This window comes from Camellia sinensis, chromosome 13 (genome assembly GCF_055761805.1).
Source record: "Camellia sinensis isolate YWXY chromosome 13, ASM5576180v1, whole genome shotgun sequence".
Classification (NCBI taxonomy): domain Eukaryota; kingdom Viridiplantae; phylum Streptophyta; class Magnoliopsida; order Ericales; family Theaceae; genus Camellia; species Camellia sinensis.
Genome location: NC_138973.1, coordinates 65,081,726 through 65,152,921, shown reverse-complemented (window position 1 = coordinate 65,152,921; position 71,196 = coordinate 65,081,726). Strand labels below are relative to the sequence as shown.

General features: G+C 42.5%; 1 protein-coding gene and 2 long non-coding RNA genes across 4 annotated transcripts; 2 read left to right on the top strand and 1 right to left on the bottom strand.

Moving 5' to 3' along the window:
• Positions 1–14,330: 14,330 nt before the first annotated feature.
• Positions 14,331–15,038, bottom strand: LOC145805957 (uncharacterized). The gene is made up of 3 exons (XR_014348316.1): positions 14,899–15,038; positions 14,719–14,817; positions 14,331–14,501 (listed from the first exon to the last, which is right to left on the bottom strand). It is a non-coding gene; the product is annotated as an uncharacterized LOC145805957 (long non-coding RNA).
• A 16,857-nt stretch (positions 15,039–31,895) lies between these two features.
• LOC145806187 (uncharacterized) lies at positions 31,896–39,718 on the top strand. Of its 2 annotated transcripts, none has more exons than XR_014348931.1 (2): positions 31,896–33,322; positions 33,787–34,135. XR_014348931.1 is itself a non-coding variant. In XM_082902380.1 (2 exons), the coding sequence occupies exon 2, from the start codon at positions 35,959–35,961 to the stop codon at positions 38,887–38,889; it is 2,931 nt and encodes a 976-aa protein (XP_082758506.1). In that variant the 5' UTR covers positions 32,567–33,322; positions 35,738–35,958; the 3' UTR covers positions 38,890–39,718. The 2 variants fall into 2 exon arrangements, 1 of the variants encoding a protein (XP_082758506.1); XM_082902380.1 differs by lacking the exon at positions 33,787–34,135 and adding an exon at positions 35,738–39,718 and having other exon boundaries at positions 32,567–33,322.
• Positions 39,719–48,821: 9,103 nt separating this feature from the next.
• Positions 48,822–49,919, top strand: LOC145806186 (uncharacterized). The gene is made up of 2 exons (XR_014348930.1): positions 48,822–49,194; positions 49,660–49,919. It is a non-coding gene; the product is annotated as an uncharacterized LOC145806186 (long non-coding RNA).
• Positions 49,920–71,196: the final 21,277 nt, after the last annotated feature.

The window sequence follows — 71,196 nt, the reverse complement described above, 5'->3', positions numbered from 1 at the left end:
ATAGAGGGGTGACCCTCTCACCCCTCATTTTCTTTACTAGCATCATTGGCTTTCCAAAGGGGCTCTATTTTGCATGCATTGAAGTCACTTTTTAGGTCCAATTTTGTGGGTTTTAAGGTCTGCCTTAGGCCTGTCCAGGGCCCTTTTGATCATATTTTATGTCTATAGTGCATGTGTAGAACAATTCCATTCAGACCTTTTGAGGGGGCCTTTCATCGTATGCTTCCTTGACTGATTTCAGGGCCAATTTTGTGAGTTTTAGGGCTGTCATACTTGATTTCCAGAGTTGGTTTTGCCATGGTTCATGTCTATCTTGTATGTACTTAACAACCCCTTGAATGGCCTTCCAAAGAAGCCCCTCATTTTTGCATGCATTGGCTGCATTTCAGTGATTATTTGGGCATATTTTGGCATGTTTTATTCGCTATTTTTGGCTGGTTTGATGAGTTCTCATTTGCTTCATATACATGCCATGTAAACCATGCTTGCTAGCCAATGTTGCATGCTATTTTAGTCCATCATGTTAGCATCTTTTGGCCATGCTCTAAACTAGAAATGTGCATGTTTTGGGACTGCCTTGGCTCTGTCTTTTGACTTCATGATCAAATAATGCCTGCTTTGTATACTTGTGGTTCAATGCATTGGACTAGTTTTGAGTTTCGGGGCTTATTCCATGCATCGGGTGCCATATTTCCATGTTTTGGGGCCATTTAGCATTATGTTTCAGTGCTGAAAATTATATGTTTGAATTCCATGCTTCATTCTTGCCATGTTTTGGTAGAGTGGCATTTAATGCCTTAGGTTCGGTCCTCGGTATGCGTGCATGTGTGCACGCATTTCGGTTGTCTCATTTTCATCTTATGGCCACTGATGTGAGTGTGGCTGATGTGAGTCCATTATGCATTGTGTATGCCTTTTCAATTCATAACATTGCGTATGCTAGGTCGCATGTTAGAGCATTGTGTATGCCGTTTCATAGCATTGCGTATGCTAGGTTGTATGTTAGTCGCATTATGTATGCCATCTCATTTGTATTGTGTTTGGGATAGGAGTTAGCCCAAGCACGAGAAACGAGAGACGTTTCGTACTCCGAGTGACGGAACGTGTCTCAATTTCCTGTAGCCTACACTCTGGATTACCCATGATGGAGTTTAGGTCTTGTTGTGTTTTCATGTGCATTCATCTCATATTGAGTCGTGCAATTCGACTCCTCTTCCATCATGCATCGATATGCATGATTGGTGACACGAGGATCGAGGACTACACTCACCGAAGAGTGGTCATGCATACATATGTGAAAATACTTTGCCATGCCCCTTTGTTGCTCTCTGTTGTAGCAAACCAGAAATCAGCCTTCCAGAGCCTTGCACAGCGTTCCGAGATTAATTGCAAACAGAGGCGAATCTGGGCATCGCAATGGATTTCTGCGCCAAGCAATTCAAGCATGCATCATTCCACCATTCGGAACAGAGCTGAGGCAGTCTATAGGCTTACATGCTAGTTTATCGCTTTCCTAGTTAATTTGTTAATTAATTAGGGTTTTGTAATATTTAATTATCCATTTTAGACTATATTATTTATTTGGACCCTCCGAGCGAGGGCACAATTGTAATAAGTGTGCGTGCGTGTGATGTATATCTTCCAACCCCACGTCTTTCTTCCTTTTATTTACCAGCTTATGATGGTTAGATTAGGGCATGTTTCGATTAGCATACAGTATGATAGCATGTTTGCATCATTCATCTGTCTTACATGCACCGGGCTCGGCGCACCATACTAACTGCATTTGTATTTCAATTCCAAGTTGAATACTTGTTAGTTGTAGCATTTCATATGCCATCTTTAGAATAGCCGAGCCTATCTTAGTTGCATTTTGCATGTGTTGCATTAGACATTTCTGTATAGTTAGGATCATGCATGGATTTCTAACATAGCTTCTGTTTTGGCTTGGAGTACTCGGTAAGTTTTATGCTTTAGCATCCTTGCATGTGCGTGAGTGACTGCCATGATAGCATGCTTACCATGAGGCTAATTGTTTATGTGATATAACTGCCTGAATGCCCGTGGGTGAAGGTTGGGTTATTTGGATTGGAACAATTCATCAATTGTGAGTTTTAAGCCCACTTAGATAGTGGCAAAATCATGTTTTCTAAGCCCACCTGAGGGTGGCAAATTCACATTTTAGCCTACTTGCGAGTAGCAAACCATTTTCAAAAACAAACATGAGATGTTTTGTTCCAATTCAGGCGATCCAGTCTATACTTGCATGCTGTGCGCATCACATAGTAAATCTAGGCTAATAACCGGAATAAGAACGTATAATGTTTTCAAAACTAGATATCATGATTAGTAGAGGCCGATCTTTGATCGGGCGAGCGGGGATGCTCACGAAGTGACCTTCCGCAATCGTACCCAAGTTCCCGAGCCGAGGCAACTTTGGTGATGACGGACACGTGGCCTTAGGCAACGAGTCAGGGTTTCCTAAATATTTCAAAATAAAATATTTAGGTGGCGACTTTGTATCTGGCAAAGCAGTCCATGTTTGGCATTTCTTTCAAAAAATCTGTTTTCAAAAATGATTTGCTGGATTTGGACTCTTTGATGATTCATCGGTCATGCATTGCACTCTGCGAGATTAGATACAGGACTGTGACTTCGAGTCCTGAACTGTAGTGAGCCCAATGAACAAAACGGGGGGGATTTCCTCCCGGGACGTTCGGGACGTCTATAGTTTCTGGCAACTCCGCTGGGGATTTAGAGAACTTGACTCGAACTCATGATATCTTGTTTTGATTACACTTATGTATTTCTTTGCATTGCATTTGCATTGGTGCACCTAGGACACTGTGTTTGCCGTATGCTATTCCTGAACGGTTTTCCGGAGGCTCGCTTCGAGAAGCGTGCCATAAGGCTGACCGGTTGCGGGCTCTGCCACGACGGGAACACAAACCCCGATTTTACCGAGGCACCCTTTTTGACCATTCGACCTAGTGCATATTTGGAATCCATAGTGACCATTCCAAACTAGGACAGGTTGCTTACCCATTTATAGGTTGTTTGAAACCGCTGCATGCGTAGTGAAACCCTAGTTCCTGACAAAATAGGACAGGGAAACCTTACCCCAACATAGAGGTGTTTTGGCTCTCACTTGTTTGTTATGTGTTTTTAGAGTGCGTCTCTATACGAATGCATGTATCAGTTTACAAGTTTGGACATCAAGCCTGCGGGCACCAGTTCAGTATTTCTGGGTATCAGGCTTGCGGGCACCAGTTCAGTATTTTCAGAATCAGTTATCGACAGGTATCAAATTTAGCTTCGGGGACAGTGATTTTGGAATAATGATCGGTCTTTGAGAACAGTGTATCAATTGCGTGTTAATTATACCCGACTATGTGTTGTGTTTATTTACGCCGTTATGCTGTCTATTCGTCTGTTTGTTTATTTCCTTATTATTGCTTTATTTATCTTTTTGCTAGGTAGTTTAGCATAATTGCTCCAGACCAAGAAGATATTCCCCAAGCACTCTGGATAAGAGGTCGCCGACTCAATCGATTTGAGGATCTGGTCGACGGACAACCAGTGTTTCACTCTCTACCCCCGGTTATCAGACGGAGGACGAAAAGACGCAGTGTATCCGAACAGCGACTGTCGGAGCAGCGGATTACCCCATCAGTGGACAGTCGGATTGAGATCCCAATTGTTGCTATAGAGATAGACCTGCCAGTAGTTCAGACAGATCAGGGCAGTATGGCGGGACCGACAGGAGTTGAGGAAATGATGCGTCAGATGCAGGACACCATGAGAACCATGCAGCAGGATGTTGTTCGCCGAGATGAATTTGCCAAACAACAGGCCGAGATCATGGCCCAGCAGGCAGAATTAATTACCAGGTTACAACAACAAACTGGGGCATCTGCTTCACACCCAGTTCCTCCCCCACCAGGAGTCCCGGCACCCGGGGAGACACCAAATGTCCAGGCAGATACGAACGTACCAACGGGGCCAGCACCGCCCCCAATTCTGCCCCAGCTATCTAAGGCACCTACGCCTGTCAATCAACCGGACTCTCCCTTCGAGTTCGAGGTAGACCATATAGCACTGAAATTGAGGAAGCTTGAGAAGTTGTTCAAGAAATCCTAAGGGGTAAAGGCTATCTTGGATCTTGAAGACGGATATACCGACGTGGCTGTGACGCTGCCGGATAGGTTTAAAATGCCGCAAATTGATCGCTTCGACGGATCTAGAGACCCCATGGTGCATCTCCGGCTATTTTCAGATATACTACGGCCAATGGGCCTCACCAGACCACAAAAGCTTTCACTATTCGGTCGGACCCTGTCGGGTGTGGCCGCTATCTGGTATGCAAAGTTAGAGGATGATGTCAAGCGGAGTTGGGATGAAATGGCCGAGGCCTTTGTCGCACAATACTCTTACAATACCCAAAGCGAGATTACGACCCGAGATCTCGAAACAACAAGGAAGGAGCCTAAGGAAAGCTTCTCGAATTTCGTAACTCGGTGGAGGGCGAAGGCTTCGATGATGACCCTGAGGCCTACTGACAAAGACCAAATCAAGATGATTGTGCACAATCTCCAGCCAAAACTGATGCAAAAAGTGATTGTGCTCCCCTTTCCCATTTTTTCAGATCTACATGAAATGGGGGTACAAATCAAAGATGCAATGAAACAAGGTCTGATTGACCAAGATAGAGAGCAATCCAGAAGAACCTTTAACTGCAACAACAATACAGGCCCAAGTGGCGCTGCAACTGCAAGAGCTTCGGAGGTGAGCATGGTCACCACCATTCCTCCTCCCCTTCCAAGACCCATGGCAGCTACACCTTTCTCCGGCGCGTCCGGAAGCAACACACAAACCGCTCGATTCCAATCCAGAGGCCAAAGAACCTTCACCCCACTGTATATGCCCCTGTCCAAGGCTCTAGGGATATTAATCAAGAAAGGGCACTTAAAGCCCCTGGAGCCGAGGCCATTGCCAAATCCACTCCCTCCTTCTTATAACCCAGCAAAATACTGCGCATATCACCAACAACATGGTCATGACACTGACCAATGTTATAGATTGCGTCATAAGATTCAAGACCTCATTGACAAGCAGGTGATTGTACCTCCAGAAAAACCTAATGTCACAACAAACCCTCTTCCACCGCACAACCAAGCTCCACCTCCCAAAAGAATCAACTTCATCCAGACTGGGGTCGTGTCTTACGATCCCAGCATATATATCACTCCTTCCCACCTGCCTAAGCCGGAGGTGCTCCTTCCTGACTGCACTGACTCTTTGTGCATGTTGGACATCTCCAGAACCCAACCCGAGCCCATGATGGTGATTGGCAAAGATAGAACAGAGGAGATTTTAGAGGACCATGGAATTGTTCAATTAGGGTTTGAGCAGTCTGGGAGTGTCGCTGGGGAAGCCTACGATCCGAGTGATTACATTCTGCCAGCAAGCCAGTTTAAGCCTAATATTGAATTGCCAGAGAGGGCAGAGCTGTGTGTGATCTGAGGAGATGGATTTGAGTAGGGGACAGATGGTTTGACGGTTGTGGAAGAGGACTTGGCCAACCTCCAGTTTTTCAATGACCAAGATCCAGGAGACGTAGCAGTCAACTGGTTTGATTATGAGGAATCAGCAGAGGCTACTGGGTGGCTTGATGACTTGCCAGACGTTGTTGACGAAGCTCAGTTAGAACAGGGCCCGGCAGGGGCAAGTATATCAGTGGTGGCCGGAAGGGCTGGAAATCAGAATGAATCGCCGGAGAGCGCCGGTGTTAAGAATTCCGCTCGAGACTTGGGCATTATGAATGCGGGGATTGTTGAACAACCAGCTATACTGACGCAGCTGGAACAAGAAAGGTTTGAGGATGCCGAGAGAATTAGGAAAGCTAAGGGCCCTGAGGGGACTGAGAGTGCTGTGTGCACGAAGATAGAGAATGTTGTGAGCATGTGGACGGAGAGTACTGCGGGTGCAATTGAACCGGAGCCAGACAGATGTCTGTTGGCTGCCGACGGAATGCGGTGGGAAGATGATGATTTATGTCTTGCCCACACGGATGAGGATTGGTGGAGTAATCAGCCAGATAATACCTGGTATATCAATGAGGTCGATCATATGATGAGAAGCAGACAGTATTTCAAGCCCCCGCACCTAGACCAGCCGGAGGCATCTAGAAAGGATAAGGAAGTTGAGAGACAGAAAGAGAAGCAAGTTGAAGAAGAGGCTGTACTGAAGCAATTAAAGAAGATACAAGCAGACATCTTCATATGGGGACTGCTTATGGCATCGCGAGTGCATCGACAAGCTGTCTTATCGGCCATGGACAAGGCCAAGCTCTCTATAGACACTACGCCCAAATAGCTGGTGGGCTTAGTTTTTCCGGGAGGAGCTACCCCGATGTTGACCTTTTCTGACAAAGAACTGCCACCTGAGGGTGCGAACCATAACAAGCCACTCTACATCTCCTTGGAGTGCAGAAATAAATGGATACCCGTGGTGTTTGTCAACACAGGGTCCACCATCAATGTATGTCCAGCAAGGACTGCCTATGCAATCGGCTTGAAGACCGCAGACTTTGTGCCAACTGCCCAGGTGATTCGGGCATACGACAACACAAGCAGAGAAGTCATAGGGACAACAAAAATTCAGACCAAGGTTGGGCCAGGACTGTATGAAATTGACTTTCACATCCTAGAGGTTCCCGCCACTTTCAATCTACTCTTGGGGCGGCCGTGGCTGCATCAAGTGAAGGCAGTTTCTTCTACCTTGCATCAAATGGTGAAATACCCCCATGGAAAGGGAGTACCCATTGTTTTTGTGAATTCATCGATCCATCCACCGCCGGAAGTATCTACGCCAGTTTTGGAAATTGAGCACGGTATGGAGGATGTGTTCTTATCTAGTTTTACTCTAGCTGAGGCCCGGGTCGTGCAGAACATCTTAGCTGTTAATGAGGGGGTGTATGTCAGTGCTCAATCGGTATACCTCATGAACAAGCTTCAACATATCCCCGGGATGAGATTGGGAAAGAACGACCGGAAGGGCGTCGCAGCATCGGCCGAGGTGCCACATAACCCACATACCTTTGGTTTGGGTTATCTGCCCACTAAAGAGGATTGGATAAGGAAGGGTAAGGATATGGCTGGGAGAGCCAAAGCGAAGAAGGAGGGGAAGCCTTTTGACTTAATGCACCGACCCATTTAGGGTACCCTAAACGGACGCTTCGTCCAGAAAGGGGAGGACTTTCCGTTCTGTGGCTTCCCAGAGCCGTGGCTGAACGTGGAGAGAAAGCGCGTGCCGGGGTTTGAGATCTTCTTTGACCCGCAGTTACCCGGGGATGACGTTGCCGAAGAGCAGACAGACCCATTAGCTGAGGTTGAGCAGAGCAAGAAAGTGGAGTTTGAGGACGTCGAAAGTGAAATGGGGGTAGCGCTGGCGTGTCTACTTTCAGATCCTCCGATCGAGCAGAAGTGCTTGGGGGATAACTTCTCGGTATGCATGATCGGGAATGGAATAACTGTGGGCCTACCAGCAAACATTTTGGATGCATCTATCGCACCCTCTCTCATTTGGCAATATGAAGAGGGATTTTTGTCCAGCAGCACCGGGTCAGGTAGTGAGCCGGAATCTGATTCCACAGAATCTAGTGAGTCGGAATCAGGTTCCAGCTCGACTGAGTCTGAGTCTGGTAATCCTGGGCATGATAACCCGAACGCCACAGTCTTGTCCAGGTCATCTTTTTCTTTCTCTTTTGAGTCTGTTGTAACCGAAGAATCGGACGATTTGGATGTGCTTAATGAGAATCAAATAGCTGTGGTTTGTGAGTACTTTTCGGTGCTCTTGATTTATTGCATTAATTCAGACTTTCAAAATTTTGATGAAAACGACGAGGAAGAAATTCCTCCGATTTTGCAACGCTTAATTGAACAAGAGCAGGAAAGATTTGTTAAACCCTTAATGGATGAAATCACTACTGTGAATGTCGGTACTAAGGAGGACCCGCGGCTGGTCCAGATCGGGTCCACGTTGTCTTCGGAGGAACGCGAGCGCTTAGTCGCTTTATTAAAAGATTTCAAAGATGTTTTCGCGTGGTCCTACGAAGACATGCCTAGAATTGATCCTGAGATCGTACAGCACCGGATCCCCCTTGACCCTGACGCCCGACCCGTTAAACAAAAACTCAGAAGAATCTGCCCGGATTGGGCCCTCAAGATTAAGGAAGAAGTCACCAAGCAAATTGACGCAGGTTTCCTACAGGTATCCGAATACCTGACTTGGTTGGCTAACATCGTTCCAGTGCCGAAGAAGGATGGAAGGATCCGAGTATGTGTGGATTTTAGGGATTTGAACAGAGCTAGTCCGAAGGACGACTTTCTCTTGCCGCACATTGATGAGTTAGTGGACCTCACAACGGGGCATGCTTTGCTTTCGTTTATGGATGGCTTCTCAGGCTACAACCAGATAGTGATGACACCTGAAGACTGGGAAAAGACTACATTCACTACCCCGTGGGGGACCTACTGCTACAGAGTGATGCCATTTGGGCTAAAGAACGCTAGAGCTACATATCAACGAGCCGCGACCACGATATTGCATGACATGATCCACAAAGAGGTTGAGGTGTACGTGGATGGCATGATTGTCAAGTCCAAAGAAAGAGAGGGCCACTACACCGCTTTGCAAAAATTCTTTCAAAGGATCAGAGAATTCCGATTGCGGTTGAATCCTTAGAAGTGTACGTTCGGTGTTACAACAGGAAAAATGCTAGGGTTTCTCATTACACAGAGAGGTATCGAAGTCGACCCTTCCAAAATCAAGGCCATCCTAGAAATGCCACCACCAAGGACTGAAAAGGAGGTGCGAGGCTTTCTGGGTAAAGTGCAATTCATAAGACAGTTTATCTCAAAATTAACCTTGACTTGTGAACCACTTTTTGGTCTCCTGAAGAAAGGAATGAAATTCCAGTGGGACGGCCGATGCCAAGCTGCTTTTGAAAAGATCAAGGAATATTTACAGAACCCACCCGTGTTGTCACCACCAGAACCAGGGAGACCGTTGATATTGTACCTTTCGGTAACTGAGACCACAATGGGCTGCATGCTCGCGCAGGAATCAGAGGACAAAGTGGAAAGGGCCATCTATTATCTGAGCAAGAAGATGTTAGAGTATGAAACTCACTACACACCATTGGAAAAGGCTTGCTTGGCCTTGGTATGGGCTACCAGGAAGCTGCGACACTACCTGTTAGCTCATTCTGTAATGTTGGTTTCGAGATTAGATCCCATCAAATATCTCATTGAGAAACTGGCACTTACGGGTAGGCTAGCTCGATGGTTGCTGTTGCTTTCCGAATTCGATCTAAAATATGTGACGCGCAAGTCGGTCAAGGGAAGGGCAGTAGCAGAATTCTTAGCCGATCATCCAGTGGAAGGGGGTGAAGCAGTTGAGTACTTATTCCCAGATGAGGCCATTTTGCATATCGACGATGAGTTTTGGACGATGTATTTCGACGGAGCGTCCAATCAGTACGGGTATGGGATAGGAGTGTTGCTGATAGCACCCGACAATTCCCGTATCCTTCTAGCCTTCAAGCTCCGATTCAAAGTCTCGAACAACGAAGCAGAGTATGAGGCATGCATTACCGGTCTAGAAGCAGCCCTGGAACTAGGGGCAAAACGGTTGGACGTCATTAGGGACTCGAACGTTGTTGTATCTCAAGCGAAAGGAGATTGGAAAGTTAAAGAAGAAAAGATGATGATGTACCATCAGGCCCTGGATTTGTTAATTCCTCGGTTTGAGAAGCTAAAGTTTGCTCATCTAGTAAGAGAAAACAATAGGTTCGCAGATTCATTAGCAACTCTATCTTCCATGATAGACATCCCATTTGGAGTCCGGATGCGTCCAGTCATCATTGATCAGAAGTTTGCACCAACATATGAGTCAATCGCTGCTATAGATGAGGTTCAAGATGAGAACCCCTGGTATTACGATATTTGAAATTTCTTGGAGAAAGAGGGGTATCCACCAGGGGCAAATGCCAAGGATAAAAGGGCAATCAGAAGAATGGCCGTTCAATTCATCATCTATGGAGGTAAATTGTACAAGAGAGGTCATCTAGGGATGCATAAGCTATGCGTTGAAGCTGAAGAATCAAAACACCTGATGGAGGCCATCCATGGAAGAGAATGCGGTGCGCATATGAACGGGGTAATGCTGGCACGGAAGATCCTCAGACAGGGTTACTACTGGTCCACCATGGAGGAGGACTGTATTAGATTTGTTCGGCAATGCCACAAATGTCAGATCCATGCAAACCGCATGAACATCCCGCCATCAAAGTTGTACAATATGACTTCGCCATGGCCATTTTCAGTTTGGGGAATCGATGTGATCGGGGCTGTCACTCCGAAGGGGTCTAATGGGCATGAGTTCATCCTGGTCGCAATAGATTATTTCACGAAGTGGGTTGAGGCCCAATCCTATGCGGTGTTGAAGGCTTCGCATGTCGCAAAATTCATTAGAAACAACATCATCTGTCATTATGGGGTCCCAAACGAGGTCATTTCAGATAATGGTTCCCACTTCAAAAAGGAAGTGATTGACTTGTTGGAGAAATACAACGTGGCTTTTCATAAGTCGTCTACATATCGGCCGCAAACCAATGGAGCGGTCGAGGCCACCAACAAGAATATCAAACACATATTGCAAAAGATGGTGGAAACCTACCGGGATTGGCCAGACAAGCTGTCGTTTGCTCTGTGGGGGTACCGAACTTCAATCAGAACTTCTATTGGGGCGACTCCGTATTCATTAGTTTATGGGATAGAGGCCGTTCTACCTATTGAAATTGAGGTTCCGTCTTTGCGAGTGCTGGCTGAGTGTTAGATAGCCGAAGCAGATTGGGAACAGAACAGATTTGAAGAACTCATGTTTTTTGACGAATGCAGACTGAAAGCGTTGTACCATGTTCAAGGCTATCAGCGCAGAATTGCTAGGGCTTTTAACAAGAAAGTTAAGTCCAGGAATCTAAAAGAAGGAGATTTGGTGCTCAAGGACAACGGAGCTCCCATCCACGACCCAAGGGGCAAGTTCAGACCCAATTGGACTGGTCCCTACATCATCAAAGCTATCTGGTCAGGTGGAGCTATAGTTCTAATGGACCTAGATGGCTTGGAGTTCTCGCAACCGATCAACATGGACAAGTTGAAGAAATACTACCCCTGAGAGGCTCGCTAGGCCGAAAACCCAAAAGGGCGACCTAGGCAAAAGTTAGAGCATTGAAAATTGAAAAATATAAAACTGAGCTCGCAAGGTTGAAAACCCGCAAAGGGCGGCCTTGGCAAAAGTTAGAGCGTAAAAGGAGAGTGAAAACACTCGAGTGAACCTCAGCCTGAACTACGTAAGGCTTGATTCCCATCTTTGGGATACGTAGGCAACTTCATCCTGAAGTTCAACCATAAACTTTTCCCCGATCAACTTTGTCCATTTGATCATCTCAGCCATCTTTGTCTATTCAGCATTCAAGAGTTCGGTTATGATCTCTGGTGCAGTGCTCTTCAGACTAGGGGCAACTTTCCATTGCTGTGCAGTGCCACGGTACACTTCAGACTAGGGGCAACTTTCCGTTGCTGTGCAATGCCACGATACTCTTCAGACTAGGGGCAACTTTCCAGTTGCTGGGATCCGGGGTTGTGCATCTCAGTGACAGATTTCAGGCATGCCCAGTTTTGATCCATATTGAAAATGGTTTTGAAAAGTTTTAATAAAAATTGACTGTGTTCAAAATTAATCTTTTTACAACTTAGACCATTTTTGGACCAAAGCGAAAAATTTTCAGTACCCACAACCTTCAATTTCATTGATTTCAATACAGAGTTCTCCTGCTCTTGCATACAAATTGAAGTTGCTTTTTTATTACAATCATAAAGAAAACTTGAAAGTACTAATAAAGTAATAAATCCGGGGCATGGCTAAGTCAGGTGTTCCTGCGCCTCCTCCCAGAGCTGGTCGAAGCCTTTGATACCAAAGTGGGCCCTTCCTGTGCCTCTTCATTGAGCCAATCCAAGCACTCATCAGACAAGGTGCTACTAAAAGTGGGAGCAGGGGCCAGGAGCTCTCTAGTCCTCCATGCTGTGGCATACCGGGCAAGCTGTGCGCCTCGAACCGGAAATGCGGCAGGATACTCTATCCCTTCTGGCGAGCAAGTCTGATCATGGCTGAACTGGCGCCAGAACCGGAACGAAAAGTAGAACACACAGTGAGTCAGACCAATCAACTGGATCCCGGTCTGCCGGGACATGCTATAGCTCATTGTCGGGAGATTGAGCCAAGGACAACGCCAAGCAATGCGATCCGCAAACAAATTGTATATCCAGTCGAACCACCATCCCTCATCAAGGGCACCGACTACTCGTTGTCGGAAGAAGTAGCCGCAAGCTGAGTATGCTGGGCAAGAGTCCACAACCTGCAATTTATCCATCAACCATACCTGGGGAGGGATGAAAAATGAGAGAATAAAGAATAAAGAGATGTACGATGAGAGAAAAGTAAGAAAAGGGTTTTGTGAGAAAAACCGAGCCTGAGGGCCGAGTGATGTGAGCAATATATATGTGAGAAAGGGTGGGAAGCATTACCTGCAGCAGTAGTGGACTCCCTGCGAATCTTGTCGTCTCTCGGCGATAGAAAGCATCCAAGCCCATCACCGTCTCGGCCAATGTCATGGCAATGCAGCTCTTTCCTTCTTTCAAGCCTTGGGCAACTTCAATCAGACGAATGCTAGATCCGCTAAAGCTCGGGGCAAGCAAAAAGTGAGATAGCATGCACAAGCAAAGGGTGTGTTGCCGAAAACCTTGCCAATGATGGTCGCCGCGGTTACCGGCATCAGAAAAGCGATGAATCAAGCCAAGGATATCCAGTTCCCCGTTGCAGATCAGAGACCGAGCATCGTGCGTGGTGGGCCCACACATCTGTCCTAAAGCTTGGGTGTGACCGAAGCGAAACTGGGACAAAATCTCTTCATGGCATTCAGATTCCATCAAAACTTGAAAATCCTCGAAGGTCGGACACATCTCTTGCCTGCCGAAGCTAAAGATGTGTGTTACCGGATTCCAAAACCTCGCTGCGGCATGGAGGAACGGAATGTGCAGCGAAGTACGGCTCAGCGTGAAGAGTGCATTCAAGCCGAAGCCCCGGAAGTTCAACTTTTCCGAGCCATCTAGAGAAGCAATCCAAGCTGTGAGATTTTGGGTGAGAAATGCCTCCATTTTGGTGCAAAACTAAGATGAAATGAGAGAACCACAAGGTTGGAGTTTTCAAAGAGCATAAGACACTGTTCGGAGGACACGTGTCGAAAATTTGGTGGTTGCCAAGCTAGGTGGCCAGCCGGTCACCTTTTCTGGCAGGCCGACCACCCCTCTCCCCTCCAATGCAAAAAGCTAGTCGGCCAGCTCCCTTAGGTGGTCGGCCATCAAGAGAAGGGTGGCTTTAGTCTTGTTCTAGCCTCTAGAAGAAAGTTCCAAGCATTTCCATGCATTGGGGGCATTAAAGGTGCAAGTTTTCCTCTGTTTCGGATGCGTTCCGTCACCCAGATCGTCCGAAATGCATTCGTCTATCGAGTTGTTGTTAAATCCTACTTATTGAGTTGTTGTTTTTGTTTATCGAGTTGTTGCTTCGCTTACCGATTTGTTAAGCTTACCAAGTTGTTAAGTTTTGTCGAGTTGATGAATTTTGTGTATTGAGTTGTTACTCTTTGTTTATCAACATTGTTGTGTCTTGCTTATCGAGTTTAATCAACATTGTTGTGTCTTGCTTATCAAGTTGTAAACTTGCTAAGGTTCTGTTCTTTCTTAGTAAGTTAAGTTGCTTTGTTGGTTGCATCGGTTCACTACCTAACTTGGTAATTTTCAATGCACGATTTCCATTCAATCTCATTTTTGTGCAAAATAATGCGATACGATGCAAGAACATAAAATACAATACTTTTTTGAACAAAAGCTGTTTCATTCCATCATGCTTCCTTTATTACAACATTTTACAGCAAGGGTACAAGTTTTACAGAAAATAAAACTGCCTAATAATGTGCAATGTACTACAACTACTAGTAAAAAAAGGCAAATAAAGCAGGAACATCTGTGCTCTCAAGCGTAAGAAAAAGAGGCCCTCTTCGTCCTCTTCCGCAAAACAGCCTCTGTGCCATCTCCATCAGCACCACTATCCGAATGGGAGCCACTGTCCTCGGAATCCTCCTCGGCATCACCTTCGCCCTCAGAGCCAGACTCAGAGTCATCCTCTCTGCCAGCAGAAGTCTCTGACTGACGATGCGCAAACTCCTCCTCCTCACTAGACTCCTCCTCAATGATATGTGCTATGCGCCCGCCTCGTCCGCGAGACGACTCCCCTCTCCCGGCTCCTCGAGAAGGCCTAGATGGCCCAGCTCCTCGGGAAGGCCCAGATGGCCCGGCCTGTGGTCCGGTATATATCGGAGGCATCTGAAAAGGAAGAGTGCAATTTGAATGCATTAGCCAAAATATGTATATCAGATGTACAGATAAAAAGCTACATGGAATGGATATATGCAAATATAGTACATAAATATGGTGTGTGTCAAATGTGCTCTTCGCATATAGTCGGTCAATCAATGCAGTGAAATGTTCAAATTCAGCATGTCATCAGAGATATGATAAATGTAAGAAAACTAAAGAGTACCGAGACACCCATGATGGACAGCTGCGCCTCTCTCCGCAAGACCATACCCTCGAGTGAGGCCACCAATCCGAGCATCTCTTCCATGTACTCTCTGGGTGGCTGCAGACACAAGCTCAAATCATCAATGAATAAATGAGTGTCTAAGTATCTGAGTGATAAATGAAAAGCAGTGGGACATACCGGTGGTGAGTCAGGATCACTGACATATCGATGATCAGGCATAGGAGGCTCTATCGGAATCAGGTAGGAGCTCCCGTATCGCCAACCCGTCAATTCGGTCGGAAGGTCTGGCCATCCTGCATGATGATAAGTCGGGGGAATCAGAGGGACCAGTCCAGCCCCACCACTGGATGGACCAACCCTACTGGTCGAAGGAATGTCTCCGGCTCGGGTGCGACTCGAAGACGGTATGCCAGTAGACCTCCTCGAGGGAGTACGAACACCTGTCAATGGAGGCATCAAGTAGGTGTGACAGTAGGTTGCGTACTCCCCGTCCTCCAAATGCAGCAATGCATCAGTGCCCAGCCTGGCGTCAATGACACCCTGGGGAGTAAGCCTATTAGCGAGCCGCATATCGTCCGGGGGTGCTGAAGGGACACTCGGCTCAAGGAAGCCCATAGTCTGACGAAGGAAGCGGTCTCCCAAGAACCAGGCCCTACCAACTGGCCCCTCGAACAAGATCCTATACCGGGAGGAGGCCCATCCTCCGGCAAACTGGAATCGGAGATCCTCACCCAAAGGAGCCCAGGGCTGCCATAAGATCTGCAGATGACCAATGCATAAGCCGATTAGAAATCGCAAATGTGCAAAATAAGTCAAAGATCAACACATAAAGAATTGAGAGTTCTGAAATACCTCGGTCGCCCGCACAGTGTCAAAATACTACCGTAGGTAGGGGAGAGTCTCCCGGTGTCACGACCCAAACTCGCCCCCGTGGGTTAAGGACGTAACCGGCCAGTAATCCTAAGATTACCTACGGCCTCAAACGAAAACAGACTTAACACATCAGAGTAAAGGGACCAAAAGGGAAGCAAAATTTAAAACTTTGTCCGTAGAGCTGTGCTTACATGGCACATCAAAACAAACCATACATATGTACGTTAATAACTCACAACAGAAACATAGCGACATAGGTTCTGTACAGACAGGATCATCCAAAACTAAGTCAACCCATAAAAACTATAAGCAGACATATACAAAACTTCGCCAACCTGACAAAATGTAAATACATAACAAAAAGGCGAAGACGGGTCTCATGCGTGAGACACAAGGGCTGACTCTCTCAAAACCTTAGTTGTTCCAAGCAGACTTCACTGGAGTTGGGTTTATGCTTCTCTTGGCTCACCTACAAGACACATGTATGAGCATGAGCGATAGCCCAGTGAATAATATCAAATATGACAGTTACATAACGATGTATAGAACAACATGCTCCAAACGGCCTTGGGCCCAATACATACTTCTATTTAACAAATATATATATATAACTATATAAAATTCAAATCAAGTGTCTGTAGTTCCAAACATTCTGGCCTTTGGCCCATTCAGATTTCCATTCATATCAAAACGGCCTTCGGCCCGTTCATGTACGTCAAAACGGCCTTCAGCCCATACATTCATGTCAGAACGGCCTTCGGCCCACTCATTCATGTCCAAACGACCTTAGGTCCATTCATATCTATCAAACGACCTTCGGTCCATTCATTCATTTCAAAATGACCTTCGGTCCATACATTCATTTCAAAATGACCTTCGGCCCAATCGATTATGACAAAACGGCTTTCAGCCCAATCATTTATGTCAAAACGGCCTTCGGCCCATACATTCGTATCAAAACGGCCTTTGGCCCATACATTCATGTCAAAACGACCTTCGGCCTACTCGTTCATGTCAAAACGACCTTCGGCCTACTCGTTCATGTCAAAACGACCTTTGGTCCATTCATTTACATCGAAACGACCTTTGGTCCATTCACTTCAAAACGGCCTTCGGCCCACTCATTTACATCAAAACGGCCTTCGGCCCATTCATTTATATCAAAACGACCTCGGGTCCATTTATGTTTATCAAAACGACCTTGGGTCCATTTATGCTTATTCATATCAGACTTACGTCCATAATCCCAATTAGCAATTCATAAAGCTCATAAGGGAATAGACAATTGGACATTCACAAGCATTCAAATATCGATATTACTCACAGTGATCGGCTTGTGGATTTGCCCTGGAGCTTGACCCTACACGTTTCATGAACACAAAAGGGTCATTAACAGTTCAATCCGTTCTTTAATTCTCATATTCCTCTTTAGGCTTTATTATTATCTCATTAACTCATTTACAATGCTTAACATATGCCTAAGAGTGCTTGCAACTGAAAGAGAACGGAAAACAGAACACAAAATGCAAAAACAGAATTTCAGAAAATAGGGTCCCCGCTCGAGCGTGGACTTCCCCGCTCGAGCGGACCCTTAGGTGTGCAAAAGTACTGGTTGCCTTCAATTCCAGCTCGAGCGTGAGCTCGGCCACTCGAGCGTACTTCCTGTCTACATAGCTCCCCGCTCGAGCATCAACTTCCCCGCTCGAGCGGGAACCATGTCTGCAGAAAATGCTGGGAGCTCGATTTCTCCGCTCGAGCGGCACTTCATCCGCTCGAGCGGACATCGAAAATCTGGGTTTTCCAGATTGAGTTCTTGAGCTTCATCTCGACATTCAAAGGCTCTAAATGCATGATTTCGGTCCAAACTTCACATAATCATGTATTAACATGGTACAAACATAGAATTACAACATATTGAAGCTCAATTTCATAATTTATCTACATGCATGGCTCATTTTTCCACCAACTCATTACCAATGTAACCATTTCATGCATTCAAAGCTTCTACTTCCATGGATTGTACATGCATGTGATGAATTAGCCACATTCTCAACTTGGATAACCCAAATGGCGATCAAACAGGAGTTTCAACCAAAACTCTACATGAATCATGCACTTTAAGCTTATACATGCTATTTCAAAACATTTCCTTACATGCATGCATATATCAAGCTTTAATCCAACAAAACCCATTCAATTTCATCATACTCAGTTAAATTCATGTTCTTTATTCTTATTCGACTCTGAATTTACAAAATTACTCACCAAAGAGCTTTAATCTTCACAACTATGGTTAATTCTTGAGCTAGCCTTCAAGACTCCAAAGCTTCAAGAGCAAACTTAGATGATTTCCCCCTTTCTCTCTCAATTTCGGGTCTCTCACTCTCTCTCTAGAGAGTTTAATCAGCCAAAGCCACATAAGGGAAGGAATTGAGGGTGTAGTGCCCTTTTACATCAAACCCCACTATTCCAAAATAATAATAATAAACAATTGGGCACTAAATTATCAATTTAATCAACTTAATCTGACCCGAATCAATTTCTAATTAAATTTCACCGTAGGCTCTAGAAATTATGCCAATCACAACGGCGTAATCAATTTCGGGTTCTGTGGCCGATAAGGCCTCCAATTTAATTTCCGAAGCGGTAGAATCAAACAGATATTCCTACGGTGAACAGATAGAAATTCAAAACCACATATTTTCACATAATGGCATACAAAACCATGCTAAACACATAACCATAAACAAATTAAAGACCAATTAGCATAATACAGAACAGGGATGTCACAGTCTTCCCCCCTTTAGGAAGTTTGGTCCTCCAAACTTAATTTACCTTTAATCAGGCATAGTTCAGAACACTTTTCATTCAATGGTTCCAATCCTTTTTGATAGCCACTTACTTAGCCCCAAAGTCAAACAAAATTCAGTTCTCAACCAGTCAGAGACTTATCTTTTCTTCCATACAAAGCTTGTATGGTACCATATTGAAACTAGAGCGTAAGCTTTTGTTGTAAGCAAAGTCTGCCAACAATGGACAGGTCTTTCAAATTCCCTGAAAATCTACTGCATAGATTTGGAGTATTCCTCCCAAAAATCTAAAAAGTTCTTTCTGGGCATACATCAACTTGTGGATGGAAAACAGCGCCGAATCATAATTCAGTTTCGTAACAAATTCATAATTTGTCCAGATCATATACAGAAATCATAAGTCATGATTAAGTTTACGTGATACATCCATTAGCACTAACAGATCAGAACGGAACAGAATAGAACAGAACATATACACGTGAGGTTACGAATAACCAGTTCCATAAAGGAACCTCCGGATCCGGGTAACATAACAAAACAGAGCTGAGCCCCCATTGCCTCTTGAAGGCTTTTCGGAATTCAAACACATTTAGAATTTCTGTCTAAACAATAGATACTGGGACTCCATGTAAATGAGAGATCTTATCGATGTAAACAGTGGCTAGTCTACAAGCATCACACAAAATTTTATAGGGAGAAATGGGCAACTTCAATAATTTTACCTACAATAGCCCAAATGGGACTTATACCTTGGGTGCTCAAGGTAGCCCCACAACGAAATTCGTAGCCACATATTCCCATTTCCATTCCAAAATGGAGAGAGGTTGAAGTAGTTCTGTCACCATTTGATATTCGACTTCGACCTGTTGGTACTGAAAAATATTCAGACACAAATTCACTAATTGCCCCCTTCGTGGTAGGTCACCAACAAATTTATTTCAGAAGTCGGCTAACTTTATCACAGAAGTTCGGTCTATTCCCTTGTCACAAAAGTTCAATTCATTCTTCAATAATTCCATAATTCACAATCCGATCCGGTATTTAGTTCAACGATTCCTCACAGTTATCCAAGGTCAATCAAAAGTTTCCAGGAGTTCAAAGTGGATCCGGACACTGATTCCCGTGTCAACTAGGATAATGACGAAGCAATCAACCACACGACATACATAACTCATATGCCCCCATGGTACCAATTGTAAAGCACAATAACACCGATGCAATCAACTTCTAACAGAATATACGTGTTCTTACTTCATTCAACAGTTTACAGTTTCAAATTTGGTTCAATATACAATTCCCTGCTCCATCGAGTCTTTCCACATTATCTGATAGTTGTCAAAAGCATAAGGCAATTCATATATTAATCCTCATGACATCAAGGGCAGTATCAAAACAATCAATTACATGTCAAACACAATTTACACATCTTCGGATAATCAGGGTTTCTCAAAGCTCCTTGGATGTTAAAACATCTACATAATACCAAAAGATGACATTCTAAACAAAACAAAAGAATAATCGTCTCGGAATCGAAGCGCACCCGTTCACGACCGTCGGTGGCCGATTCCAGATCGATTAGTCAAACCCACCCGTACGAAACCGTCGGTGGCAAAAAGATATCTCAATCAAAGGTGCTACATAGGCTTAACGTCCCCTAGCACGAAAGGACACTCTAAGAATGTCATCAAAGCAACTCAACACCATTCACTATAACCTGATTTCCCCAAAATCTGATAACACTGAAACAACCACTCTCCCTTACAAAACATGTTCTGATCAGTCAAAGACAAAAGTTCAGTACTGCTCAAAATCAAATCAATCTACCATCATCGGTTCCCATAGCGTCAAACAAACAAAATGGAACAACGCTCCTCACGACACCCAATCACGGGTTTGTACAATTCGGTTCATTTTTTTTTTTTTTTTTTAACACATATGTCCTCAATAGTTGGGGGTTGGTTCTCAACGGTGTTCATAGTTAGATCAATCTGTTGACAGCCCACAAAAGGTCTTTCAAATAAGTCAAGTATTCCAAACGCATTCAAGTTTTGGGCCTATCAGTTTTTCTGCCAAGAATAATCTGGCTATTTATCCACAAGTAATTCTTAATCCCCTTTTTTACAAATTCAAATTAGATAGAGGGTCTTATCGGTCGATCCGAGCAACGGCCTTGTCAGATTAGATCAAACAAGGGTTCTATCAAATTATATCAAATGAGGGTTCCATCAGAACAATATCAGGCAAAGGTTCCATCGGATCAATCAGATAAAAATTTTCTCAATTAGGACACATTCGGTTCTGTAAGGCATACTTCATTTGTTTAGGTACATGGTTGATAGTTTCTCAACTGCCCTAAGTTCATCAGTTCCCAAAGTCATATCAAAATCATTCATCACAACTGTTCATATCAAAGTGTTTCAAATCACGTACAATACGGTATTGTCCACATAGGTTCAGGTATAGTTACATAAGCATGCAAGTGTTCATATCAGGAGGTACGTATCATAATCAGTATAGCAGTTCCCAAATAAGCCTTATATGCAAGAACATAGTGCACAGTAATACATTATACAAAGTTCCTCGGGCACACATAGTATGGGATTGTTACGCAAAAGTTCCAAATTAGTCACATCACCCAGTCAACTTTTTACCAATCAAAATATATGGTCTCACAATTATGGAGTTCCTCATTTAGGGCGCTCAACTTGGTCACACGATTACAGAATCATAATTCCAGTGGTTTAGTCATTGAAGACGGTAACATAATAAATCACCCTGAGCATAGGTGTAGATATAATGTGCATGTGCAGAGTCAATCAATATCCCAAAACGTATTTCACAATTTCCCAAACGGGGCATATACCTCTAATGAATACAGTCTCGATCATGTGGTCTAACCAATCTAGATACACATGCAGCAGATATGAAATATGTGCCGATCCGAATCAAATAATATCCCAGGCGAAGATGTACAAACGTACTAATTCAGAATCAATCAACACATAAGCATTCATTTGTAAACAATATAGATACCTGGGATAACGGTTACAACATTCTGAGTGCTTTCTGGGATGAGTGTCATTACTCCATTCTGAGTAGCAATTCCTACCACTGGTACGGATTTAGCCAAGGCCGAGGATTCATTCACATTTCGTTCAATCCGGGGACAATTCCTTGCCATATGGTTCGTTTTACCATATCTATAACGAGCCCCAGAAGTCTGATAACAAACTCCTCAGTGTTTCTCACACTGGTGGTGGCAAAGGTTCTTGCCGTAGCGGCAACTGACGCTGTTGTCTCAAGATCCCTACCAATTCTTGTACTACTCTTTCCGGACTATCAAGTCGGGCTGTGGGAGAACCTTCCAACCCGTATGCCCTTACTTTGCCCATACTCTACACAAATTCTTATTAAACTATACCAAATACTGGGATGCCCAATACGAAATTAAATACAAAATCACATGAGTGCATTCGCACATAAGCACATTGTTATATTCTCCTTTCACATACCGTACGCAATTAATCACTTACGTAACAGATAATTGCATAGTTATCAAATATCGCATGCTGAACATTTACTAAGTGAGTATATACTCAAATCATGTTCCTATTTCAAATAGACACCCGTAGGCAGGGTTGAATGCACATAAACAACTTTTCATGTATGTGCATTATATCAAAACAAACTTGTTGTACACATTAGTGTAACAATTCATATCTCATATTCGAATCATGTGTGGTACTTCTTTTAGCGTGACACATCATGTTGGTCAAGCATATCAACATATCTCATACATAGGCCACGGTATTATTTCCCCCGGGCGAGGGCCTGTGCCACGGTATTATTTCCCCCGGGCTAGGGCTTCATGACCATAAGCCACAGTATTATGTCCCCTGGGCGAGGGCCTCCGCTAAGGATACCACAATTATGTTCCAGGAAAATTTGGACAATCATTTGTACAAAACATAGCATTCCAGGGTACTTGTCATTTCATATCATTAACAAATATTTAAAGTTAAACATAGCTTTACGGAGTTCTTATTCACCGTCTGACTAAACTTGCATTATACAATATACAAAAGATTCTACAAATATGCATATACTAGAGAGCATATGTAACCAAACAGTTTGCAATGCAAGTACAGCACAACTTATAGCACATAATTGCCCAAATCAAAACACTTAAGCATATTCTCGATGCTTTCGAATTCATACTTATCATATGAATGCATCCTAGATCTTTTCTAGACGCTTATTGCTCTTTTGGACAAGTGCGTGAGTTATTAACTCGTGCTCTGATACCACTCTGTCACGACCCAAACCCGCCCCCGTGGGTTAAGGACGTAACCGGCCAGTAATCCTAAGATTACCTACGGCCTCAAACGAAAACAGACTTAACACATCAGAGTAAAGGGGCCAAAGGGAAGCAAAATTTAAAACTTTGTCCGTAGAGCTGTGCTTACATGGCACATCAAAACAAACCATACATATGTACGTTAATAACTCACAACAGAAACATAGCGACATAGGTTCTGTACAGACAGGATCATCCAAAACTAAGTCAACCCATAAAAACTATAAGCAGACATATACAAAACTTCGCCAACCTGACAAAATGTAAATACATAACAAAAAGGCGAAGACGGGTCTCATGCGTGAGACACAAGGGCTGACTCTCTCAAAACCTTAGTTGTTCCAAGCAGACTTCACTGGAGTTGGGTTTATGCTTCTCTTGGCTCACCTACAAGACACATGAATGAGCATGAGCGATAGCCCAGTGAATAATATCAAATATGACAGTTACATAACGATGTATAGAACAACATGCTCCAAACGGCCTTGGGCCCAATACATACTTCTATTTAACAAATATATATAACTATACAAAATTCAAATCAAGTGTCTGTAGTTCCAAACATTCTGGCCTTTGGCCCATTCAGATTTCCATTCATATCAAAACGGCCTTCGGCCCATTCATGTACGTCAAAACGGCCTTCGGCCCATACATTCATGTCAGAACGGCCTTCGGCCCACTCATTCATGTCCAAACGACCTTAGGTCCATTCATATCTATCAAACGACCTTCGGTCCATTCATTCATTTCAAAATGACCTTCGGTCCATACATTCATTTCAAAATGACCTTCGGCCCAATCGATTATGACAAAACGGCTTTCAGCCCAATCATTTATGTCAAAACGGCCTTCGGCCCATACATTCGTATCAAAACGGCCTTTGGCCCATACATTCATGTCAAAACGACCTTCGGCCTACTCGTTCATGTCAAAACGACCTTCGGCCTACTCGTTCATGTCAAAACGACCTTCGGCCTACTCGTTCATGTCAAAACGACCTTTGGTCCATTCATTTACATCGAAACGACCTTTGGTCCATTCACTTCAAAACGGCCTTCGGCCCACTCATTTACATCAAAACGGCCTTCGGCCCATTCATTTATATCAAAATGACCTCGGGTCCATTTATGTTTATCAAAACGACCTTGGGTCCATTTATGCTTATTCATATCAGACTTACGTCCATAATCCCAATTAGCAATTCATAAAGCTCATAAGGGAATAGACAATTGGACATTCACAAGCATTCAAATATCGATATTACTCACAGTGATCGGCTTGTGGATTTGCCCTGGAGCTTGACCCTACACGTTTCATGAACACAAAAGGGTCATTAACAGTTCAATCCGTTCTTTAATTCTCATATTCCTCTTTAGGCTTTATTATTATCTCATTAACTCATTTACAATGCTTAACATATGCCTAAGAGTGCTTGCAACTGAAAGAGAACGGAAAACAGAACACAAAATGCAAAAACAGAATTTCAGAAAATAGGGTCCCCGCTCGAGCGTGGACTTCCCCGCTCGAGCGGACCCTTAGGTCTGCAAAAGTACTGGTTGCCTTCAATTCCAGCTCGAGCGTGAGCTCGGCCGCTCGAGCGTACTGCCTGTCTACATAGCTCCCCGCTCGAGCGTCAACTTCCCCGCTCGAGCGGGAACCATGTCTGCAGAAAATGCTGGGAGCTCGATTTCTCCGCTCGAGCGGCACTTCATCCGCTCGAGCGGACATCGAAAATCTGGGTTTTCCAGATTGAGTTCTTGAGCTTCATCTCGACATTCAAAGGCTCTAAATGCATGATTTCGGTCCAAACTTCACATAATCATGTATTAACATGGTACAAACATAGAATTACAACATATTGAAGCTCAATTTCATAATTTATCTACATGCATGGCTCATTTTTCCACCAACTCATTACCAATGTAACCATTTCATGCATTCAAAGCTTCTACTTCCATGGATTGTACATGCATGTGATGAATTAGCCACATTCTCAACTTGGATAACCCAAATGGTGATCAAAACAGGAGTTTCAACCAAAACTCTACATGAATCATGCACTTTAAGCTTATACATGCTATTTCAAAACATTTCCTTACATGCATGCATATATCAAGCTTTAATCCAACAAAACCCATTCAATTTCATCATACTCAGTTAAATTCATGTTCTTTATTCTTATTCAACTCTGAATTTACAAAATTACTCACCAAAGAGCTTTAATTTTCACAACTATGGTTAATTCTTGAGCTAGCCTTCAAGACTCCAAAGCTTCAAGAGCAAACTTAGATGATTTCCCCCTTTCTCTCTCAATTTCGGGTCTCTCACTCTCTCTCTAGAGAGTTTAATCAGCCAAAGCCACATAAGGGAAGGAATTGAGGGTGTAGTGCCCTTTTACATCAAACCCCACTATTCCAAAATAATAATAATAAACAATTGGGCACTAAATTATCAATTTAATCAACTTAATCTGACCCGAATCAATTTCTAATTAAATTTCACCGTAGGCTCTAGAAATTATGCCAATCACAACGGCGTAATCAATTTCGGGTTCTGTGGCCGATAAGGCCTCCAATTTAATTTCCGAAGCGGTAGAATCAAACAGATATTCCTACGGTGAACAGATAGAAATTCAAAACCACATATTTTCACATAATGGCATACAAAACCATGCTAAACACATAACCATAAACAAATTAAAGACCAATTAGCATAATACAGAACAGGGATGTCACACCCGAGGCCGCAACCGGTACCGACCCTCAAAGACGAGCGAATAAGGGGTCGTGAGAGAGGCCCCCACTTCGAGCTCCGGGGCTAGTGTCGGAAAGTACGCGAAGACCCATAACTGTGGAAAACAGGGCAAAAGCCATCAGAATACAGAATGCTGAGTGCAGAATCTGAATACAGAATACTGAGGGCAGAATGTAAGTACAGAATGTAAAGTGTGCCGTGTGTGCAATGTACAGATAATGAAGAGCATAAATGTGAATCAAGAGGGCAGAAGGTACCTCCCAGGCTTTCCAATAGCCGCTGACTATGTTCCCCCGCCCACAGGAGGTCGCACTCATATAGCAATAGAGGGTAGCCAAGCTGGCGCCACCCCAGTCATACTGACCAACCTGCGTAAGGTCCACCAGGGCACTCAGCAAATATAGCCCAACGGTGTTCCCCCTGTCGGCAAACAGAGTGGTCTCGAAGAGGAACATCAAAAACTCGCGGGCATACTGTGCAATCTCCTTAGGAGTCTCGGGCTCAGTCCCCCTGAACTGTGTAGAAAACCAGGTGTATCGGACTCGGCCCGAAGATCGGTCGACCGGTGGGCGAGCTCCCAATAGATAAATCCAGGCAGCCTCCAACTCGCCCATGTCCTCATCGTAAGGGATCGCCCAGCCTCCCACGTCAAGGCCCGTCAACACGGCGAAGTCAAATGGGGTCATGGTCATGTCCCCGGCGGCTGAGAAATGGAAGGAGTTGGTGGTGTCCCACCATCTCTCCACCAAGGCGCCCATCAATGTCCGGCTAGCTGGATAGCGAGATATCCCGGTACAAATGGTCCCGAATCCTGCCAGATCAACCCAATCGCGGACAGCCTCCGGGAGCTCCCCATACCAATCTCTCGCAACAATAGAGTCGTATCCCCGTGTAACGTGGGAGGATGTCTGCATTCATAATAAACACATGTATTCAGTTTCAGAACGAAATGAATAAGCTGTGTGCAAATGAAAAGATATGAGCTGTGTACAAATCAAATCAACTTTCATCAAATGTGGGCTGCGTGTTCACCATTAAATTTGGGCTGTGTGTTCAAATTTTAGAAATTTAAAGTTTGGGCTGCGTGTTCAACTTTCATTAAATGTGGGCTGCGTGTTCACAATCAAATTTGGGTTGTGTGTTCAGATTTCAGAAATTTAAAGTTTGGGCTGCGTGTTCAACTTTCATTCAATGTAGGCTGCGTGTTCACCATTAAATTTGGGTTGTGTGTTCAAATTTCAGAAATTTAAAGTTTGGGCTATGTGTTCAACTTTCATCAAATGTGGGCTGCGTGTTCACCATTAAATTTGGGCTGTGTGTTCAGATTTCAGAAATTCAAAGTTTGGGCTGCGTGTTCACCATTAAATTTGGGGCCGTGTGTTTAGATTTCAGAAATTCAAAGTTTGGGCTACGTGTTCAACTTTCATCAAATGTGGGCAGCGTGTTCACCATTAAATTTGGGCTGTGTGTTCAGATTTCAGAAATTTAAAGTTTGGGATGCGTGTTTAACTTTCATCAAATGTGGGCTGCGTGTTCACCATTAAATTTGGGCTGTGTGTTCAGATTTCAGAAATTTAAAGTTTGGGCTGCGTGTTCAACCTTCAATCAAATGTGGGCTGCGTGTTTACAATCAAATTTGGGCTGTGTGTTCAGATTTCAGAGATTTAAAGTTTAGGCTGCGTGTTCAACTTTTAATTAAATGTGGACTGCGTGTTCACCATTAAATTTGGGCTGTGTGTTCGGATTTCAGATATTCAAAGTTTAGGCTGGGTGTTCAACTTTCACCAAATTTGGGCTGTGTTTTCAGATTTCAGAAGTTTAAAGTTTGGGCTGCGTGTTCAACTTTCATCAAATGTGGGCTGCGTGTTCACAATCAAATTTGGGCTGTGTGTTCAGATTTCAGTGATTCAAGTGATTGAGCTGTGTGTTCAAGACAGAATATTGTGTTATAAACTAAGCATGCAGAACGAGCTGTGTACTAGAATGAGTAGAAGTATGACATGCGAATGTGTTCAGAACGAGCAAATAAGCATACATAGCATGAAATGCAGGGAAAATGTAGAATTAAGGCAGGAAATGTAAAAAGGTGAAGTACGTACCTCTCGTGCCTGATGGGAGAGATGGGACTCCGGCTCCCGCAGTAGCAGGTCTACAGGAGCTCGAGGGTCGAAGTCGGTAAAATGATAAAAAATCGCCCGAGGGAAGACATGAGTCGGAGGATCGTACCTCTCGGGGATGAATGGCCGAACCCTCGGATGCAAAGACATGATGTCAGGCTCGCCTCCGGTGCCTGGAGAACCTCAACTGTGGGAAAATTGACCTGCCATTTCAAGAAATCTGCAAAAAGGAGCCAAAATTGGAAAAAGTCAACAAAAGTCAACTCTCGGGAAATGAAAAAGTCAACAAAAGCCAACTCCCGAGAAAATCTTCCAAATATTGAGACAAACTTACCTCAAGTGGTGGAAATGAGAAAAGAAGCTCCGAAATCAAATTTTAATCGGTTCAAAGTGAAGAAAACTGAAAGTTTTTGTGAAACAACTTGGCGTGGGGCGTTGGAAAATGCGTATAGAGTGTAGATCTGAGAGAGAAAATGGTCTAGGAAGGAGGAGAAGGCAGTTTCGGAGCTGAAGTTATGAGGAAAAGAGCTTTGGACATGTACATTTAAAGAAATGAGAGCAAAAAGACCAAATTGCCCCGGATTTGGGCTAGGTTGTCGGTCGGTCACCTTTTCTGGTAGGCCGACCACCCCCTGCACTCAAACCTGGTCGGTGGCCCCCCCTGGACTCCAAACCTGGTCGATGGTGTTCCCAAGGTGGTCTCCAAGGTCTCTGCAAATTTTGGTAGTCATCGTAGTCCCCAGAACCCGAGAAAATACAAGAAAAGTGCACTTTTCGTTGCGAAATCCCTCCGCGGGAACTCCAACTCCAACTTTCGATGCGTGTTTCATCGTCACTCGCCAAGAGAAAAATGTATCCTTTTTGAGTATGCTATGACCCTTCCGGGAGGTAAACCGGAGGTCACGATTGAGTCGCACTCGTCGAAATTTGCATTTCTTTGCTTGTTGTTTCGTGTCAAACATGCATTCGAATTTGCACTTATCCTGCATTGTTGTGCACGTCACTTGCCTTCTCATGCATACCACTTGCATTGTTGTGCACGTTTCATTGGTATTGTTATACCCTCACGCTTAGCTTGCGTTGTTACGCACGTGTCTCTCGCATTGCGATGCGCTTTCCCATCAACACCCTGTTTGTTCGCATTCGATGTAGTGTTGAACATGTGTTGCTAACTATGTTGTACTTGTTAAGTTTCTTCCTCTTTTGCGGGCACGATATTGTATGTACGGTTCATTTGAAGCTGGTGCAACCGGACAAATCGCATAGGTATTGTATCTTCTCAGTGTGAGACGTGGCGAGAATTGAATAATTCTTCGCATTCTTAAACTGCATAAAATGTAGTTGTTGCTTTGCATTCTTGCTTAAAACTGTTGCATGTGCGCTTCATTACAGCTTGCTGCATTGCATGATTATGAGTTATATCCGGCTTTGTACATATCATTTTGCATTTTTCCCCTGCTTGCGGGCACGTCTTTGTGTATCTTGTATGTTTGTTTAAGTCTTCGGCCTTGTCAAAAATGGGTCGTCTCTGGGCTTTGACATTCACTCCCGTCATGTATGACTTCCGAGTTCTGTCAAAGAGGGGCAACTGTAGACACCTCATTTTTGACCGACCTTTAGACTCAGACGTCACCAGTTGAGCGCTCGATGATGTTGCATATTGTGCTCATTCTGAGGTTTCAGAGTCTCGGCTGCGAGCCTTGCCTCTGGACTTCGGAGCTCTTTTGTGCTTTACCTCGATTTGCGAATCAGGTCCTGCTTTCTCTGTTTTCTCTTCCCGAAGGAAGGGAGAGGTCTCGTAGACCATCTCTCAGTAGCCGTAAGCTACGTTTCGTGGTCGTAGGCCATTTTTCCCATTTGGAGCCCGGTTTCTGATTTTCGGAGTCGTCGGTCGTGTGCCTCGGTTCAAGACCGCTTAACTACCTCTGTTTTCTCCGGTTTTTGGCACACACCTTATTTCCTCCCTTTAGAGGGACACTGTGTCCCGGGAGACCACCTTCGTGGTCATACGCCACTTCCGGTGCCTAGCAGCCTGCTTTCGGGGCCCCGAACCACGCGTTTTGGCCCCCGAACCTTCGTTTTGCATCCATTTTGGTCCTTTTTTGGTAGAGACCCTATTTTCATTGTTAGGAAGGTGGTAGGATGGTGGCCGGCCACCTCTTCCCCTGAAAAACCAGTTTTCTCATTTTCTCTCTCCAAAAGCCGATTTTTCTGATAGAAAGCTGATTTTTCTCACTTTTGAGCCACATTTTCTGGCTTTTCATACCACCATTGTGATCTACTCATCTGGGAGGCCACCAATATGGTAGGCCGCCCAGTTTTCTCTTCTTGACCCTTTTGAACCTTGCTTAAAAGCTAGCTTTTCTCTCTCCTGGGTCACTTTTTCTGGTTTTTCTCTACACAGCTGTATTATACTCATCTAGGAGGCCACCTTTCTGGGGTGGCCGGCCAGAAATTTTTGTTGACCCTTTTGACCCCTGGTCGGCCGACCAGGGGGGGTGGCCGGCCGGCCACTTGAACTGGCCGGCCTGCTTCTTGCTTTTTGCTTTTTCTGAGTGTAGTCCAGCTGTGCCAGCTGGAGGCCATTTGGTGTATCCTCCATACACGTGTATGGAGGATACTTGGGGACCTTTTTGGATATTTTGAAGCTTCTCCTCTATAAAGGAGAGGCTTGGCTTCTTGTTGAAGGGTTGAACAAAATTTCTTAAGGCACATAACCCCCCTCCTCCATTGTTACTATTCCAAGCTCCAAAACCATAATTTTCTTGGCCCATTTGCATTACAACCCTTAGCACCACACCTCCATCATCCATTCCAGCACCTTGGAAGTCATTTGCAGAGGTTGAAAGCTCACCAACTTGGTCCAAAAGCTGCTGGAGGTCGGCTCTTCAAGGGTAAGTGTCTATTTCCCTTAAACTTGCATTTTTTTGCTTCATTACTTAGCTTCACTTGCAAGTATTTTTGGGCTTTATTATAAACTAGAAAGTGTCATATTTTGAGCTCCTCTTCAACTTTGTTTAAGGGTACTTTGCTGTTGAGGTCATCAACTTCCCCTTACTCTCTATCTCTCTTTTAGGGCTATTTTTGCATCATACTTTACCCTTACTTGTGAACTTTTTCGAGATTTGTTATAAACTGGAAAAAGCCTTGTTTTGACCTCCTCTTTAAGTTTTCTTGAGGTCACTTTTATTTTTGGAGTCATCTCCTTCCTTGCATGCTTCATTCCTTCATATTTAGGGCTTTGCATTAGAGCATTTGCATTGGACTTGTTTTGGCCTCTTAGCCACTGAAATACAGGGGATTTTCAGTAGCTTTGATTAGGTTTTGAGCTTTGAAATCATAGAGGGGTGACCCTCTCACCCCTCATTTTCTTTACTAGCATCATTGGCTTTCCAAAGGGGCTCTATTTTGCATGCATTGAAGTCACCTTTTGGGTCTAATTTTGTGGGTTTTAAGGTCTGCCTTAGGCCTGTCCGGGGCCCTTTTGATCATATTTTATGTCTATAGTGCATGTGTAGAACAATTCCATTCAAGACCTTTTAAGGGGGCCTTTCATCGTATGCTTCCTTGACTGATTTCAGGGCCAATTTTGTGAGTTTTAGGGCTGTCATATTTGATTTCCAGAGTTGGTTTTTCTATGCTTCATGTCTATCTTGTATGTGCTTAACAACCCCTTGAATGGCCTTCCAAAGAAGCCCCTAATTTTTGCATGCATTGGCTGCATTTCAGTGATTATTTGGGCATATTTTGGCATGTTTTATTCGCTGTTTTTGGTTGGTTTGATGAGTTCTCATTTACTTCATATACATGCCATAATGTTGCATGCTATTTTAGTCCATCATGTTAGCATCTTTTGGCCATGCTCTAAACTAGAAATGTGCATGTTTTGGGACTGCCTTGGCTCTGTCTTTTGACTTCATGATCAAATAATGCTTGCTTTGTATACTTGTGGTTCAATGCATTGGACTAGTTTTGAGTTTCGGGGCTTATTCCATGCATCGGGTGCCATATTTCCATGTTTTGGGGCCATTTAGCATTATGTTTTAGTGCTGAAAATTACATGTTTGAATGCCATGCTTCATCCTTGCCATGTTTTGGTAGAGTGGCATTTAATGCCTTAGGTTCGGTCCTCGGTATGCGTGCATGTGTGCACGCATTTCGGTTGTCTTATTTTCATCTTATGGCCACTGATGTGAGTGTGGCTGAGGTCCACTCATGTTGTTGTAAGTCCATTATGCATTGTGTATGTGTAGACACCCCATTTTGACCGGCCCTAAGACTCGGGCGCTTTCTTTTGATTACCCGATGATGACAATTAGAATGTGTTTCTCACAAAATTCTCAGTAAGAAAGATGGAATTTAAGTTTTAATCCCAACCTTCACCCATTTTTTTGGCCAAACTATTTTAGACCTTAAAACCCTCTTTTCAAAATATGTTTTTTTAAATGTTTCTACGATGTCCCGAGGCTTCTATTTCGATTAAAATATTGCACTTTTCAGTAAACCGAGTAAGGACAAAGTGGAAATAAATGGAAGGGAGGTGAAATTTTTGAAAAATATTTAAAAATATCTTCTTTATAGGTTTGGAGTTGAAGGAAATAGGAGGGGATGAAAGAAAGCTGGTTTAGGAAAAGGATGAGTATCAAATCATTAAGAAGGAAATGAGCAGTCTTCACTAAATTAGGCATTTCTGTTTGTACACTTAGAATTTAAATGTGAGGCTACCACCATTAGAAAGTAGACTTCTGGGGCTTCAATTTAGACCCAAGAACCACCTTAGACCAAGTCCAAATAAGGGAGATATGCCCATTTGAAGTTGAGCTTAAGAGCAGATTTTGTTGATCCAGCCCGAGACAGCCTTCACTAAATTAGGCATATCTCTTTGTACACTTGGAATTTAAATATGAGGCCTCCACCATTGGAAATTAGACTTCTGGGGCTTCAATGTGGACCAAAGAACTGCCTAAAACCAAGTCCATATGGGGGAGATATGCCCATTTGAAGTTGGGCTTAAAAGCAGATTTTGTTGATTCGACCCAAAACAACAATAGCCCATTTTTCTTGGTTTTGGTTCGGTTGGGACAACCCATTTACCCATTTTTTGAGCCATTCAAGTGCATCCACTCATCCTCCATTATACCTAATCATCCTCCATAGTCAAAAAGATATTTTGTTTGCATCCATAAAGGAGTATCCCATGCAACCACCTTGAAAATTTGCCCTCCTATCACATTCTTGTCTCCCACCTTGTCTCCCACCTTCTTTTTGACCTTTACTCTCCCTCATTGCCTATATAGAATGATCATATTGTAAGAGAGGAGGAGGACCACGAAATTGAAGAGAAAGGAGTGAGAAAAGAGTGAAAAAAGAGAGAAAATTTGAGTTGTTTAGCCAAAAATATTTCTATCTTCCATATACACCCCATACCTTCCATAGCTACTGAAATTCCTCATTTCCATACACCAAAATCACTCCAAAAATTCTGATATAGCCAAAGATCAATCGCCTCGATCATAAGGAAGAATGTTTAGTGATTGAAAGTGAGAAAAACTTGAGAGTTAGCCACTTTCCATACCACAAACTCCATGAACTCCATAATTTCGAATTGAGGATTTGAGAACACACTTCCTACACTTGAGGGTGATCAAGAGGAAGTTTGGAAATCAAGAAGTTCAATCTTTCTTTGGAAGGTGAATTTTTAATCTTTCATTTTCTTATATTTTATATTCATATTCTTGTTTCTTATTTCATTGTGTTTTGTTATAATCCAAGTAGTTTGTTTATCTCATATTTATTTTCTTACTTTATATTTCATAGTGTGTTGTTATAATCCTAGTGGTTTGTTTCGCTCATAATTATTTGTTTATTTATTTTTATTCGCATACTTTAATTTCATATTAGTTTTGTTGTAATCTTGCATGTTTTACCTCATATTTATTTTTTATTTTTTTTTCGTGTATTAGTCTCATATTAGTTCCGTTATAATCTTGCATGTTCTATCTTATATTTGTTTTATTGCTTTAGGCTTATATTGTGAGTTTGCACTTTTTTTTATTTTATTTTTCTTTTCTTTTTTAATCTAACCGGTAGTGGTTAGTTGAGCCACCTACATATTTTTTTGTTTGTTCCTTTTCTTGGTTTTGTAACAAGACAGGTTTTGCTTGGCCTAGTTCGCCGGCCGACCTATTTGGCCGGTCGGTTAGCTTCTTCCGAACAAGATGGCGTAATCTCCCAATATTGACCAATTTCCGCCGGCGGTTCTAAAGAACATGAAGCTTTTATTTTATTTATTTATTTTATTTTGAGTGTATTGTGAGGTTTTTATTTTGTTGTAATATTCTCCTCATCCCTCTCTAATTTGGTTTGTAATTATTCTTTAAATGTTGTAATAATTCCCCGCCCCTCTTCTTTCTATCCCGTTCTTTTACTCGCTTTCTTTATTTGTACATAAACATCATATTTATTTTTCATCATAGTTATGCTTTGCATCCATGTTTCATGCATCTTGATTCGGCTAAGTTTGCATTTGTGGATTTAATCAATTCCTATGTGATTATGTGCGCTACCTCATGTTCTTGAGATGATTCACATATCATATTTTAGAAGCCGAATCTTTAGTTGCATCTCATGAGTGAATTGCATTAGGATTTTGTATATAAGATCATGCATATTTTACTAACTTTGTTTTGCAGCTTGTTCGTGGGACGTCAAACATGTGAGTTTTTATGCTTTAGCATCCCGTGTGTGTGTATTTTTCTTACTATGTCTAGCATTCTACCATGAGGCTAGTTGCTTATGTGATATAACTCTATGAATGCCAGTGGATGGAGGTTGTGTCGCTTAATTTGGAATGATGTTGATTTTTCATGCTTGTAAACTCAATTTATTTGGGTTGTACATCGTCAAAACTCTTTCAAAATGCATGATATCAAATTACTCCAAAATGAATGGCATAGTCTATACTTGTATGCTTCACATAGTAAATTTTAGGATTTATTAACTAATCAGAACATGAACATATAAATAAAATAAAATTCATATCATGGTTAGTAAAGGCCGATCTTTGATCGGGTGGGCGGGGGTGCTCATTATTGACCTTCCCCTCTCATACCTAAGGTTCCGAGCCAAGCATCCTTGGTTACGACGAACAGTGGTCTTGGCACGAGTTATGGGTTTCCTAATTTTCCCAAAATAAATATTAGGTGGCGACTCTGAGATCTGATGACGCAGTCCATTTTTGACAAAATTGCAATAAAATGGATTTTCAATAAAAGTTGCCAAATCTGGACTCTCATCTATGTTTCACATTGCACTCGTGAGAATAGATCAAAGAGATCTCGGGGGTCCGAACTGTTTAACGCGCGCGGGTACCCCCCGGGCATGTTACAGTTTCTGGCGACTCTGCTGGGGATTTTATGAAACCTTGACTCGAACTCCATGATATGACCTTTATTTTCAATTATATGTTCATTGCATTGCATTCATTGGTGCACTTCAAGTCCTTGTGTTGCCCAGATACTGGTGGGAGCACAGGTAAGCTTTTTGTGACACTATACCTATTTTTACGATACTTTAGAGGCCTTGTGTTGTAACCTTTTGAGATTTGTCAAAAGGGTAGCTTTGCTATGTAGCCCTGCTATCTAGCTTTGCTATCTAAGGTTCTCAGACTCCGAAGATAGGCTATTTGACTCTTCTGATTTCCTGGGATCTTTATTGGTTATGACCCAAAGGACTCTTTGGTAACGTCACCTTGGCTTCAACCCGTAAAGTAGAGCCAACCTTGTACATATAATGAGCTCTAGTACCTTCCAAAATTAGGACAGGATGCTCTCCCATTTCTAGGATGTATGATGCCGCTTGTTTGAATAGTGAAACCCTAGATCATTTCAAAGTTAGGACAGGGTAACCCTAGCCCCCATAGGGGTGTTTGTTCTCTTTCATGCTATGTGTTATGCGCAATGTATGGGGATTCTTAGATTCAGATGAGTGGTTCAGTCATTTCAGCTTATGTGGTTGAGTTCAATTTTTTTTCAACATGAGTTAGGAGTAATCAGTTGAGCTGGGATGCTGATGAAATTCTGATTGGGAGTCCCATTTTGTTTCAGCAAGGTAGTCGAGCACTATAGCTTCCGAAAGGTCTAATATCCCCCAAGTTCTGTGGACCCGCGTTGGTAGACTTTGCAAAAGTACAGATTTGGTTCAGGGTCAGCTAGTGTTAGTTTCTTTGCCACCGGTTACACGAAGAAAAGCAAAAGCTTCATCAACTGTCCAGAATACCCCTTTTTCACCTGCTAGATCATCACCACTTAACTCACCAGAATCAGTGATGGCTCAAATTCCAGAAAATATAGCAGACATACTACTGGGCCTTCAACGGAGCATGGATATTGTTGCCACTACGGTTTCTGCCCAAGGCACTACTCTTGCTGCTCAAGGCAATACTCTTGCTGAACTGCAACGCTCATCTGGGGCATCCATTACTCAACCACCTCCGGTGACTCAGCCAGTTCCGCCTCCACCTCCACCGGTTGACGAGTTTCCTGAACCTAATTCACCAGAAGATCTGAGGGTTCCTGCACAAACTTCAGGAGGATCATTTCCTCTTCCACAACCAGTGGGAGGGCTCCATCCCTCTGAAGCACCTGAGTCTGACTCAACTATGTTGAAGCTGGCCAAGTTGGAAAAACTTTTCAAAAAGGCACAAGGAGTCAATTCAATCCCGGACATCGAAGACGGGTACACTGAGACAGCTGTGAAGTTGCCAGAACGGTTTAAAATGCCACACATTGATAGGTTTGATGGCTCCGGTGACCCAATGGTGAACATTCGCCTATTCTCTGATGTCTTAAAGCCTATGGGTTTGACTCGTCCGCAAAAGCTCTCTTTATTCGGACGAACTTTGTCAGGAGTGGCTGCCATCTGGTACGCCAAGTTAGAGGACTCGGTAAAACAAAGTTGGGAAGAGTTAGCCGGGGCCTTTATCACCCAGTATGCTTATAACACCCAGATTGAAGTGACTACTCGGGAATTAGAAGCCACCCGTCAAGAGCCCAATGAAAGTTTCATGACCTTTATCACCAGATGGAGGGCAAAAGCAGCAATGATGACCAACAGACCACTTGAAAAGGACCAAATTCGTATGATAGTCAGAAATCTACATGGAAAGATGTTACAAAAAATGATAGTCCTCCCACTCTTCACTTTTAATGACTTAAAAGAGATAGGGGTTCAGATAGAGGATGCCATCAAACAGGGAATTATTGATGATAAGGAACCTGTTCGGAAACCTTTTGGTCGCAGTTCCAATACTACCACCAGTGGTAGCACAGCTGTGAAACCCTCTGAAATCAACTTGGTTGCCACCACCACTAAAATAGCCGATCCCTTTGCTCATGCTGGCCTGCAAAACACAACCCGAGCTCCAAGTAGAACATTCACTCCTCTCTATATGTCACTCTATAAAGCAATGAACATCTTGATAAAAAGAGGGTACTTGACACCTTTGGACCCCCGACCTCTTCCCGAACCTCTCCCAGCCAAACATGACCCTACCAAACACTGTGCTTTCCACCAACAACCAGGACATGACACGGATCGTTGCTTTCGTCTCCAACATAAGATCCAAGATCTCATAGACAATAAAGTCATAGCTCCCCCACAACCGCCAAAACCCAACGTCACTACCAACCCGTTGCCACCCCATGACAGAGTTCCATCACCTCCTCATCTTAACCTCATCCATACACTTTCATCCACCTTCAACCCCAGTATCTATATCACACCTACTCATTTACCAAAACCTGAGGTATATATTCCTGAAGGCATTGAGTTATGCATGATGGATGCACCTCCAACCCAGCCAAAACCCCAAAACCCTATGGTAGTAGTACCTATGCTTGAGGCTGGCAAACTATCAGAGAAAAAGTATGATCCTAGCCGGTATATTATTCCCGATGGTCAACTAAAGCTTGAGGTTGATCTGCCTGACTCATTTTCTATCAATGTTGTCAGAGATGATGTACTTGAAAAGAGGTTGGATGATTTGGCCGACCCAGAGGAGGACTTGGCTAATCTTCATTTCTTCGAAGAATTAGATCTTGAGAATGTGCAGAGGGCATGGTGGGAACCGGAGAATTACAGTCACAGTTGGTCAAGCAATGATGAAACTTCTGCTGAGGAAACTGAAAGAAAAAGACTTGATCTCGGGAAACCTGTTAAATGTGGCAAAGGAAAGAGGTCCAAAGGAAGAGAAGAAGAACCAGAAAGCCAGCTAGAGCATACTGTTGGAATGATTCAAGCAGCGCTAGATAATTGCCTTTCAGTCAACGAAGGCGAATGGTGGGATGATAATGACCTACAACTGGCCCATACTGATGATGAATGGGTAAACCATGTGCCGGATGAGACTTGGTATGCAGACGAAATTGATCATTTGACTAGGAGTGGGCGCTACTTCAAGCCTCCACATCTAGACCAAGGAGAACCCTCTGGCAAAGATAAAGAGGTAGAGAAAGAGAAAGAGAAAGAAAAAGGAAAAGAGGTAGAAGAAGACCTGGTTCTAAAACAACTGAAAAAGATCCAAGCAAACATTTCTATTTGGGGTCTTCTCATGGCTTCTCGAGAACATCGACAGGCAATGTTGTCAATGTTGAGCAAGGCTAAGCTGTCAATTGACACCACTCCTGAGCAATTAGTGTCATTAATCACCCCGAGAGAAACAATCCCAGCAATAACTTTTGCTGACAAAGAGTTGCCACAAGAAGGATCGGGACATAATAAGCCTCTGTACGTATCACTGGAATGCAGAAAGAAATGGATACCGATTGTTCTGATTGACACCGGATCAGCCATCAATGTTTGCCCTACACGCACTGCTTATGCAATCGGGCTAAAGCCGGCAGATTTCACGCCCACTACTCAATTGATCCGGGCCTATGATAATACTAGTCGGGAAGTGATGGGGACAATCAAAGTACAAATAGCAGTGGGTCCATCTGAGCACGAAGCTGAATTTCATGTCATGGATGTTCCCGCAACATTCAACTTGCTATTGGGAAGGCCCTGGCTTCATCAGATAAAAGCTGTATCATCCACATTACATCAATTGGTAAAGTACCCATACGGCGGAGGAATTGCCACTGTCTTCGGAAATTCATCCATTCATCCTCCCCAGAAGTCACAACACCACTGCCAGAAATACAGCATGGGGAAGAAGATGTATTCCTATCAGGTTTTACATTGGCAGAGGCCCAGCTAGTTCAAACGCTCATGGCAGAAGATGAAGGTGTATACGTCAGTGCCCAATCAATCTATTTCATGAGTAAACTAGGTCACATTCCAGGGATGGGATTGGGACAAAGTGGCAGGAAAAGTATTACTACAGCCAGTGAAGTACCTCATAACCCACATGCATTCGAACTGGGGTATGCACCCACAGTTGATGACTGGAAAAGGAAAACTGAAGAGATCAGGGAGAGGATCAAGGCCAAGAGAACCGGGCAGCAGTTTGAGTTAGTTCATAAGCCAATTCGTGGGACCTTGAACGGACGCTTTGTCCGCCAAGGAGAAGACTTCCCTTTCTGTGGTTTCCCTGAGCCCTGGATTGATCAAGTGGAGAAAAAGAGATACCCTGGGTTTGAGATCTTCTTCGATCATCAGCTTTCTGACAGTGATGAGGAGGGGGTAGATCGTAGTATCGACATCAGACAAGATAGAGAGGTCAGCTCCGAAAGCAGCACAGAGGAAGTTCTGGGTCTAACACTGGCTGACTTACTGATAGAATCACATACTAACGCTGAACCGATGAATTTGGGGGATATGACCATTGCCGTGATCGGGGAAGAGGTACCTGCTGACTGTTCAAGCTTCATCATGGATGCGGTGAATGGCTCACAAATAAATTGGCATTTTGAAAAAAGTTGTATTGAGAGTTCTGAATTGGCTGTTGAGTCTGAGTTTGGTGGGCCTGTGGGGGTAGAAGCAGATTTAAGTTTGTCTAAAATGTCTGAGTCTTCTTTTTCTTTCACTTTTGAGTCTGTTGCAACTTGTGAGCCCGAGGCTTTGAATGAAGATGTGATTTCCGCTTACTTTTCTGTGCCCATAGTTCATAATATTGACCAAAATTTTCAAAATTTTGATGAAAACGAAGAGGAAGAAATCCCTCGGGCTTTGAAAGATTTAATCGACTGGGAGGAAGAAAGGCGTGCTAAGCCATTAGTGGATGAAATTGTTTCTGTAAATGTGAGTACTGAAAAAGATCCTCGCTTGATTCAAATTGGTTCTACATTGTCTTCAGAGGAACGTGAACAATTAGTTGCTTTATTAACAGAATTCAAAGATGTTTTTGCATGGTCCTACGAAGACATGCCAGGAATTGACCCTGAGATTGTACAGCATAGGATCCCTCTCGACCCTGGGGCCCGACCTGTCAAACAGAAGCTTCGCAGAATTCGTCCTGATTGGGCCTTAAAAATTAAAGAAGAGGTTACTAAGCAAATCAATGCTGGTTTTTTGCTAGTATCAGAATATCCTACTTGGTTAGCCAATATTGTGCCAGTTCCGAAGAAAGACGGCAGAATTCGAGTTTGTGTTGACTTCCGGGATTTGAATAAGGCTAGCCCAAAAGATGATTTCCCATTGCCACATATCGACGAATTGGTAGACTTCACTGCAGGACATGCTTTACTGTCATTCATGGATGGTTTTTCAGGATATAACCAAATCCTCATGGCTCCAGAGGACAGAGAAAAGACAGCATTTACCACACCATGGGGGACATACTGCTACAGGGTTATGCCATTCGGTTTGAAGAATGCCGGGGCTACTTACCAGAGAGCTGCTACCACTCTTTTGCATGATATGATCCACAAGGAAGTTGAGGTGTATGTAGATGACATGATTGTCAAGTCCAAAGATCAGGAAAGCCATTACACTGCATTGAAGAAATTCTTTGAGAGAATTAGGGAATACAAGCTAAGGCTAAATCCACAAAAATGCACCTTTGGGGTAACTGCGGGTAAGATGTTAGGATTTCTGATCACACAACGGGGAATCGAAGTTGATCCATCTAAAATTAAGGCCATCTTAGAAATGCCGCCACCAATGACTGAAAAAGAGGTGCGGGGTTTTCTAGGAAAGGTGCAATTCATAAGGAGGTTTATTTCAAAGCTAACCTTGACTTGTGAACCACTGTTTGGTCTCCTAAAGAAAGGGAAGAAGTTCCAATGGAATAATCGATGTCAGTTTGCATTCGAGCAAGTCAAGCAGTATCTGCGGAATCCACCTGTGTTATCACCGCCCGAGCCAGGAAAACCGCTAATTTTGTATTTATCAGTGACTGAATCAACCATGGGATGTATGCTTGCGCAAGAGTCAGATGAGAAAGTGGAGAAAGCCATCTACTACTTGAGTAAGAAGATGCTTGACTACGAGATCCGCTATACTTCCTTGGAAAAGGCTTGCTTGGCTTTGGTTTGGGCCACCAAGAAGTTGAGACACTACTTGTTAGCTCACTCGGTAATTCTGGTTTCAAGATTAGACCCCATCAAATATCTCTTTGAGAAACCAGCTCTTACCGGAAGGCTAGCTCGTTGGTTACTCTTGCTTTCTGAATTTGACCTTAAGTATGTCACTCGCAAATCTGTCAAAGGAAGGGCTGTAGCGGAATTTTTGGCTGATCACCCAATTGAAGGAGGAGAAGATGTGGAGTACTCATTCCCAGATGAAGAGGTCATGCAGATAGAAGAAGACACTTGGAAGTTGTACTTTGATGGAGCGTCTAATCAATTTGGCTATGGAATAGGCGTGTTGCTCATAGCGCCGGATGATTCCCATATCCCCTTAGCTTTCAAACTCCAATTCAGGGTATCTAATAACCAAGCAGAGTATGAGGCATGCATTGCTGGATTGGAAGCAGCCCTGGAACTAGGGGCAATAAGGTTGGATGTGATTGGGGACTCAAACTTGGTCGTCTCTCAAGCCAACGGAGATTGGAAAGTTAAAGAGGAAAAAATGAAAGTCTACCATCAAACCTTGGACATGTTGATCCCGAGATTCGAAAAACTGACTTTTACGCACTTGGAAAGAGAGAACAACCGATTTGCTGATGCGTTGGCAACCTTAGCATCAATGATAGATATACCGGTCGGGGTCAAGATGCGTCCGATCCTTATAGAACAAAGGTACACCCCCGCATATGAAATGATAGCCGTAACGGAAGAAGTTCAAGATGAAAACCCTTGGTACTTTGATATTTGGAATTTTCTGGAAAGCGGTACATATCCACAAGGGGCAAACACCAAAGACAAAAGGGGGATATGGCGTCTTGCCACTCAGTTTGTCATTTGTGGAGATAAGTTATATAAAAGAGGGCATCTAGGAATGCACAAGCTATGTGTAGAAGAAGAAGAGGCAAAATGTATCATGGAAGCCATCCATGGAGGAGAGTGTGGAGCCCATATGAACGGTATAATGCTAGCTAGAAAAATCCTTAGACAAGGATACTACTGGTTAACCATGGAAAGTGATTGCATCAACTTTGTTAGGCGATGCCACAAATGTCAAATCCATGCCAATCGCGTGAACATCCCGCCATCAAAACTCTACAACATGACTTCGTCTTGGCCTTTCTCAGTCTGGGGCATAGATGTCATCGGGGCAGTCACACCGAAAGGTTCAAATGGGCATCAGTTCATCTTGGTTGCCATTGACTATTTTACCAAATGGGTTGAAGCACAGTCATATTCAGTGTTGAAAACATCACATGTGGCCAAATTTATCAAGAATAACATTATCTGCAGATACGGGGTGCCAAACGAATTAATTTCAGACAATGGTTCACATTTCAAAGGAGAAGTGGCAGTTCTACTTGAGAAGTATAACGTGGCTTTTCACAAGTCATCAACTTACAGGCCACAAACCAATGGAGCCGTTGAAGCTGCAAATAAAAACATCAAGAACATTCTGTGTAAGATGGTAGAAACTTATAAAGATTGGCCAGAGAAGTTGCCTTTTGCACTTTGGGGATACAGGACATCAATCCGAACATCTACAGGGGCAACCCCTTACTCTTTGGTATATGGAATGGAGGCTGTTTTGCCGATTGAGTTGGAAGTGCCTTCATTAAGGATTATGGCTGAATGTCAGATAACAGAAGCTGATTGGCAACAGAACCGATTTGAGGAACTATTTTTGTTTGATGAGCGAAGGTTGAAGGCGTTATACCACATTCAGGGGTATCAACGCAGGATTGCCAGAGCATTCAACAAAAAGGTTAAATCCAGGAATTTGAGGGAAGGGGACTTAGTGTTGAAAGACAACCGAGCTCCTATTCACGATCCTAGGGGCAAGTTTAGACCCAATTGGACGGGTCCCTACATCATTAAATCAATCTGGTCAGGAGGAGCAGTCATTCTCATGGATTTGGATGGTTTGGAGTTTTCACAACCAATCAACATGGACAAGCTGAAGAAGTACTACCCTTGAGAGGCTCATTGGGTCGAAAACCTGAAAGGGCGACCCAGACAAAAGTTAGAGCATATAAAAAAAAAAAAGAAAAAAAAAAGAAAAAAAAAAAGATATATATGAAAATGATGAAAAGCTCGCAAGGTTGAAAACCCGAAAGGGCGACTTTGGCAAAAGTTAGAGCACAAAAGGAGAGTGTCAATACCCGAGTGAACCTTAACCGGAACTACGTACGGCCTGATTCCGATCTTTGGGATACGTAGGCAGCTTCATCTTGAAGTTCGGCCTTAATCATTTGTCAACTCACTCATCTCGTCCATGTCTGATTGGTGTATCTTTATTCGGCTCGGCTATCCATATTTAATGGCTCGTCCCCATTTGATTCAGTTGTCCTATTTCTCCTTCAGACGAGTTCAGTCACAAGATGAATTCGAGTGTACATCTCAAGGGTTGATTTCATGTTGATCGAGTAGTGGTCATTTGCAAAAATAGATTTTGAGGACTTTTAATGAAGTTGACTGATTTTCTCAAAAATTATTCCATTTTTCAAAACTCAGACCATTCTTTGGACCAAAAAGAGAAAATTTTCAGTGCTCATAATTTGGCTTATATGATTTCAAGGTAGAAAATGGAACAAGTGTGCTAATTTACCTCTCACGTTGATCAAAATCGCTTTAGCAGAAAGGGAAAAACAAAAAAAGGAGAAGTGATGAACTAGGGGCACAGTTGAGTCAGGCTTTCTGTCTTTTATCCACACTATCGAGTTCTCGTCACCTTAATCAAGCAATCACAAAAAAATGCACAGTAGTTGTCGCTGACAATCTTTTTCCGTCGGGCGATCGATCGGTGTTACTCTGTTTTGCGTTCATTTTGCTCCGACAAGCGCAAAAGGGTGTGTTTTGGGATGGTTTTTGTTTCATTTTCATTTCATTAAGATTGTGTTTTGTGTTTTGGTCAGTGATAGGCTCAATATTCAGTTCAGAATTCACTAAAATGCAACAATTTTCAAGTTTAAAACAAAATGATTTTTTTTTATGTTCAGTGTTGTGCCATTCATGCTATCCAGATTTGTAGAACAAACTTGTTTTATTAAATACCAGGGATCAACCCCGATCAAAGTTGTACAAAAAGGAGTTGAAGCTATAAGTGCTCACTCCAAAAAAAAAAAAAAAAAAAAAAAAAAAACAAACAAACAAACAAACAAACATAAGAAAACCAAAAGAGGGAGAGTAGCATCTTCTCAGTTTTTCGGCAGCAACTCGGCGGAGAAGATTACAACCAGCTTCATTTGCACACAGTTTACCATCAGCTGCCTCGTTTCATCTTTACTCCTTCGAAGCTTTTGAAGACTCTGCCTCAGCCTTGGCAGAACTTCCAAAGGAGATTATTCCTCGCCGGCCATCAAATTGGTTGTGCGAAGAAACTCCGAATCGAGTCACGGAGGTCGTTAGTCGTTTCAATTCTTCGTTCTGCTTTTTCAGCACACCAATTTCTACCCGAGCGTCTTTGTACATACGTTGGAGGAGGGAGAGTTGTGCATTTAACCGATGTACCTCACACATCATGTTCTGCAGTCGACGGGACAAGTTGGAGACCGCTGTCACAGTCTCCACACATGACCTCAGCGTATACGAGTTTGCTTCGATGTCAGATTGTGCCGCCATGATTTGTTCAACTGACATCGCTGGAAAGTTGAAAACAGGGGAAGGAGGAGGAGCCCGTGGTTGAGGTTCAGGGGAGTCAGAATTGGTCATCTCTATCGTGGACTCGTTCAGGTCTGGAAAAAGAGTGAGAGAACCATGTGAAGAGGCCATGACAGAGGAGAGTAATGCAAAAGAAAGAGGTTGTAGAGTGGTGGCAGAGAAAGTTTGCAGGCTTTGGCTCTGCTTCTCTCTCGCAGGCCTCAACTTAAGAAGAGAGCGAAGGAGAAGACAAAGAGGGAAGAAGGCTGAGATGATCATTGACAATCGGGGCACGATTGGATAGCCTGTCGGTCAGGCGCCGCGATTGTTGAAATCGTGCGCCAGACACAACGCTCGAAGAAGATGACGGAAGAGAGAGTGAGACAAAAACAGAGAGAGAGGCGGGAGAATTGTATATTTATACATATATGTATATATATTGTATATCTATGTATTATATATATTTGTTTGAACGTTTTAGTTACAAGAGTGGCTTGGGTTCAGTGGTTTGGCTCAGTGGTTGAAGGCTGGAAGGTTGAGCCCGAGGTCAGGGGTTCGAACCCCACAAACAAATGTTTCTTTTGTTTTGTTTTGGTCTTATGTATATATATGTCTCATATACCTATATATATATATGTTTGTTTGAATATTTTGTCACAAGAATGGCATGGCTCAGTGGTCGAGGACTCGAAGGCCAAACTTGAGATCAGAGGGTCGAACCCCCGTGTCTATGCATTTTTCATTTTTCCTTTCTTTTTTTTTTGCGTGTTTTGCGTACGTGCGTTGACGTCAGCGAACGGAATATGCCTCCTCAGTAACGGTATCTTTCCGTTGATGGCTGCAAACAGAATATTCCCCGAATCTATGTATGTATACCGTACATGCATGTCTGTGTATATTGTCGTATTTGTATGTATTTTGTCTGTACATAGTATATGTATACGGTATTTGGTTCGAGCATACAATTCCTCCTTACATTCTGTGCATCTAACGCATAATAAAACACCTATCGCACAATTTCGATTCCATCGCACTGTCTTGTGCAATTTCAATTTAATCGCACTATCTTGCGTATCACACCATCTTGTGCACTCCCTAGGTCTAGGAGACCTTAAATCCTCTGAAGGTGCAATTCCTTTGGTGTTTGTCGTGCCTGAACGACTTCAATGGTCTAAGAATGGTCTAGGAGACCTTAAATCCTCTAAAGGTGCAATTCCTTTGGTGTTTGTCATGTCCGAACGACATCAGATGGTCTGGTATAGCCACCTGCCTGTGATTGCAATGAGTTCCTAGGAGACCAACTGCGACGGTGGAAACTAGAGTTCGAATGGCGATGCCTAGAACGCAAAAGGTTTGGAATTTCCGAGACTAAAGTCTGGTTTAAATACCCAGGGGTGTATCCCCGACTTGAAATCTGTATGGCAGCCCCATAGGTTGAGATAGCGTGTATGCGCCTCAATTCTGGATACTGAACCAACCTAGTCTGTTACCCCGTTGGAGAATAGGGAAAGTTGTGAATATGATCAGGAAGAAAAGCGACATCGGTGGCTTCTACATGTAGAGGTTACCCCTTGTCATTCTACCATACCTTCTTCCACTTGCGTGAGACGCGTTTGGATTTCGAAACCACCTTTACTCCTTTCACGTGAAACGTGATGTTTACATGGTTAAAACCTTCCCTCTCTCCGTATAAAATACGTTGAGATACGCCTGTTGGTTACACCATTGTCATTTTTCACTTGGTTAAAACCTTCCCCCTCTCCGTATAAAATACGGTTAGGTACGCCTGTTGGTTACACCATTATCATTCTCGTAACCTTCCCTCTCTTCGTATAAAATACGTTGAGATACGCCTGTTGGTTACACCATTGTCATTTTCTCTGGTTAAAACCTTCCCTCTCTCCGTATAAATACGTTGAGATACGCCTGTTGGTTACACCATTGTCATTTTTCACTTGGTTAAAACCTTCCCTCTCTCCGTATAAAATACGTTGAGATACGCCTGTTGGTTACACCATTGTCATTTTCTCTGGTTAAAACCTTCCCCCTCTCCGTATAAAATACGGTTAGGTACGCCTGTTGGTTACACCATTGTCATTCTCTTTGGTTAAAACCTTCCCTCTCTCCGTATAAAATACGTTGAGATACGCCTGTTGGTTACACCATTGTCATTCTCTTTGGTTAAAACCTTCCCTCTCTCCGTATAAAATACGTTGAGATACGCCTGTTGGTTACACCATTGTCATTTTCTCGTTGGTTAAAACCTTCCCTCTCTTCGTATAAAATACGTTGAGATACGCCTGTTGGTTACACCATTGTCATTTTCTCTGGTTAAAACCTTCCCTCTCTCCGTATAAAATACGCTGAGATACGCCTGTTGGTTACACCATTGTTGTTCTCCTTGGTTAAAACCTTCCCTCTCTCCGTATAGAATACGCTGAGATATGCCTGTTGGTTACACCATTGTCATTTTCTCTGGTTAAAACCTTCCCTCTCTCCATATAAAATACGTTGAGATACGCCTGTTGGTTACACCATTGTTGTTCTCCTTGGTTAAAACCTTCCCTTTCTCCGTGACACATTTGCATGTGATCTTGTGGCACATTTAATGCAATGCATCCCCTGTTATATTTCATATCATTTGCACGAAGCTTGCCTCTTCATTGTTGTCATCTTCATATCTTTATCATCACTCCATGGCATGGTATTGCATTGCATAATCATGAATTTTCAAACAACTGGCTTTGCAAAGCGTGTAAGTCCAACCTTCAAACTGCATTTTTGAGCATGTCACTTCCATTCTGCCCCTGAACTACGCTGGTTTGATTCCTTGTAAAAGGATACGTAGGCAACCTTCGGGTTCAACCACTTGCATTGCATCTTGTTTGTTTGCCCAAGTCTTACGGCCTTGTCAAAAGGGTCGTCTTTGGGCTTTGACATTCACTCATGTCATGAAATGACTTTGAGCTCTGTCAAAGAGGGGCAACTGTAGACACCCCATTTTGACCGGCCCTAAGACTCGGGCGCTTTCTTTTGATTACCCGATGATGACAATTAGAATGTGTTTCTCACAAAATTCTCAGTAAGAAAGATGGAATTTAAGTTTTAATCCCAACCTTCACCCATTTTTTTGGCCAAACTATTTTAGACCTTAAAACCCTCTTTTCAAAATATGTTTTTTTTAAATGTTTCTACGATGTCCCGAGGCTTCTATTTCGATTAAAATATTGCACTTTTCAGTAAACCGAGTAAGGACAAAGTGGAAATAAATGGAAGGGAGGTGAAATTTTTGAAAAATATTTAAAAATATCTTCTTTATAGGTTTGGAGTTGAAGGAAATAGGAGGGGATGAAAGAAAGCTGGTTTAGGAAAAGGATGAGTATCAAATCATTAAGAAGGAAATGAGCAGTCTTCACTAAATTAGGCATTTCTGTTTGTACACTTAGAATTTAAATGTGAGGCTACCATCATTAGAAAGTAGACTTTTGGGGCTTCAATTTAGACCCAAGAACCACCTTAGACCAAGTCCAAATAAGGGAGATATGCCCATTTGAAGTTGAGCTTAAGAGCAGATTTTGTTGATCCAGCCCGAGACAGCCTTCACTAAATTATGCATATCTCTTTGTACACTTGGAATTTAAATATGAGGCCTCCACCATTGGAAATTAGACTTCTGGGGCTTCAATTTGGACCAACGAACTGCCTAAAACCAAGTCCATATGGGGGAGATATGCCCATTTGAAGTTGGGCTTAAAAGCAGATTTTGTTGATTCGACCCAAAACAACAATAGCCCATTTTTCTTGGTTTTGGTTCGGTTGGGACAACCCATTTACCCATTTTTTGAGCCATTCAAGTGCATCCACTCATCCTCCATTATACCTAATCATCCTCCATAGTCAAAAAGATATTTTGTTTGCATCCATAAAGGAGTATCCCATGCAACCACCTTGAAAATTTGCCCTCCTATCACATTCTTGTCTCCCACCTTCTTTTTGACCTTTACTCTCCCTCATTGCCTATATATAATGATCATATTGTAAGAGAGGAGGAGGACCACGAAATTGAAGAGAAAGGAGTGAGAAAAGAGTGAAAAAAGAGAGAAAATTTGAGTTGTTTAGCCAAAAATATTTCTATCTTCCATATACACCCCATACCTTCCATAGCTACTGAAATTCCTCATTTCCATACACCAAAATCACTCCAAAAATTCTGATATAGCCAAAGATCAATCGCCTCGATCATAAGGAAGAATGTTTAGTGATTGAAAGTGAGAAAAACTTGAGAGTTAGCCACTTTCCATACCACAAACTCCATAAACTCCATAATTTCGAATTGAGGATTTGAGAACACACTTCCTACACTTGAGGGTGATCAAGAGGAAGTTTGGAAATCAAGAAGTTCAATCTTTCTTTGGAAGGTGAATTTTTAATCTTTCATTTTCTTATATTTTATATTCATATTCTTGCTTCTTATTTCATTGTGTTTTGTTATAATCCAAGTAGTTTGTTTATCTCATATTTATTTTCTTACTTTATATTTCATAGTGTGTTGTTATAATCCTAGTGGTTTGTTTCGCTCATAATTATTTGTTTATTTATTTTTATTCGCATACTTTAATTTCATATTAGTTTTGTTGTAATCTTGCATGTTTTACCTCATATTTATTTTTTATTTTTTTTTTCGTGTATTAGTCTCATATTAGTTCCGTTATAATCTTGCATGTTCTATCTTATATTTGTTTTATTGCTTTAGGCTTATATTGTGAGTTTGCACTTTTTTTTATTTTATTTTTCTTTTCTTTTTTAATCTAACCGGTAGTGGTTAGTTGAGCCACCTACATATTTTTTTGTTTGTTCCTTTTCTTGGTTTTGCAACAAGACAGGTTTTGCTTGGCCTAGTTCGCCGGCCGGCCTATTTGGCCGGTCGGTTAGCTTCTTCCGAACAAGATGGCGTAATCTCCCAATATTGACCAATTTCCGCCGGCGGTTCTAAAGAACATGAAGCTTTTATTTTATTTATTTATTTTATTTTGAGTGTATTGTGAGGTTTTTATTTTGTTGTAATATTCTCCTCATCCCTCTCTAATTTGGTTTGTAATTATTCTTTAAATGTTGTAATAATTCCCCGCCCCTCTTCTTTCTATCCCGTTCTTTTACTCGCTTTCTTTATTTGTACATAAACATCATATTTATTTTTCATCATAGTTATGCTTTGCATCCATGTTTCATGCATCTTGATTCGGCTAAGTTTGCATTTGTGGATTTAATCAATTCCTATGTGATTATGTGCGCTACCTCATGTTCTTGAGATGATTCACATATCATATTTTAGAAGCCGAATCTTTAGTTGCATCTCATGAGTGAATTGCATTAGGATTTTGTATATAAGATCATGCATATTTTACTAACTTTGTTTTGCAGCTTATTCGTGGGACGTCAAACATGTGAGTTTTTATGCTTTAGCATCCCGTGTGTGTGTATTTTTCTTACTATGTCTAGCATTCTACCATGAGGCTAGTTGCTTATGTGATATAACTCTATGAATGCCAGTGGATGGAGGTTGTGTCGCTTAATTTGGAATGATGTTGATTTTTCATGCTTGTAAACTCAATTTATTTGGGTTGTACATCGTCAAAACTCTTTCAAAATGCATGATATCAAATTACTCCAAAATGAATGGCATAGTCTATACTTGTATGCTTCACATAGTAAATTTTAGGATTTATTAACTAATCAGAACATGAACATATAAATAAAATAAAATTCATATCATGGTTAGTAAAGGCCGATCTTTGATCGGGTGGGCGGGGGTGCTCATTATTGACCTTCCCCTCTCATACCTAAGGTTCCGAGCCAAGCATCCTTGGTTACGACGAACAGTGGCCTTGGCACGAGTTATGGGTTTCCTAATTTTCCCAAAATAAATATTAGGTGGCGGCTCTAAGATCTGATGACGCAGTCCATTTTTGACAAAATTGCAATAAAATGGATTTTCAATAAAAGTTGCCAAATCTGGACTCTCATCTATGTTTCACATTGCACTCGTGAGAATAGATCAAAGAGATCTCGGGGGTCCGAACTGTTTAACGCGCGCGGGTACCCCCCGGGCATGTTACAGTATGCCTTTTCAATTCATAGCATTGCGTATGCTAGGTCGCATGTTAGAGCGTCGTGTATGCCGTTTCATAGCATTGCGTATGCTAGGTTGTATGTTAGTCGCATTGTGTATGCCATCTCATTTGTATTGTGTTTGGGATAGGAGTTAGCCCAAGCACGGGAAACGAGGGACGTTTCGTACTCCGAGTGACGGAACGTGTCTCAATTCCCTGTAGCCAACACCCCGGATTACCCATGATGGAGTTTAGGTTTTGTTGTGTTTTCATGTGCATTCATCTCATATTGAGTCGTGCAATTCGACTCCTCGGCCATCATGCATCGATATGCGTGATTGGTGGCACGAGGATTGAGGACTACACTCCCCGAAGAGTAGTCATGCATACATATGTGAAAATACTTTGCCATGCCCCTTTGTTGCTCTCTGTTGCAGCAAACCAGAAATCAGCCTTCCAGAGCCTTGCACAGCGTTCCGGGATTAATTGCAAACAGAGGCGAATCAGGGCATCGCAATGGATTTCTGCGCCAGGCAATTCAAGCATGCATCATTCCACCATTCGGAACAGAGCTGAGGCAGTCCATAGGCTTACATGCTAGTTTATCGCTTTCCTAGTTAATTTGTTAATTAATTAGGGTTTTGTAATATTTAATTATCCATTTCGGACTATATTATTTATTTGGACCCTCCGAGCGAGGGCACAATTGTAATAAGTGTGCGTGCGTGTGATGTATGTCTTCCAACCCCACGTCTTTCTTCCTTTTATTTACCAACTTATGATGGTTAGATTAGGGCATGTTTCGATTAGCATACAGTATGATAGCATGTTTGCATCATTCATCTGTCTTACATGCACCGGGCTCGGCGCACCATACTAACTGCATTTGTATTTCAATTCGAAGTTGAATACTTGTTAGTTGTAGCATTTCATATGCCATCTTTAGAATAGCCGAGCCTATCTTAGTTGCGTTTTGCATGTGTTGCATTAGACATTTCTGTATAGTTAGGATCATGCATGGATTTCTAACATAGCTTCTGTTTTGGCTTGGAGTACTCGGTAAGTTTTATGCTTTAGCATCCTTGCATGTGCATGAGTGACTGCCATGATAGCATGCTTACCATGAGGCTAATTGCTTATGTGATATAACTGCCTGAATGCCTATAGGTGAAGGTTGGGTTATTTGGATTGGAACAATTAATCAATTGTGAGTTTTAAGCCCACTTAGATAGTGGCAAAATCATGTTTTCTAAGCCCACCTGAGGGTGGCAAATTCACATTTTAGCCTACTTGCGAGTAGCAAACCATTTTCAAAAACAAACGTGAGATGTTTTGTTCCAATTCAGGCGATCCCGTCTATACTTGTATGCTGTGCGCATCACATAGTAAATCTAGGCTAATAACTGGAATAAGAACGTATAATGTTTTCAAAACTAGATATCATGATTAGTAGAGGCCGATCTTTGATCGGGCGAGCGGGGGTGCTCACGAAGTGACTTTCCCCAATCGTACCCAAGTTCCCGAGCCGAGGCAACTTTGGTGATGACGGACACGTGGCCTTAGGCAACGAGTCAGGGTTTCCTAAATTTTCCAAAATAAAATATTTAGGTGGCGACTCTGTATCTGGCAAAGCAGTCCATGTTTGGCAGTTCTTTCAAAAAATATGTTTTCAAAAACGATTTGCCGAATTTGGACTCTTTGATGATTCATCGGTCATGCATTGCACTCTGCGAGATTAGATATAGGACCGTGACTTCGAGTCCTGAACTATAGTGAGCCCAATGAACAAAACGGGGGGATTTCCTCCCGGGACGTTCGAGGACGTCTACACAAACAGACGCAAGTTGGGGCATCGCGACGAATTTCCGAACAAGGCGACCGAGCATGCATGCACTCCTCATCCCGAGGACCTCTCTTTAATGTTTTCCTTAGCTAGTTTATGCTTTGGTTCTGTTTTTAAGTAATTAATGCATTTAGTTGCTTATCTGTGTTGTAATAACTAGTTAGTTAACTTGTTCGTTAATTAGCTTTGTTTTATACTTAATTAATTAGCTTGTTAGTTAATTTGTTTTGTGTTGTAGTAATTAGTTTAATTAGCTTAGATTAGCTAGTTAGCTTCTTATTCGGACCCTCCGTTGAGAGGGCCAACTGTTGTAATAATCGTGGGTGAGTGTGATACATGTCTTCCAACCTCTATTTCTTTCTCCCTTTTATTTAACCGCTTACGATGGTTAGTTTTAGGGCATATTTTGATTAGCATCCTTATGCTTGCATGCATGCATCATTAATCTGTTTTGCATGCACCAGGCTCGGCGCATCATACTAACTGCATTGTATTTTAATTCCAATTTGAATACATGTATCAAGTTGCATTCATATGCCATTCTAGATAGCCGAGCCTATCTTAGTTACATTTTTGCATGTGTTGCATTAGCCATCTTAACATGAACTAGGATCATGCATGATTTCTAACTAGTTCTCTGTTTTGGCTTAGAGTACACTGTGAGTATTTACGCTTTAGCATCCTTGCATGTGTGTAAGTGTTGCCATGAAAGCATGCTTGCTATGAGGCTAACTGCTTATTTGATACAACTGCCTGAATGCCTGTGGGTGAAGGTTGGATTACATAAATTGGAACAATTCATTGAAATCTACGACTTAGCCTACTTGCAAGTAGCAAACTTCAAATCATTTTCACAAATGAACATGCAATGTTTTATTCCAACTTAGGCGATCTAGTCTATACTTGTATGTTGTGCGCATCACATAGTAATTCTAGGTTAATAACCGGAATAAGAACACATGTGATTTCAAAAACAAAATATCATGCTTAGTACAGGCCGATCTTTGATCGGGTGAGCGGGGGTGCTCATTGCATGACCTTCCCCTCTCGTACCCAAGTTCCCGAGCCGAGGCAACTTTGGTGATGACAGACACGTGGCCTTAGGCACGAGTCAGGGTTTCCTAAATTTCTCCAAAATAAAATATTTAGGTGGCGACTCTGTATCTGGCAAAGCAGTCCATGTTTGGCACTTCTTTATAAAATCAGTTTTTCAAAACGATTCGTCGGATTTTGGACTCTTTGGTGATTTATCGGTTTCACATTGCACTTTGTGAGATTAGATTCAAAACCGTGACATTGAGTCTGAACTGTAGTAGCTCAGAAAAAAACGAATTCGCGCCCTCACGGTGCGGAGAGCAGGAGTTCTGGGGGGCGGTCTACAACGATTTTTCTGATTAAAACATGATGAATGACTTAGACTTATTATATGGTAGACTAGAATTATACCTGCATATAATAGAGTTGAACAAAGTCGGTGATGTTTCTGATTGAAACATGGCGAATGACTTAGACTTATTATATAGCAGAGTTGAATTATACTTGCATATAATAGAGTTGAACTAAGTCAGCGATGTTTCTGATTAAAACATGACGAATGACTTAGACTTATTATATGTCATAGTTGAATTATACTTACATATAATAGAGTTGAACTAAGTCGGCGATATTTCTGCTTGAAACATGACGAATGACTTATACTTATTATATGGCAGAGTTAAATTATACTTGCATATAATAGAGTTAAACTAAGTAAGTCGGCGATGTTTCTGATTGAAACATGACAAATGGCTTAGACTTATTATATGGCAAAGTTGAATTATACTTGCATATAATAGAGTTGAACTAACCTAAATTTACCTAGTTTTGCTATATCTGCAGAATTAAAACTTTGAATGGCACTAAGTATTAACAGAGACCGAGGTTGATAACCTCGGCTAGTCTCCGTTCAAATTAGATCTCGGCGACAAGATCATAGGTCCATACTTAATGTGAATATAAGTGAAACTGAAGTTCACATTAGGGGGCAGAGAGTTGGAGAATAATGCTTAGAAGTTGGAATTTACAAGCTAAAGATGGTTTAACACTTGTTGAAATTTTAAGAAAAATTTACAAGTTGAAGTTAAGCCGAGGTCATGTTGAAAGGAAGTTGCTTTAACACTTGTTGAAATTTTAAGAAAAATTTACAAGTTGAAATTAAGCCAAGGTTATGTTGAAAAGAAGTACCTACGTACTTACCGAGATTACCATGTTGTTAAGTCTTGGTAACTAAAAGTGAAGTGGCATGTTTTAGATAAACACTTGTGAAAACTTTCTTTCAAAATGTTTTCAAGTGTTGAACCAATGCCAAGATAAACAAGTCAGTGGATATATCCGAGGTATTCTACCCCGAAGAGATTGCACAGTTAAGGTGTATTTTGAAAACATGCAAAATATTCTAAGTATGGAAGCATACAAGATAGACAAGCATTCAAACACTTAGTAAAAGCAAGAGGAAGTTGTACTTACATTAAAAGAAGAAAAAATGGCACTTCAGCCTAACAAAGAAGACTACTTGTTCTAGTTACAAAGATGGCACGTCGGCCAAATTAAAGCTAACATTATTTCAAGAGTAAGGAAAAAAGTACAAGGTACAAGAAATAAAGAAAAACATCAAAATGGACTACTCGGTGCCAACAGTTGGTTGTGTCCCAACCTCAGAAAACAATTGTGAGCCCTTCTCAATAGCTCCTGCCCTTTCCTCAGCCTTGTCTTGAGCATGTTTTGCTGCCTTAGCCTGATCTATGAGCCTCTTCATCTTGGCCTCGGCCTTATTGATAGTTTTCAGCAAACTTGCAGCCTCTCTGGTCCTGTTGACCAACTCCTTCTTGATGTCAAAAGCTTGCATCGCAAAGGAGTGGGCATACTGGATCACCTAGAAGAAATAAACAGAACCCAGAGTTAGTAAAATTCTCTAAGTATGGAAAAAGAGAGTATGAAGAGTATTAAGTTGGGGGCTTACTTTTACAGAGTTCTGTAACATCAGAGCGAAATTTTCATATTCGCTGACCTCGGCGTTGCGGTCGAGATCTTTGGGAATAAGCAAGGCAGTAGAGAGGGCAACGCCGACTTCGATGTCATCGGCGCTGTCACCAGCACTGACTGGCTTGTTCTCAATTGTGAATGAGGAGGCCCAGGGGGCATCAGATTTGAGAGAACTCGAGGTGGCCACAGAGTCTGACCTCGGCCTCTTTGACTTAGTGGATTCAGATGGTTCGGCTTCGGCTGGCCTCTTCTCGGCGGCGGAGGAAGTCTTATCGCCCTCGACCAACTTTGAAATCGACAAGGTGTCCTCAGTGTCAATCTGAGTTACCGTTGCCTTGGCTTGGGCTTCTTCATCCTTTTTAGCTTTGGTTTTGGCTAAGATTGCGAAGATGGAGATTGGATGGTAGTGACGTTGGGGATGTCAGCCAGAAGATCATTAACAACTGCCTTCTTGAGACCCATTTCATCAGAGGAGATGGAAACAGTTACTCTAGTGCCAAGGCGGATTGCTGGTAAAGCTATTGGTGGGTTAGCTGGATCGTAAGAGGATGCCTCGACGCTTTGGCGTCTTTGGCTATGGGTCCTGCCTGCTGGCACAAAAAGTGGCGCTCGACGTCAGCGTTAGCACTGAGAGGGTGGAATCAATTGAGGTGGTGAAGTAGATGGCTGGTCTGCTGGAGCAGAAGTTGATCCCTGATCTGGCCGAGGTGAAGAGGTTGTTGTAAAAGTTGTAGCAGAAGAAGGGAACTTGTTCTTTTTGGGGACGTCGGGCAAAGTCGATCTATAGATTGGAATGAAATTCAGAAGCAAAGGAGCTTTCCGCTGCTCAACTGGCAGACCCAACAGCCTTTTGAAGTCCTTGCTGGGAAAGAAGGACTTGCGAAAATCCTTTGGTGGTTGAGGAAGAGCTGCAAGAAAAAACAGACGTTAGCATATATATAAAAGGAACAAAGTGTTAAAGACTTGAAACAAGAAAAGGTGACACTTGGCTCTTACCATCTCCCTCTTTGAAAACTGTTCGACTTAGGGCATAGAGGTGAAGGTCATCATTTGGTTGAAACTCCCAGTTGCCCAAGACAAAGAAGTAATTGTCTCCAGCACCCTTGTTTGAGCCTGGGAGGAAGGCAACAAGTTTGTATTCCGTCGACCTCGGCTTAAGGTAGTAGATGTAACCTTTTTCTGACTTAAGGCCACACATGGTGTAATAGTACTGGATGTCGGCGAGAGTAACCCTAGCGTTCTCTCTTTTGGCTAAGGCAATTATACCATTAATAACTCGGTAAGAGTTAATGGCCAGCTGCATTGGGTTCAGTTTATAATAATTGAGGACTTCTCGGAAAAGGATGTCAAGTGGGAACCTAAGTCCACACTCTATAAAGGCTACCACTGGGAAAGGCATGGAGTCTTTTGTGGGCATGATGGAGTCGTCCTCCCCAGCCAACCTAAGATGAACGTCGGCAGGGATGGCAAACTCCTACCTAAAGTATTCTAACTTAGTTGGGTTATTTACTCTCCACCTGAACATACCCATGATGTCGGCTACAAGGACGGGATGTTGGATTTCAGAAGAAAGTGTTTTCTAAGGTTTAAAGGACCTCAACAAAACCTAAACGTATGTTGGGGCAAGGGTTTTTGAAGATCTAAATGGAATTTGTTTCAATTTTTCCTAGAGTTTGGGGTTCTAAATCAAATCCCAATCCTAGAGTTACTTAAACAGGAGGGTTAAAGGCAAGAATCTGGAAAAAAAAAAAAATAGCAAGAAAACTGAAAACAAGAACGTGATTTAGACTCAAGAAAACAAGCAAGAATTCAAAGAACACTGAGTAAAGTTTGTACAAGTGAACAAGGCCAAGAACAATGGAAAAATAAACAAATGTATGAACAATGTGTGCACAAAGGTCATGAACCAAAAGCGGATTGGATAAACATGAAATTGCAAATGATGAAGAAAGAGACTGTAGAACATGAATGTGTTCATCATGGCAAGTAAGTAGAGGCAACAGAGTATTAAAGGAGAAAAATAGTGAATTACCACAGAAAATGACGCCGATAAGAGATTCACCAGAGTCTGACGGTGGAAATAGGTAGAGCAGAACGGAGAGAGCTTCACCGGAAGAGACAAACGGAGTGATTGCAGAGAGCTTCGAAGGAACGAAAATGGCGGTTTGGGAGAAAGAAGTCTAGAGAGAGAAAATTTGTGCAAAATCAAATATGTAAAGTGAAAAGACGGAAAGAGGGAAAGGATTTTTGTCAAAAACACGGAGAATGTGGCATAATGGTATTGAATGTGCCTTGGACAACGTGCCTGTCAGGCGGCGCACGCAAATGTGACGTGACTTGATGGCGCGTGTCAGGTACGGTTCGATAGGGAAGGGACGCGTGACAAAAAAGGTTGAATTACTGTGCGTGACAGCTCATATGCATGTGAAAACTCTTGGAGTTCTTGGTTTAATGAAACGAAGACCTCGGCTGGAAGGACGACCTCGGCTAAATGAACTTAAACATACTTAGTTATTGGTTCTAAAGCATTGATGCAAACACACTGGAGTGTTTATCATGTGGAAGTCGATGTGTGACAACCTCGGTAATGAAAGATAGAGCAAGTTTAGCTGACGTGCTAAGGGATCAAACAATATACGTTCCATCACCTCAGGATGTCGAGGTAATAGAACCTAGGGGACAGTTGTGGGGACATATTTTTTTTATAGCAACACGTGGCGAAGGTGGCATCGAAGTTCTAGCCGAGGTGCCACGTGTCCTTAACTTGACGCCAAGGTAATCTCGGCTAGGCCGAGGTTATCTGAGGAGATACCGGAATCCGAGATGAGCAGATAGGTTGTAAGAGTCCTAGAATGAGGAAGGACTTCATCCTGGATAAGGATAAAGCTCTTAGGGAGTTTATCTTTATCTATTTAAGAGTCCTGGATAGGCATTAAGCCAGAGTCCATTGAAGCTAGGCTTCTGCAAGGATCAAGTCAGTATTGGTTATAAAAGTAAGGCATCCTTATGGGTCTAAGGTACATTTTTTATATTCTGAATAGTGAGTTAAGCACTTTTGTTATCTTTGAGAGATAATTGACTTGATCGTTGGAGTGCCCCCGGGTGGACGAACCACCGCCGGAATCTCATCTTTTTGTGACAGGTCGTTCGAGCGCAATCTATTCTGCCGGTGTTCTCCAACTGAGTACCAGATTGGCAGTGTGGTAAGAAAACAACACACAGAAATATTCTTTCCAAAGCTAAATACATAAGTGATCCCTAGTGATTAAAATTCCCACAAAAATTACATACTATATACTTTTATGGTTCATTTAGGAAGAATTTTTTTAGCTTAATTTTTTGGTTTTTTGACTAATTTAGTCTAACTAAATTACTTCTATTTGGGACGAATTTTTTTTCTTTTTAAATTTGTTTACTTTTTTTGAGAGAAAAAGTAAAATGATTATGATTTGAATGTAACATTTTATCCTATTGACTTATTTAGTCTATTTTATCTTTTTGTACTTTTTAGTCCCAACCAACTTCCAACTAGGGGAGGGTGCAGGTCGGTTGCAGCTACGGAACCTCCAATCCGCCATCCATCTGCCAGATTGACGGATTGGAGAAAATCAATCTGTATCCGTTCGCCAATCCAATGGATGTGGATTGAGTAGATTAGCGGATTGACGGATGGATGCGAATTGGTTTGGCGGTTTAAAATTTTATAAATTTTCAACATAATTTAACTTGTGCACTTCAAAAAAAAAATTATTACAGTCAATGACTTAAAAAAGTATTACAATCGCTGCATGCCTCGTTCAAAGAAAGAAAATTTGAAATTTTAGAATATTACAATCGTTGCATACCGCATCCACATATTACAATCACAGCATGCTTTTTCCACATAAATTATTACAATCTCTGATTATTAAAATATAAGAATAATTCAAACCACCAAAACCATGACCAAAGCAGTAGTAGAGATTTTATGGCTCTATATTGTTACTTCTATATCTGTTTTTGAAAATAAAAACCAACCAGCATATATCATCGTTTTTTATTTATTATTTTTAGAGTTAGATTTAAAAACCAAAAAATATAAATAAATAATACATTTATTTTTTTCAATTCGAAAAATATATTCAATAGAATATTTAAACTCTTTTTCAATTGAAAACACAAACAAAATATCTAAATAAATTGAAAACACAAAATCTTACAAATTACTAGGGATACTCACAGTTTGGTGGTTTGGTTTGGCAGTTTGGTGCTTGCGGATTGGAAAAAATCAATCTGCAACTGTCTGCTCGTCACCACGCATCTGTCCAAAATGGGGTGGATCGATTCAGTTTGATTGGTTTGGGCAGATCAGTATATCCTCTACTAACCCCTACTTCCAACCAACTTCCGAAAAGGGGACTAAATAAGTCAAATGGTTATATTGTTGTTTATCACAGTAATTAAAAAGAGTTTGGCTTCTCTGCAATTTCCACATGTTTCATTTCAATGATCTGAGTTATTCATTTTATTCTATTATGTGTGTAGATCATGTATGAAAAAATTAAATTGATTCAATAAACATATCCACATGTTATGATGATTTTTGCCTACAAAAATTAGATAACAAAAATAATTTTAAAAATAGACCATTCACTTTTTTACAGACATATTTGATAAAATCATTATCTGATTTTTTTTTCATAAATTTTCTACCCTCACAGTTGAACAAAATAAATCATTAAAATTGTCAAAATGGGCCTCATAAGATCCAACATAGAAGCTCTTTCCATTTATAAATTTATTGGGAGAATTACAATTCAGCTCAAATGACTAAAAATACACTAAAGTTAGAGACTCACAATTTGAATTTTTAAATTTATCTATAATAATGTGACAAGAGAGGTAAGTCTTACACAATTGAGTATATGACAAATAAAAAATTGACATGTATCACGCCACATCATTGTGAATTAAATTGTGAAATGTTTTATGTAAGTCTAATACATTTTAAAAAAAATAATTATTCAAACATAAAAGGTGTAACTCTACTTGTGCAAAAAATTCAGAAAATGAGTTGGACCCCACCTCTCAATAATTACTTTTAATCTTCTAAATTGATTTATAATTCCCCAAACTTATTTCACCGCAACCCTATCTAATTGGCACATGGTGCAGAGATATCTAGGTCCAGTTTTAGCACCAATATAATGTGAACAAAAATCACAGATTCACAAAGGTACATAGCTGGATTTGGCAATTGGTGGGGGTGGGAATGCCTTTGAATAAGTGTGGGACCATTATATGTTGTTCATTAAGGTGTTGGGGTCAAAAAGACAAGTAGGTACTGTGGGTGTTGATTTTTGACCTCACAACCAAAAGGGAAATTCAGTTTGAGAGTATCGACAGAATAGATTAAGTCCAACAACCTGCACAAGAAGATGAGAATTCAGCAGTGGTTCGTCCACCCAAGAGAACTTCGACAATCAAGTCAGTAATTAATATCTCTCAAAGATAGCAAATTGTGCTTAAACTCACAAGTCAGAAGTTACCTCAGACCCACGAGGGTGCCTTGCTTTTACAATGATCAGTGACCTGATCCCCCTAGAAGCCTCACTTCAATGGACTTAGGCTCTATGCTCATCCTGGACCTTCATCTAGATAGATATAAACTCTTCTTGAGCCTTATCTCTATCCAGACTGAGGTCCTCCCCTGTTCTAGGACTCTTGTCCCTTATCTGCTTATCTCGGATTCCAGCATCTCCACAGATAACCTCAATCTAGCTGAGATTACCTCAATAGCGTGACTAAGCCACGTGGCACCTCGACTGACACTTCGATGTCACCTTAGCCACGTGCTGTCTTTCACAAAATACTACTCCACAACTGCCCCTTAGGTTCTATTACCTTAGCAACCTGAGGTGATGGAACCTATATCGTTTGTTCACACTTCATGTCGGTTTAAAAATTCATTTTTCTCTTCGACAGAGATCAAGACTCGTCGGCTTCATATAACCAGGACTCAGCTGTCCACTTTCCCAAGGATCAAGAATCTAATTTTTCTAAGCATCTTAACCAAGATCACTCTGCCCGAAATTATGGACTCATTATTTCAAGAATTTCAAGAGTTCTAACTACACATGAACTGTTACACACAGTCTCTTCAACTTTTTCTTCACATGTCATATCCACATTGGTTCGTACCTGGCACACGCGATCAGGACATGTCGATTCTATTCACGCCGCCTGACAGGTACGTCGTCCAAGGCGTTTCATTATGGTTTTCCGCCTTTTCAATTTTTGACAAAACATTTCCCCCTCTCTCCATCTTCTCACTCTTGTAAACTCGTTTTCTCTTTCTATACTCAAAATTTTCTCTCTCTAAATCTCCCTTTTGAGCCTCCATTTTCAAGCTCTCAAGCTTTATAACTACTCTGTTTGTCACTGCCGACAAGTTCCTTATTGTTTGTTTCCAGTCATTACCGTCGATTGACTCTGACGAACCTTATCCCAACGTCCATTTCTCCGGTTCCAATCGATAAGTCTCTAACTTCTTCCTTTTCATTTTTCCTATTTTCCAATATACTTTTTTTTCCAATTTGCCACATACTTGCACTGTATTTGTTGCTATGAAATTTGCCTCTATATTCATAGTTGTACATTGTTTTTCTGCTATTACGAATTACATATCGCAATGCCCATGGTTTTTGTACACAACCTTGCACACACCTATTTCATGAATTTTGTCGTTTGGTGTGGGCATATCGATTTTCTTGTTCTCTGCCTCATTCTTGAATATCTGACGCAGTTCTTGCCACATTTTATTTGTCTTTTCCTGATTCTGAATCATGCTCTCTTTCTATTTTCTTGTTGTTTTTTCCAAATCTTTGCCTTCGAATATTTGTTCATTTGTATAGAGTTCTAGGTTTGGGATTTGATTAGAAACTACACACTTAAGAAAATCGAAACAGATTTTCCCATAGATCTTCACAATCCTCACCGTAGTGCTCTTCTAGGGTCTAGCCGAGATCTTCAGACCCTTTTCAACCAATTTTTCCAAAAGTCCAGTACTGATTTCCTTAAGCCAACATTATGGGTATGTTTAGGTGGAGGGTAGACACCCCTTCCAAACTAGAGTACTTTAGGAAAGAGTTTTCCATTCCAACTGACGTTCAACTTCAGTTGCCTGGAGAGGATGACTCTATCATTCTTGGGAAGGACTTCATGCCCATTCCCGTAGTCTCCATCATTGAGGGCGGAGTCAGATTTCTCCTTGACATTCTTTTTAGGGAAGTCCTCCATTATTATAAACTCAATCCCATGTAGCTGGCTATTAACTCCTTTAGGATTATCAATGGTATTGTCGAGATGGTACGTAGGCAGAATGCTAGAATTACCTTAGCTGATATCCAGTATTGCTATACTATGTGTGGCCTTAAGACCAACACAGGGTACACATACTACCTCAAGCCGAGATCCACTCAATACAAGCTAATAGTCGACATTTCAGACTCCAATAAGGGCGTGGCGGACGACTACCTGATTATTTCGGGCAATTGGGAGTTCGCGCTAAACAATGAGCTCCACATTTTTCCATTGCGCCATGAAGTTTTTAGGGATGACAAGGGGAAGGACTTAGTCCCCCCTCCCCCCCAAAGTCCTTTCTCTACTACCTTACTTAACAATATTTATGTTCATTTATTCTAATGCTATTCTTTCTGTCTTTGCAGCTCTTTTTTCTATTTTTCCAGCCCATCCTCCACTAGAAAAGAACTTTCGCCAAACATACATGCCAAGCAAGGACTTGGTTTGCCTCCTCGGCTTGCCAATCGAAGTCCGTAACGCTCCAATCCTCCTCAACTACATCCTGACGTATCGGGGCCCTCTACCGACGTCCCTCAAAAAGGCAAGTCTTTTACGTCTGCCACGACTCCTCTAGTTGCTTCATATTCAAGGCCAGATCAGGCCTCCACATCTGATCCTGCCGACCAGCCATCCACGTATGTCCCCAGCTAATTCCTCCAGCTCAGTGTCAACACCGACGCCGAGCTCCTACTAATGCTCTAGCCAGAAGAATTCCCAGTAGAAGGCACTAAGGTTTAGACGTCTTGGCGATCAACCTAGCCAACCCTTCTATTGCCCTTCCAGCAATTTGTTTCGGTTCCACAGTCATTATTGCCGCTACTGCCGATGAGATAGGCTACACTAAAATTGTTATAGACAACCTTCTTGCCGACATCTCTAGGGTGGTGTTGGTCCATTCCTTCCCCCTTTCTCAATCCCAACCAAAGCCCAAAGTCAAAATGGTAAAAAGGGCTAAGGCAAAGGCCACTACTATAGAGGTGGAGTCTGAGGACGCCGTGCCGATCTCAAAGTTAGCCGAGATCGAGAAAAAATCATCAACTGTTGAGAAGAGGCCTGTCGAGGCCGAATCATCGAAGGAATCCTCATCAAAAAAGCCGAGGTCAGAGGGTACAGCTCATCCTGGCATATTCTACGCCGACGAGCCCTAGGCTCTGGCAGTTATGGTTGGAGACCAACCTCTGGTAGCTGGCAATAGTGCACTTGACAGTGCGGAGGTTAGGGCCGCTCTCTCCACCGCCGTGCTCCTGCCGACTGATATCAATCGCATGGTCGAGCTTATTGAATATGAAAACTATGCGTTGATGATGCAGCATTGTGTTTTGGAAAGCTTCTATACTTTGTTTCTTTTCGTTTTATTTTTTATTTGTACTTAACCAAAGCTTCCTGTTTTCTTTCTCCCAGGCCATTCAGTAGGGTCACTCATTCGCGATCAAAATCGAGGAGTTTAAGAAGGAGTTGACTAAGAAAACCAAGGAGGTAGCCAAACTCCTTACTTCTCTGAATCAAGCCGAGGCTCTCATCCGGGGTTTGTTGGACCAGGCCAAATCTGCCCAACTGGCCCAAAGCAAAGCTGAGGATCGTACCGAAGCTATTGAGAACGTTACCGAGGTTGCCAAGGCCGAAGCAAAAGAAGAAAAAAAAGAAGGAGGCCCAAGCCCAGACTGAGCTCCAAACGGCACTTACCACAAAGGAGGTTGAACACTAGGCTGTCGACAAGAAGACCTATGTTGAAAGGGCAGGCGACGTTTATGATGCCTACAAGAAGCAAGTCAATCAAGCATACAACAAAAGGTATACCCTTGGTTGGATGGTTGTTTTTAAGAAGTTGGCCATCCCGAACGACTCACCTCTTCAGGATACAAGCCGACTTGTCATGCCATTTCCTCTTACTCCAAGCCAATCCGAGGATGAGGATGAGGATGAGGCTGAGGCTGAGGAGGAAAAAGAAGTTAAGGTCGGAATCAACGCTAAAGAATCTATTGGGACCAAGCCCCCAACCCTAAATGAGCAAGTCTTGGACTTGACTTAGGATGAAAAGGAGGATAAGGTCCCAAAAAGCTCTTCACCCAAGAAAACAGCCCTTGAGGCCAAGGTCGCAACTGCAGAGAAGAGCCTGGATCAAACTCTTTAGGAGATTGACGTCGAGGTCGCAGCCGAGGTCGAAGTCAAGTAGGCTGAGAACAATATCCCCTAATCTAGCACTTAGAATTTCTTCTTACTTATATTGTCTTCTTTCACTTTGAACAGTTATAACTTTTTGTTGGTTTGAACAATTTTAAGCTTCAATTTGGCCGATATGCCTGCTTTTGTATCCGAACAAGTTACCTCTTATTCCAGGACAAAGTGCCCTTTTCTTTATATTTGAACAAGTTTTCTCTTTTGAATGCATGTTTCACTTTCCTTTCTAAGTGTTGAATGTTTGTCTCTTTAAGCTCTATCTGCCTTCATTGTCTTATATGCTTCCATACTTGCAATATTTTGGGACTTCTCTTAAGTATAATTTTCTTCTGTGATCATTTCGGGTTAGAGCACCTCGGTCCAGTATCACCTCAGGTCCAGCCTTAGTTAGTCACCTCGGACCAACTTTATCTTGGATGTATCTATGGCTGTGATCTCGGCCACTTGGCACTTCATAAAAAATTTCAACAAGTGTTACCTCTTTACTTGTACTTGTTGTCTTTTATCAAGACTCCACCCTTCCAACCCTTCCTGGTTTGACAACCTGGTTGGTGATCTCGGGTAATAAACAGTTAGAGTGTCCTTTATCTGGGTACCTCGCCTGACTCAAACTTGTAAACTTTCAAAAATTCCAACAAGTGTCAAGCCTACTCTTCATTCATGCTTCCTGCCCCCTTATGTGAACCTAAGTACCACTAATGATCACATTAAGCATGTATTTTCAATTTTACCGAAGTCTGATTCAAACAAATTTTAGCTGAGGTATTCTACTTCGGTGTCTCGGTTAATCTAACTAATCAAACTTAGTTCAACTCTACCATATGGCAAGTGTTAATTTAACTCTATCATATGGCAAGTCTAAGTTATTCGTCATGTTTCAATCGAAAATATAGCCAACTTAGTTCAACTCTATCGTATGGCAAGTATAATTTAACTCTACCATATAATAAGTTTAAGTTATTTGTCATGTTTCAATCAGAAACATCGTTATAAGACTGTTCAGCCTTATCGCACAAATTTCAAATTCATAAAAACAAAACCAAACTAGCACTTTATTAAAACTTCGGCTAATAAAATCATGACATAAATCTCAAAAAACAAAAACTAATGATAAAAAAACTTCAGATTGCAAGTGTTCCACGGTCTTGGCAACTCCTTGCCATCACTATCCTCCAACCGATATGCTCAATTGCCGGCAACCGAGATGATTCTGTAAGGCCTTTCCCAGTTTGGGCCAAGTTTGCCCTCCCTTGTATCCTTCTTATTACCGAAGACTTTTCTAAGGACAAGGTCCCCAACCTCGAACTCCCTTAGGTTAATTTTTCCACCCATTTTTCCTTGGCTACATCCAGCCTCTTTTGATCCCATCAAGGATGGTCTTGTTAGATGCTTCTGCCTGACCATTACTCTGGGGGAAACTAGGAGTAGAGTAATAGTTTTTTATTTTTTACTTTGCACAAAAGCTCTTAATTAGCTTACTGTCAAACTGGGTGCCATTATCTACTATAATGGCCCTTGGGATCCCGAACCTAGTAATTATGTTCTTCCGGATGAAGTTCTTCACATCAATATCTCGAATCTTCGCAAGAGGTTCAGCCTCAACCCACTTTGTAAAGTAGTCTGTGGCTATTAACAAGAATTTTCTCTATCTAGTTGCCTGGGGCAGTGGTCCCACTAGGTCCATGTCCCACTAGGCAAACGGCTAAAGATTGGACACTAGGTTCAGATCTGTTGCTGGCTGATATATCAAAGGTGTAAACCTTTGACACTTCTCACACTTTCTGACATAGGCTTTAGCATTCTTTTGCATGTATGGCCACCAATATCCCCGGGATATGGCTCTATGGACAAGTGACCTGCCCCCTACATGGCTTCCACAAACTCCCTCATAGATCTCATAAAAAAGTCCTTTACCTGAGAGGGATGCACACACAGGAGTAGAGGTCCAATGAAAGATTTTTTGTACAGATGGCCTTCTGCTGATAGGCAGAACCTAGCTGACTTCAACCTGGTCTTGTGCACCTCTTTTCGGTCGTCTGGCAACTTGCCATCCCTGAGGAACACTACTATTGTATCCATCCAGCTTAGACCTATTTCTATTCCATTGCTGCATATTCTGTTATCAGAGGCTCCATACTTGGTCCTGTCAAGTAATCAACCATGATTGTCCTCGGTTCCCCTGACTTTATTGGGCTAGCTAGGTTAGCCAAGGCATCAGCATGACTGTTTTCATCTCGGCTAACCTGCTGTAACCGACAATCCTAGAACAATCTCAAGCTGCATACTTGCTCGTTGCTTGATTAACAATAAGCTAGGAGTCACAGAAGATTACCACCTCATCGGCTTCCATGGCTGCTGCTAGTTTCAGTCCTGCAACCAGCACCTTATACTCCGTTTCGTTCTTTGAAGCCTTAAACCCCAAACGAATAGATTGCTCTATCATTCGCCCCTTTAGTGTTACCAGAACCACTCTTGTCCCCGTTCCTTGATGGTTTGAACTTCCATCAGCAAACAAGCAGAAGGAGTTGCCGATGTAGATGTCGCAGGGTTTTGGGTTCTCTTCCTTTTTCTGTGTTGCTAGTGTGGGGTTCTTTAGCCCTAGTTGGGTTTTCTCTGGTTCTCCTACACAACCTAAGCCGCGGCTTATCGGAGCCTGACGTGGGATGGCACCAGGGGTGAATTCGGCCACAAAGTCGACCAGAACCTAGCCCTTAATCGCTGTTCAAAGCCTAAATTCCAAGTCATACTGGCCCAGCACTACTGCCCATCTGGCCACTCTACCTGTCAGATCTCTATGCTGTAACAGAGACTTCAGCGGGATGCTCAGTCAGCACCACAATCTTGTGGGCTTGAAAATAGTGATTCAATTTTTTGGAAGCCATCACCAAGGCTAATATTAACTTTTCCAAGGGCTGGTACCTAGTTTCTACACTTGCTAGGGTCTTACTCACATAGAATACTGCCTTTTGCTCTCCCTCCTCTTCTCGGATTACCACTACACTAGCAGCGTGGTCAGATACCGCCAAGTATAGGAATAATTCTTCCCCAGGTATTGGAGTTGACAAAACTAGAGGTGTTGTCAAGTAACTTTTCAAGTTGGCCAAGGTGACTTCTCACTCTTTTGTCCACAAAAAATCTGTAGCCTTCTTTAACAATTGAAAAAATGGCTTACATTTATCAGAACTTCGGCTGATAAATCTATTCAAGCCTGCTACCTTGCCGGTCAAAACTTGAACTTGCTTGGCTGATGTCGGGTTCTTTAAGTTGAGAATGGCCTTGATCTGATCTAGGCTTACCTCAATCCCCCTTTAGGTGACCAAGTATCCTAGGAACTTACCAGGCCCGACTCCAAATGCACATTTCGAAGCATTAAGTCGGAGTCGATATGTTCTTAAGATGTCAAATACTGCCTTTAAGCCGACCAGATGGTTTCTAGATTCTTTGGTCTTCATAACCATGTTATCGATGTAGACCTCTATAGTCTTACCAATCAGGTGCTTAAACATCTTGGTTAATAACCTCTAGTAGGTTGCTCCTGCATTCTTCAACCCGAAAGGCATCACTTTGTAACAATAGAGTCCTTTCGGGATGATGAATGTCGTCTTCTCTTCATCTAGGGCTTATATTCCTCTCTGGTGGTAGCCTTTGTATGCGTCCAGGAAACTCATCCTTCCATGCCCTAAAGTGGCATCTACTAATTGATCAATTTTGGACAGTAGAAAACTGTCCTTGGGACAAGCCTTATTCAAGCTAGTCAAATCCACGCAGACCCTCCACTTGTCATTCTTCTTTTTCACAACTACTGTGTTAGACAGCCAGGTTAGGTAGTTCACCTCTCGAATGGCCTTGGCTTCCAACAGCTTGTCCACTTTCTCCTCTACTGCTTCCACATGAACCAATGTTGGCCTTCTTGCCCGTTGGATGACTGGTTTTGCCGACCTGTCAACATTGAGCCCATGGCAAGTGACCTTGGGGTCGATGCCTGGTATCTCATAGGGCTTCCAGGCAAACACTTTTATGTTTGCTCGTAAGAAAGCTTCTAACTCCTTTTCCTTCTCATCGGTTAAGCCTGAGCCGAGAAGGAAGAAGCCCTCTCTATCATCTTCTTGGACTAGAATCTTCTTCAAAGCCTCCTCACTCTTGTCGGCTGGTTCTTTGCCGACATCATCTAGGACCTCCATATCCTTGTTTTCAATTTCAACTGTCTCTTCTTCTCGCACATTGCAGGTGGACTTCATTGCTTCCATGGAGCAATTTTTTGCCTGCACTTGATCCTCTCTGACCTCTTCAATCCCATATTTAGTTGGGAATCACAACAGCTGGTGCAATGTTGAGGGAACGGCCCTCATGGCATGCAACCATGGTCTATCCAAGACAACATTGTAAGGGGGGTTGTCAATTATTGTAAACTCTGTGCTTACTTTCTTGGTGCCTGCTTGCACCTCCAAATTCATGGCACCTAGAGGCCACGTTGGTGTTCCGTTGAATCCAACCATCGGGCTGTTGGATTATTCCAGATCATCTAAATAAAGGCCAAGCTCCTTGTCACATCTAACATACATGATGTCATAAGAACTGCCTTGATCAACCAGTACGCGCCTTATCTGGCACTCTCCAATCTTCAGCGTTATCACCAGGGCATCGTTGTGTAGATGTCGCACCACATCTAGGTCTGCCTCAGTAAAAGAAACCATTGGCCCCTAGTACTCATTTGTCCAAGACTTTTTTTGCTGAACCTGGTAAACATGTTGTAGGTGCCTTACTCTCTGAGTTTCCCCACGTACATCATTCTCATTGACCTTCGAGTGAATCATATTAATCACCGGAGGTCCATCTGCTTGTTGTGGTGGTGGTGGTGGTGGAGGTGGTGCTGTTGATGCCTAGGATAGCCTTGCTTGCTCTTTCCTTGTTCTGGCCTCCTCTACTAGGTCTCTCAGGTGACCATGTCTAACCAAATCCTCTAGGTGCGTCTTTAGAGCCCTACATCTTTGAGTCAAATGCCCATCCTCATTATGGTAAGCACAATGCTTCCCACGGCTCCTTCCTATAAACTCACCAGGGATCTTCTTCGGTGCTTTGTAATACGGTTGGTTCCTGATCATTTCCAGAACTTTGTAGACCGGGATTCTGAATACAGTGGTGACTGCCTGTGTAGCCCTCAACCCTGTTTCCTACCTGTTGAAACCAGTGTTACCTCGGCCTCGCTTTGGCGAGTCGTTTCTCTTCTCTTGCTTTGGTGCCTTTGCTCCATGTGTGTCTTCCTCTGCCTGGCATATTTCTCAATTTGTGCCATGAGCTCCTCCATACTCTTTGGTAAAGTTTTTGCCAGCAATTTTCGAAGTGAGCATTCATCCATTAGGCCGTTTTTGAAAGATACGACCGCCAGCTCCTGGTTACATCTCGGTATTCGATTGAACACCTCATAATACCGTTTGGCGTAAGCCCTGAGGCTTTTACCCCGCTAATGTTCAACGCCAGCAGGGAGTCTGCCCTTAGTGGTAGCAACTTATTTGTTACAGACCTAGCTACAAACATCTTGACCAGGTCTTCCCAACTCTTCATAGTTCCTTTCGGCAACTTGTGGAACCAATCCGATGCGATTTTCCCAAAGGATGAGGGGAACATCTTGCATAGCAACTACTCATTCCCACTATACAAAGCCATTAAATTTAAATATAAGCCGACATGAAAGTTCAGATCAAACTTACCGCCATAAATCTAGAACCTCGGCATATGGAATCTCTTTAGGGCCTCAAATCTATCCAACTCCACTGAGAGCAACATTCTCGACTTAACGGGAGATGTTACCTCGGCATGGAGTCGCTTCCTCTAGGAGCTCGGCTATCAACAGATTTCAGCCTTTTCAGCACGCTGCCCCTGGCGTCATTGTGCATTCTCTTGGACTTCTCTTCATTCACTGTATTAAA

Bases quoted from the DNA above. Each gene is read 5' to 3' on its own strand.
- LOC145806187 (XM_082902380.1), top strand. From the start codon at position 35,959: ATGGCTCAAATTCCAGAAAATATAGCAGACATACTACTGGGCCTTCAA.